The sequence below is a fragment of the Bactrocera tryoni genome, chromosome 2, assembly GCF_016617805.1.
Source record: "Bactrocera tryoni isolate S06 chromosome 2, CSIRO_BtryS06_freeze2, whole genome shotgun sequence".
Classification (NCBI taxonomy): Eukaryota; Metazoa; Arthropoda; class Insecta; order Diptera; family Tephritidae; genus Bactrocera; species Bactrocera tryoni.
Genome location: NC_052500.1, coordinates 57145143 through 57217231, shown reverse-complemented (window position 1 = coordinate 57217231; position 72089 = coordinate 57145143). Strand labels below are relative to the sequence as shown.

The window sequence follows — 72089 nt, the reverse complement described above, 5'->3', positions numbered from 1 at the left end:
TTGTTTGAATGTGTCAATCGTCTTACCAAGGTGAGTACAGGCATTTGTATGCTTACGTAATGTTTTGTTAACACAGTTTATACAATTTGTTTGGTTTATGGTTTTCTGATTTTTGCATCAGATTGCATGACATAGATTTGGTAATTACCGGGCATGTAAAATGAATGATTTTTGGATTAAGACAGTTAGATCACAATGAAAATAAAGGCATTAAAGGAAATTTTAAAAGAAATATAAACTTCGTCTTAACGTTGAATGTTGCAAATGCTTTTTAAGAACAGGTAGAAAATTTCAGATAAATAACTTAGAAAATAAAAATATTGTCGATTACCTTAAATGTTGCTCAATTGTTATTCGGTGAAATTTCTTCCAGTGTGTTCTGTACATTCATTAGCACATCACAACATCAACGCATGATTGAATTCACTTGACGGTACTTTCTAACTGTTCACAGTAGTTCGAAGCGGGGTTAAAAGCATTAAAAAGAGGAAATGTAAAGCAACTAGCTAATTGAGCGCCGATTCGCTTTTACCGCTTCTACGCGAATGCCGCTCGTTGTGATGCTCGCTTGGAACGATGGCTAAACATTCAGGCTTTAAATTAACTATTCTCAAAGCAAAACAGCAAAACTGTTCAGAGGAACAGCTTTGAAAGCGGTTAGAATATAAGTAGCCGCTAAGCAGCTTTCTCAACTTAAATAACTCCATTTAATGAGTTAAAAAGCGTATGAATGCGTAAATATATGAACAAATATAAAAGTTTGTACAATGAGTTTGTATACATTCCCTCTTCTTGGACGCTACTTAAAAGCTTGCAATTTTTTTACTAAATAAATAAATCTTTTTCTCTCTCTCTAATATTGGGTCGTACTCTATCGTTAAATAGCTGCAAATTATCGATGAACAAGCGATGATGTATACTTGTACAAGTACTAAAATAATTAAAAAAACAAGTAAGGAAGGGCTAAGTTCGGGTGTCACCGAACATTTTATACTCTCGCATGATAAAGTGATAATCGAGATTTCATTATACGTCATTTACATATTTTTCAAATACCGTATTTTTGTAAAGTTTTATTCCGCTATCATCGTTGGTTCCTAATGTACTATATATTATACAGAGAAGGCATCAGATGGAATTCAAAATAGCGTTATATTGGAAGGAGGCGTGGTTGCGAACCGATTTCACCCATATTTCGTACATGTCATCAGGGTGTTAAGAAAATATTATATACCGAATTTCATTGAAATCGGGTCTAGTAGTAGTTCCTGAGATATGGTTTTGGTCCATAAGTGGGCGAGGCCACGCCCATTTTCAATTTTAAAAAAAGCCTGGGTGCAGCTTCCTTCTACCATTTCTTCCATAAAATTTAGTGTTTCTGACGTTTTTGTTAGTCCGTTAACGCACTTTTAGTGATTTTCAACATAACCTTTGTATGGGAGGTGGGCGTGGTTATTATCCGATTTCTTCCATTTTTGAACTGTAAATGGAAATGCTTGAAGAAAACGAGTCTGTAGAGTTTGGTTGACATACCTATAGTAGTTTCCGAGATACGTACAAAAAACTTAGTAGGGGCCGGGGCCACGCCCACTTTTCCAAAAAAATTACGTCCAAATATGCCCCTCCCTAATGCGATCCCTTGTGCCAAATTTCACTTCAATATCTTTATTTATGGCTTAGTTATGACACTTTATAGGTTTTCGGTTTCCGCCATTTTGTAGGCGTGGCAGTGGGCCGATTTTGCTCATCTTCGAAATTAACTTTCTCATGGAGCCAAGGAATACGTGTACCAAGTTTCATCATGATATCTCAATTTTTACTCAAGTTACAGCTTGCACGGACGGACGGACAGACGGACGGACGGACAGACAGACAGACATCCGGATTTCGACTCTACTCGTCACCCTGATCACTTTGGTATATATAACCCTATATCTGACTCTTTTAGTTTTAGGACTTACAAACAACCGTTATGTGAACAAAACTATAATACTCTCCTTAGCAACATTGTTGCGAGAGTATAAAAATGTTATATTAATTTTCTTATTGATAATTTTTGAGGGCGAGAGTATAATAATATTTTCTCCCTACTTACCAAGTATTTTTGTTTATGAAACAACCTTAGTATTAAGTTTTTTAGTCTAATGGGATGATAATTGCTAAAAATATTTCCATTTAACATACAATTTTTCAGTATGATTTGCCCTTTTGCCCTTTGCTTCAAAACAGGTCTCAGTTTCGGTGAGAACTTCTCCATTCGACAAAAATTTGTCGTGAGCAGTGAGCATTCGTTTGAAATCTGAGAAAAGGAAATAATAGATGGGTATTATATCTGAAGAATACGGTAGACGTGAAAGCAATTCAAAGCATCATTCCTGGCCAACGTTTACACTGACTTGTGACGCGGTACATTGCCTTGGTGAAACAGCACATTCTTTTTCTTAAAATATGTTCGTTTTTCGGCAATTTCGTATTTTAAACGAACCAATAACGCTAAAAGCTAGTCGGTGTTGATGGTTCTTCCTTCTTCAAAGTAGTTATACAAATTATTCTATGTACATCCCAAAATACAGATGCCATAACCTTGCTAGCCGACTGTTGCGTTTTTCCACGGTTTGGAGCAGGTCCAGCGTATGCAGTCCACTCGTATGACTGCAAATATGGAGCAAAATTTCATCAATTGCTACTTCCCAAGGCAACAGCTGGGTTTGGTTACGCCTGAACATCTCTAAACACTTCTCCGAACCATCAACTAGTCGTTCTTTTTGGTCAAAAGGTAGCTCGGGGCACCCATTTTGCACAGAGCTTTCTCTTGCCCAAATATTCGCGAATAATATGACGAACACCCCCAGATAATATCTTTAAAGTACCTGCTATCTCGAACAACTTCACCTTAGGGTTATCCAAAATTACTTTGCTGACTTTTTTTCCATATTTTTTATATTCATACATGCGTCATTTGAAGTTTGGGTCTAACTAAAAATCATATGGATTTGATTCTAGTAGGGACTTTTCAATTGATTCATTTTCCCATCTAACCTCATCTTTAATTTAGATCTCTTTAATTTTTCTTCATATCCGCGTTCTCCAGAAATTTAGCTTCTATGATAACTTGTCACTTTCGTACTTCTCCTTGTAGGAATTTATCTGACACTCTCATTTTCTCTCGTTCATACAGACGAACATACATATTCTCAGCTTTTTACTCTTCCATTGACATCAACTACCACTTTTAATGGTTCGCGTTCGCGTTCGCATACTCTTCGTCTCGCTTGCCCCTATTCTTTCTCTATTGCATTTTACTTTCTCATTAGCATCTGTCAAATGACGATGAAAACGTAAGCACCAACACAATGGCATGCCATTCCAACGATTTTAGTGTTGTCAGAAATATTTTAATTTCACTTTTTGTCTTATTATAAGCTAATTTTGTTTATGAGGTTGATATTTATATATTTGTTAATGTGTTTGTCACGATTTTGTCACCGCTGTACTTCTGTTTATCAGCAACCAACTCTTTCCAAACTTAATTCATGCTGTTTTGTTTACTTTTCACTTAACCATTATAACTTTGGCCGTTGTCCATTCGGTCCTTATCTCTATGATTTCTATTTATTTGTTCTTTTCTGGTCACTTTTAGTGTGGAGTTGCATTCATTATCGACTGTCAACTGTTCCACAGTTATATTCAATGCCAAAATGTTCATTTCGTGTCTATTAAATTGTTGTTTCCTTTGATCCTTTTCTTGACGTGATTATGTTATCTTGATTGCCCAAACAGTGACAACAAAAACGAGATGACAACTGCTCATTATACTCTCGCAACAATGTTGCTAACGAGAGTATTATAGTTTTGTTCACATAACGGTTGTTTGTAAGTCCTAAAACTAAAAGAGTCAGATATAGGGTTATGTATACCAAAGTGATCAGGGCGACGAGTAGAGTCGAAATCCGGATGTCTGTCTGTCCGTCCGTCCGTCCGTGCAAGCTGTAACTTGGGTAAAAATTGAGATATCATGATGAAACTTGGTACACGTATTTCTTGGTTAAGTTCGAAGATGGGCAAAATCGGCCCACTGCCACGCCTACAAAATGGCGGAAACCGAAAACCTATAAAGTGTCATAACTAAGCCATAAATAAAGATATTAAAGTGAAATTTGGCACAAAGATCGCATTAGGGAGGGGCATATTTGGACGCAATTGTTTTGGAAAAGTGGGCGTGGCCCCGCCCCCTACTAAGTTTTTTGTACATATCTCGGAAACTACTATAGCTATGTCAACCAAAGTCTACAGAGTCGTTTTTTTCAGGTATTTCCATATACAGTTCAAAAATGGAAGAAATCGGATAATAACCACGCCAACCTCCCATACAAAGGTTATGTTGAAAATCACTAAAAATGCGTTAACCGACTAACAAAAAACGTCAGAAACACTAAATTTTACGGAAGAAGTAGCAGAAGGAAGCTGCACCCAGGCTTCTTTTAAAAATTGAAAATGGGCGTGGCGCGCCCACTTATGGACCAAGAACCATATCTCAGGAGCTACTAGACCGATTTCAATGAAATTCGGTATATAATATTTTCTTAACACCCTGATGACATAACACGAAATATGGGTGAAATTGGTTCTGCAAACCACGCCTTCTTCCAATATAAAGCTATTTTGAATTCCATCTGATGCCTTCTCTGTATAATACGAGTATAAACATTAGGAACCAATGATGATAGCGGAATAAAACTTTACAAAAATACGGTATTTGAAAAATATGTAAATGACGTATTATGAAATCTCGATTACCACTTTACCATGCGAGAGTATAAAATGTTCGGTGACACCCGAACTTAGCCCTTCCTTACTTGTTTTTATGTTCATTTTGGTGACTAATGTTCAACTGTGGCATGCATTATGGTGTGTCGATTCCGGACTTTTTCGATTCGGGATTTCTAATAGTGCGGAAAAGTTGCCTTAGTACTTCCTGATTCCAATGCAATTTTATGTTTTGAGATCGGATTGCATCTTCAACCCCAACTCCGGCCTTGAAATTTCGGAAATTCGCCTAAAATCGTGAAATTGTCTACATGGCGCCTAAAATACGCATCTCATGGCAAAATGTACAAAACAAAAGTTATTTGTCACGTCATTTGCTACCAAAATGGTATACGTGATCATGGCCGTAGGACGAACCGTTTCCGAGACACGAGCGAAAATGCGGCGCGCCACAGCGCAAGGTGAAAATCGGGTTGCGACCACACTTCTTGACTCCACACAAATATTTTTTCATCGAGTTCCTTCACTCTTGTCTTTGATTTCGCCGAGTGCTATCACTTATATTCTCTCAACAGAACACAGAACTGAAAATGTCTGTATCTAAATTTAAATTTAGACAGAAATGTTCTGTGTTTGGCATATATCCGTACAATCTCTCTGAGTCCCAGTTACCTACTTACCAGGATGTTCTTTTGTGTTATCAGTTTGAAAGATTTCGTATAGGGCGACTCCGAGGCTACAACTTTGAACCTAGGAGTAAAGAGGTTACAGAAATAGTTGCAAAAAAGGTTGCAAATACTTTCAAAAAGTCATCTATTGCGATAGTTTCACACACCAGAGTTGTACAAATGCTCACCACATACCATAAGAAATTTCTGGCTCTTAAAAAAATGTTTTAAAGGAACCCAATAGCATTGAGCTCTAATAGAGACGACTTTGTCGCTTCTGCCGGAAAACTATTTAACATCGCTGCTTATAAATGCAGTTATTCTTCTTCTTGCACTTGTCCAAAGGAAAGGAAAGTTCCTATCAATGAACAACCATTTCTCTTGGACCAGAGAACCAGAAGAATTGGTCGCATTGGAAGTGTTGATCTACCTGAAACAAAAAAGATTACAAAGAAAAATGAACGTAAAGAAAAGCTTTCAAAACGTCATTCAACATCAACACTTACCAGAAAAGTATCAGCTAGAACACGTGACCATTCAGATCAGCCAGACTCTCATACAGACGACAACAATGTAGGTGCGTCGCACATGGATTCTTCCAAACACGATGCTGATGATGAATTTTCTCTTCCATCCTCTAAAACCAAACAAAATACACTAGTATTAGAACACACTGCTTTAGCTGCCCAAAGATTTGGAGTAAGTGATAGAGCAGCGGCCTTGATTGTTTCATCTGCTTTTCTGGATGCCAAAAAAGCAGGTTTGATAACAGAGGATCAGGCTAGCTTTGTCACTGACAAATGCAAGATTAGTCGGGCAAAAAAACGTGTTGGAGTTAAGCTCCGAAACACCGAAAGTATTGACTCTGTATATGGGCTGTATTTTGACGGCCGCAAAGACAGTACACTTACACAAGTCAGCGAAGGTGAAAAGTACTACTGCGACACTGTCAAAGAGGAACATATTTCTTTTATAGCGGAACCTGGTTGTCATTACTTTGGCCACGTCATCTCTCCTTCCGGGTCAGCTGAGGATGAGACGCAAGCTATATGGCAACATTTACAAGACAATTCAGTTGATGTGGATTATCTAGAAGTTGTCGGTGCTGATGGCACCAACTCGAACACAGGTTGGAAAGGTGGAATTATTGGGAAAATAGAAGAAAGAATAGGTAGGCCATTACAGTGGGTTGTTTGTCTTCTACATTTCAACGAACTTCCATTTCGTACTCTTTTCGAACACATAGATGGTGTCACAAAGAGTCCAAATACATTCTCTGGCGACATAGGTAAACTGCTCCCTGATTGTGAGAAGTTGCCTGTTGTCAAATTTGAAAGCTTTCCATCCTGTCAATTACCTTTTGAGGTTATTAATCCGTCCCAACTTAGCACAGACCAAGCTTATCTCTATAAAATATCAGAAGCTGTTATTTCCGGTCAATGTTCCTCAGATTTAGGGTCGATGCATTCAGGTAACATGTGCAAATCTCGCTGGCTCACCTGTGCAAATACAATTCTGAGATTATACATTTCTACTGACAAACCAACAAAGGAAATAAAGATTTTGGTCAAGTACATACTTACAGTTTACTCACCTTTGTGGTTCTCAATAAGATTCAACAGTTCAATCAAAGATGGCTCGCGCCATCTCTATGCTGCAATTCAAAGGTCATGATACTTACCTGTTAAAATGCGCAAGGTTGTCGATTCATCCATTCAACAGAATGCTTTCTTTGCTCTTCCAGACCACATTCTCCTTAGTATTATGACTGACGAACGGATAGAAGTCAGAAAGTTGGCCCTTGACCGTCTTCGGGCAGCCAGAGAAGCAGACTCTGACACTGCAAATGGAAGAGTTAGATGTAATAAAGTGCCAAAGCTAAATTTCAAAGCTAATAATTATTAAGATATGATTAACTGGAAGACTATTACCCTGACTGTTCCACCAGTTCTTTGTTCAGTTTCTAACGAAGAACTCATAAAAGGGCTGTCGGGAGACACTGCAGAGGTATGGAAATTTAGTGAATTCCTCTCTCACACCGTGGCAGTCGAGAGAACCGTCAAACTGGTGACAGAGGCATCTTCTAAAGTTATTGACCCCCAATCTCGTGATCGTTTTATACGCTCTACACTGAAATCTAGGCAACAAGTGCCAAAGTTTAGTACAAAATCTGATTTTATCAATAAATTTGACACAGATTCAGACTAAAACAAGCCTGACATATGGTTGGTTGGTTGGGTTGGGCTTGGGAGGAACCCGAAGAGCAGCCACCTCCACGCGGTGGGTTCTGGGTGAGAGCTGCAACAATTTTCACCTTTCGCTGTGGCACGCCGCCTTGTCGATCGTATCTCGGGAACGGTTCGTCCTACGGCCATGATCACGTATACCATTTTGGTAGCAAATGACGTGACAAATAACTTTTGTTTTGTACATTTTGCCATGAGATGCGTATTTTAGGCGCCATGTAGACAATTTCACGATTTTAGGCAAATTTCTGAAATTTCAAGGCCGGAGTAGGGGTTGAAGATGCAATCCGATCTCAAAACAAAAAGTTGCATTGGAATCAAGAAGTACTAAGGCAACTTTTCCGCACTATTAGAAATCCCGAATCGAAAAAAGTCCGGAATCGACCCACCCTAGTATGCATTTCACTGTCGTGATTAATAATATAGAAATCGTTGTTAGTTTTTACCTGACTAAGTGCCTTGAAAATGAAACAGCAGAAATCAGGTTGAATACAACAAAACAGACCTAGAAAGAGAGACAAAGGAATTCGTGACTGTTTAAACGCTAAGCTAACAAGTAAGGAAGTGCTAAGTTCGGCTGTCACCGAACATTTTATACTCTCGCATGATAAAGTGATAATCGAAATTTCATTATCTTTCATTTACATATTTTTCAAATACCGTATTTGTATACAGTTTTATTCCGCTATCATCATTGGTTCCTAATGTATATATTATACAGAGAAGGCATCAGATGGAATTCAAAATAGCGTTATATTGGAAGAAGGCATGGTTGTGAACCGATTTCACCCATATTTCGTACATGTCATCAGGGTGTTAAGAAAATATTATATACCGAATTTCATTGAAATCGGTCTAGTAGCTCCTGAGATATGGTTCTTGGTCCATAAGTGGGCGCGCCACTCCCATTTTCAATTTTTAAAAAAAGCCTGGGTGCAGCTTCCTTCTGCCACTTCTTCCGTAAAATTTAGTGTTTCTGACGTTTTTTGTTAGTCGGTTAACGCATTTTTAGTGATTTTCAACATAACCTTTGTATGGGAGGTTGGCGTGGTTATTATCCGATTTCTTCCATTTTTGAACTGTATATGGAAATACCTGAAGAAAACGACTCTGTAGACTTTGGTTGACATAGCTATAGTAGTTTCCGAGATATGTACAAAAAACTTAGTAGGGGGCGGGGCCACGCCCACTTTTCCAAAAAAATTACGTCCAAATATGCCCCTCTCTAATGCGATCCTTTGTGCCAAATTTCACTTTAATATCTTTATTTATGGCTTAGTTATGACACTTTATAGGTTTTCGGTTTCCGCCATTTTGTAGGCGTGGTAGTGGGTCGATTTCGCCATTGCTCTTAAATTTGGATTACGATTAGGAATTAATTAGATTAAATTTGAAAAGGAATGGTATTGATTACATAATTCTCTTTTTAACAATTCCTGATTATTAATTAATTATGATAACAAATAATCCAAAAATAATTAAGATTAGTTAGGATTACGAGAAAATAATCAAAAATAATCAAAAAAGTAATTGGCTACTTTCAAGGATTATTTTTGATTATTTTCGATTATTTTTAAAAAAATTTGAAAGCTGATCATTTCATACTTACATTTCGTTTTGAAAAATTTGCATTGAAAACATTCTGAACAAATAAAACAAAATTAGATAGTTTTTGTATACAAAATAAAGGTGTAATCACTTCAATAACAAAACAACCAATAAAATTTTAGTACTTCCTAAATCAAAAAAAGAGGGAAAAATACGTGGAAAAATAATAAAGAAAACAAATACATTCAATTCACAAAAAAACAGTTTTATAATTTACATATATTTACAATTGGCCTTCATTACAACTAATTTTTCGAAAGAAAAATCAGACAATGATTGCCGCTTTGGACTGTTGACGATCCCGGCAAATGAAAACAGTCGTTCAACTGGAGCTGAAGACGTTAAGGGCGTGTTAAAAAAAAATAAATCATATTTTTGGTAAATCTCGTCATCACTTGCATTGTCATTTAAATAGCTGAAGAACTGCTGTTTTATTACGGATCGTTGGTTAACTTTAATCTGTTCTTATGGAGAAGAACTTACTTCAATTGCATCATCTGAAAAGTCAAATCTTTAAAATGAAAAACAAAATAAATGTACGCATAAGCTCACCATCATCACTGAAATCAAAAAAATCGGGCATAGTCGACACATTATTAATTTTCCTTTCAAAATTAAATGTTTTACAATTTTTGGCGTAAAACCTGTAAAGTGTTTCTAAAACTCTGCTGGTTATATTTTCGACAGTTAATTCTGGCAATTCCGGATTTAATCTCAGCAACACCTTGACCCATTTCATTTTGATGCTTTGAGTTAGCACTGTTGCTGCAATTGCAATATTTGCCTCAGGCTTCAACATGAAATATGGTTGGAACCTTTCTCTTAACCTCTGTTCCATTTTTAAAATAAGAGATGATAACTGTTGCAATTCCTGGGATCTGCATAGCTTATGCAGCCTATTGCTCAGTGTCACAAGAGTTGGTATTAAAAATCCTGTAATAATATTAATATAAATTTATATTTTAAAGAACCAAAATATGAATTTCTCCTTGAAGATAGTCCAGGGCCTTTTCAATTGGTTCCATTACCAAATTGTACATTTCCAGGTACTGTATGTCTCTTGCAGAAATCTGTGGCAAAGTCAACTTATCACACAGATTATTTAATTTTTCTTTGTAGCAAAGTAGTTTTTTAACTGCGTCATGCAATGAGTTCCAACGAGTAACAACGGGCAAAACCAACGATGATCCCAGGTGCCCTTCAATTATTTCCGACGACTTTGGCCACTTGCACTTCTTCCACAAGTTGTAGCATTTATCGAATGTCCAAAATAATTAACATTAAACACATTTTCACAATTACAAAACGTTTTCTATTGCATTAAAAAAAATGTTTCCTTACATTTTTTCAATTTCAACGATTATTTTTTTAATGCAAAATAATACCATTTGTTCTGCGACTTACCATCTTATGCTGGATATACAGTGGCTGCTCAGTCTTTAAAATTTTATCGAAGTCGGTTGAAGCAAGCAAATTCAGAGTATGGCTGCAACATCTCTGATGTGTGGGCAACAAACTTTCATTATCAAAGACTGGCATTTCGTCATTAATTTCATCTTCGAAAAAGTCATTTCCCACACCATAATCTCTGAACGCTTTTACAAAATTTGAACCGTTGTCCGTAATGGTCAAGACAATGTTTGAGCTGTTCAAACCAAAGGCAGTGTTGATTTCAGTAATCATCTGCGCAATATTTTCCGCGGTGTGTGCTCCACAAATTCTTCTACATGCCAAAGCTGCCGATTTGCGTTCGAAATTGTCTGTAAACCAATGACACGTATATCCAAGGAAGCTTCTATGATTTCCAGACCAAGCATCTGCTGTAGTACAAAAATATTTAGAGCAAACCATGTTTTTTTTTACATTTTCCATCATGATGGTATATTTTGTTTTCAATTTCTTATCCGCTGTTTGCCTACACATCACCTTCATACCTGTACTTTGAAAAAGATCTATAAAGGATTTCTTTTCCAGAATGGAAAGGGGCAATGAACAATCAATCATTGCATGTAACAGTTTACCATCGAACTCAGATTGCATTTACCGCCAAAAGGGCTACCTGTTTTATAACTTTTGTATGTTTTAAAACATTCACTATGCTTGACCTGCAAATGTTTGATGAAATTTGAAGTCACTTCACCGCTTCCTCTAATCACTCGATGACTGCGCACGCACTTAGCACAAGTTGTCTTATCGGAAATCGAACAATAAAAATTATAAATTCATAGTGTGCTTTAATTTAAAAACTTTAAAACTAACTTTTTCCACTTCTGTGTAAAATTCTTCTTTGAAAATAATTTTTTGTGAATTCACACAGACTTTTTTTAAGGCCGGTTCTGATTCCGCACTTAATGAGCTCTTTGGTTTACTTCCAGTAGTATTAAAGTCCAGATCTTCAATACTGTCGTCTGCAGAAAAATCGGTCTGCAGACATTTAGACCGAAAAATAAATTTTATTATTAAAAGTTAACAACAATTATGTTTAATACTCACAATTACAATAGTACATAATTAATGTTTTCCTTTTGCTAGTTAAACTCACACCCTTCTTTATGAATTAAAACGTGATTTCTTGGTGTCTTGCTACTTGATTTGGCACTCTTAAAATTACAACGCAGCTAAGTAGTAAAGCGAGTTAGTTATTATGTAGTACATATGTTTGTATGAATGTTCGAATGCTCACTGGGAAAGGAACGCATGTTTGCCTTTTTGAGACATTAGCAATTTTTTTCACGATACAATTTTCTGGATAGATTTTTATAAAAATGTAGTTCATCCTCTAAAAAATGTCATATGAATTACAGTTCAAAACTGTATACAAAATTTATGACAACTTACAAAATTTTCGTACAAATTTCAAAGACTTTAATAAGAGCGTTTATAATATTTTTGGGTATGCAGTTTTATAGTCCATTCAATGCTAGTATAATAAAGAATCAACATCAAACTTCCAAAAAACCTATCGAGAAAAATGTATCATGGTTTTGCTCCCCACTGTAAGTACATTCAAGAAAAAGAGTTACAAAACAAAGTGGCAAAATTCTAATAAGCACTTATGCTAGCAAAGGTACATATATTACATACATATGTATGTAAGTGCAATATCTCTAGCTTATAAGGAAAAGCTAAGCCGACAATACGTAAGCATGCATAAGTTAAGTGTTAGTTTGTAAGTTTGTTTGTAAAATTGAACTAATGTTACTAAATTGAAGTTATTGAAATGCAATATTTAAGTGAGTAACTGTAATGCAATATTTAAGTGAGTACTATTTTTGGAATTGTCAATCGATGGCACACAAAATCTCACTGACCGTACTTTTGAAATGTTGGTATTAAGGAAAGCAAATAAAAAGTAAATTATGTTTGTCTAATTTTATTGCGGCATAATTAGAAGTCTCTTTTCAAATATATAGTTTATTTTGAGTACTATTTTTGGAATTGTCAATCGATGGCACACAAAATCTCACTGACCGTACTTTTGAAATGTTGGTATTAAGGAAAGCAAATAAAAAGTAAATTATGTTTGTCTAATTTTAGTGCGGCATAATTAGAAGTCTCTTTTCAAATATATAGTTTATTTTGAGTACTATTTTTGGAATTGTCAATCGATGGCACACAAAATCTCACTGACCGTACTTTTGAAATGTTGGTATTAAGGAAAGCAAATAAAAAGTAAATTATGTTTGTCTAATTTTATTGCGGCATAATTAGAAGTCTCTACTCAAATATATGGTTTATTTTGAATAAATTTCCTCATACTGCTTCAGCTTATACATATGTGTACATACGTAGTACTATTTTTATACTCTCGCAACAATGTTGCTAAGGAGAGTATTATAGTTTTGTTCACATAACGGTTGTTTGTAAGTCCTAAAACTAAAAGAGTCAGATATAGGTTATATATACCAAAGTGATCAGGGTGACGAGTAGAGTCGAAATCCGGATGTCTGTCTGTCCGTCCGTCCGTCTGTCCGTCCGTCCGTCCGTGCAAGCTGTAACTTGAGTAAAAATTGAGATATCATGATGAAACTTGGTACACGTATTCCTTGGCTCCATAAGAAGGCTAAGTTCGAAGATGGGCAAAATCGGCCCCCTGCCACGCCCACAAAATGGCGGAAACCGAAAACCTATAAAGTGTCATAATTAAGCCATAAATAAAGATATTAAAGTGAAATTTGGCACAAAGGATTGCACTAGGGAGGGGCATATTTTAACGTAATTTTTTTGGAAAAGTGGGCGTGGCCCCGCCCCCTACTAAGTTTTTTGTACATATCTCGGAAACTACTATAGCTATGTCTACCAAACTCTACAAAGCCGTTTTCTTCAGGCATGTCCATATACAGTTCAAAAATGGCAGAAATCGGATATTAACCACGCCCACCTCCCATACAAAGGTTATGTTGAAAATCACTAAAAGTGCGTTAACGGACTAACAAAAAACGTCAGAAACACTACATTTTACGGAAGAAATGGCAGAAGGAAGCTGCACCCAGGCTTTTTTTAAAAATTGAAAATGGGCGTGGCCTCGCCCACTTATGGACCAAAAACCATATCTCAGGAACTACTGGACCGATTTCAATGAAATTCGGTATATAATATTTTCTTAACACCCTGATAACATGTACGAAATATGGGTGAAATCGGTTCACAACCACGCCTTCTTCCAATATAACGCTATTTTGAATTCCATCTGATGCCTTTTCTGTATAATATACAGTACATTAGGAACCAATGATGATAGCGGAATAAAACTGTACACAAATACGGATAATGAAGGATAATGAAATCTCGGTTATCACTTTATCATGCGAGAGTATAAAATGTTCGGTGACACCCGAACTTAGGCCTTCCTTACTTGTTTTCATTGTATTCAGTAATTTTACAATTTCATATTGAAAAGCTATACGCAAGACCAACATTTATAAATAGTGGTGCGGTAATTAGACAAAACTTTCGATTCTAATGCGAAGAATATCAAAAGTTATTCAAGAACAACCATGAAAATTCACCTACATCGGCAGTTTGGTGTGCTTATTGCTTGAGATACAAGTCTATGAGAATCAATTAACTATAAGTGCATAGACATAAGACTATTTTATATTGTTCAGTTATATATTTTTAAAGCTACTATGGTATTATAAATTAAAATAGTATATAGTATTAATTCCGGTAAGAGAGAATATGGCTGCCTTAATTAGTTCCAGCAAATAAAATCCAAAATTTTTCAATAAATGCCTTAAGTAATCTGCATCGGGTAGTCGAAAAAATAGTTTCGCGCTACACGATCTGATACAGCATCGTCTCTATAAACTTCACAAATTTCATTGGTGGTTTTCGCCGCATTCATCGTTTTTTTATACAAAAATTTCAAAATTTAGCGAATTTCTTCATTATTTTCACTCTATTTTGAACAGCTGTAACTTTTTTCAACTTTCCCAAGTTAATTTCTTTTTATTAAATGAGGCTTAAAATCTCATGTTTTCAAGATCATGTAGACACAATGTGATTGGTACTGAAAATATGGGACTGCAACAACATCTATTAACAAAATACGAAAAGACTTTTTCGACTACCCAATAAAAATTATAAATAATTCACTACTGACTTGTCTTTAAGTGCAAAAGTGAAAGTTCAAGCGGGAAAATAAAACTTAATAATTTTCTACATAGAAAAATTATAACCATTAAAAAATGAATTCCTGATTATAGCATCTCTTAACTTATCTATGCATACCCTCTATAACATTGACTACTTTCGCTTGAGACATATTTCTAGATTCAGAATCAGATCATGTTTTATTAGCTTCCAGCAAAGGTTCATTTTTTTTATATATACTTAAAAGCATGTACTAATTTAATAAATTTGTTTTTTATACCCTGAACAGGGTATATTAAGTTTGTCACGATGTTTGTAACACCCATAAAGAAGCGTCGGGGACCCTATAAAGTTTATATATAAATGATCAGTATGTTGAGCTGAGTCGATTTAACTATGTCCGTCTGTCTGTCAGTCCGTTCGTCCGTCCGTCTGTATATATACGAACTATTCCCTCAGTTTTTAAGATATCCTTTTGAAATTTTGCAAAAGTCATTTTCTTTTCAAGAGGCTGCTCATTTGTCGGAACGGCCGATATCGGACCACTATAACATATAGCTGCCATATAAACTGAACGATCGGAATCAAGTTCTTGTATGGAAAACTTTCACATTTAACAATGTATCTTCACCAAATTTGGTACAGATTATTTTCTAAGGCAGCAATTCTCCGAAGAAATTGTTCAGATCGGATTACTATAGCATATAGCTTCCATACAAACTGAACACATAGTTACTAAAAGAAATGCACCTGTGAAGGGTATATTAGCTTCGGTGAAGCCGAAGTTAACGTTTTTTCTTTTTTTTTTGTTTATATTTGCTCTATTTTCATTAATTGATCAACATCGACTTGAAACTGGTGTGCTTGCGACGACTAAACTATGGCATCTCAACAATGCTGCTGTCATCTCTTAATACGTGTGCTGGTTTTTCACTGATGCGCTTTTGGTCGCATCGCCGTCGACATTATATTGCCATGACTTCACGGAACTTAATTTATCGCTACTTGTTTGCCTTATCCACTGTAGAGATGAAAAATCATGAATAGTTGCTTGAGGATATTAGAGATGATGCAACAACGAATTTATTACCTGATAAAGGTGAGTACGAAACGTAATATATGATGAATAAGAGAAAAAAATCTATTTAAATTTAGGCCATAAAGCTTTGTTGGTAAACAGAAGATTTTGTGAAAATGTAGTAGTTGGTTATATTGCTGATAAAAGTTAACATTTTAGAAAAATTGTAACATAATATTGCAAAACTAATAATTCATCGCTACATCCTTTTGAAACCCAAGATTATACTGTATCAAAACTCACACAATTCGATGAAATATATTCCAACTAAATCCTAATTATATTTATAAAATAAAATCATTGCTGACACTACATAAATTTTTCCATTTCCGTGTTGTGTAATAGTGAATGAAGGCAAATTTATATACCCCAAAGTGAACCAGTGAGAGAATTCTACATTGACTGCAATAAATGGTAGACAAGTCTGGGCTATAAGGTGGGTAAGGTAAAACTTCCCAACCGCTGCTTTTTAACTAGTTTTTAATCGGTGTAGCAGCAAAATCTTCGTGCACTTTTCATCAATCGATCGCATCAATTTATTGAGTCAAAAATGGTTTCAACGGTTTTGTAAGCTCATAACATAGCACGCTCTTCTGATCCAATCAAATATAGAACATTCCCTTGGCGTCCTGAATATTTGGCTTTGTACAGAGTTGTCGTTATGATTTAATTTTTCATAACATTGTGGCAAATCGAAATGTTCAGTGTAATAAACGTGAAAAATATATAATATCGCATTCCCATCTGATACTATAACATACAAAGCACTACTTTGGGGTCGTGGTTACACCATTCAGACCTACTACAAAACGGCTGTCAGTGAGAGCATGTAGTTATCAGCATTTTCATAGCAAAGCTTATTGGAATTCTACCGTAAAGCCAAGTTATATATATGTTAAATATCGAAAATGGAGAGAGAAAAACAACAATACAAACTTGCAAAGAAGAAAAGATAACACGGTGCTTACTGACATTTGCATGCCGTCTGACAAGTGAACTAGTAAAAAAATTCACAGAAACATACATACTGGCTTAGGTATGCATCAAATACCTACAGAAACACATAAATAAAAAAATAAATAAATCCTTTGTAGACATGATTAAGGCTAATCACATAAAAAATGCACAGTTTGATAAATAAATATTTTGTAGTCTTTTCGTATTTTGTCAACAGATGTCGTTGGAGTCGTATATCTCCAGTGCTACCAATCACATTGTGTCATGCTATATAAAGTTGGAAAGGTAAGATTTTAAGCATCATTTAAGCAAAAAAAAAAAATTAAATTTGGGAAGTTGAAAAAAAGTTACAGTTCTTCAAAAATTAGTGAAAGTAATGAAGAAATTCGCTATATTTTGAAATTTTTGTATAAAAACGGGAAGAACTGATCAACAGAAAAGGCTTCGTCTTCCATCAAGACAACGCTAGACTACACGTGCCTTTGATGGCTCGGCAAAAACTGGGAGAGCCGGGAAGTTTTGATGCACTCACTATATAGCCCTGACCTTGCACCATCGGACTACCATTTTTTTCGGTCAGTGCAGAACTCCCTTAATGGAGTAAAGTTTGCTTCAAGAGAAGCCTGTGCAAACTACTTGCCGCAGGTCTTCGCTGAGAAACCAGAAACGTTTTAGATTGATGGAATAATGTCTGTAGTGGCAGTTGGTTCATAAAAAGTCAATATAAATATAAAAAATATATGTTGAAATTTAATTAGGAATATGACAAGACTTTTTCGACCTTATACATCTACAAATGACTCTGCACTTATTAGCAGTTGTTAACTTGACGTCATGTCAGCAACAACAACAACAATAGAGTCTGTTATAGCATATGGTTAAATGAGTAGCGACGTCGCATCACATCTGCATCAATTCACCACACCGAATCAACCATGCACTTCATCACGCGAGAGAAAGGATCTCGCGCACCTTTTGTCGATACGACGTCGAGCAACCAGCATCATCGCTTTCCGCATCATCCCGGTTCCGATCCGCTTATCCGAGTGTATATATCTAATATATATTTAACTTAATACCTACGATATATATAATGATCAGTTTATATTCATATAACATATTTTAACGTTGTTAAACTATCCAATACTTCAGTTCAGTAAAACTCATTTTATTATAATAATTGTGAAGTAAATTTCGCAGAAAATAAAAGTTTGTAACGATCTTTGGAATTGGTGCGTTTTCTATTAACGAAACGTGTGTGTGGCCTAAAAGGTGAGTTTAATATACATACATGGTCCTTCGAGCCATAAAGAAAGGCACTATGGCTAAATAAAGTCAATAAAATTAAGATTTGAAAACAAAAATTAATAAAAATTTAACGTGTGAAAAAGTGCAGCTATAAAAAACGAAAAGGTAATAAATAACAAGTGACAAAACCAATTAAAAAAGCAAACAACAAAGAACATATATGCCAAAAACCGGTTTTGGCTAGCAGCAAGTGCAGTGACCAAACAAAAGAAAATATAGTATTATTCATACATATACACATCTATATAATATACTGTGCTACAAAAGTGCATATATAATTAGACAAAAATATTAAACAAATAAATAAAAGTGCTGTGCAAAAAGCTAACCAATACGTATATATTTAAAAAATAAAAAATTCACAAACATGAATTACTACATCTAGGCCACCTCATATAAAACATTGCAAATATAATAAAAATGTACGGATAATTTTCTTTTGTGAAAACATAAATAAATAAAATAAAGAAACCAAATTTTACAAAAAAAATTTTAAGGGTTGTCCAGTGCAAGTAGGTAACATATATAAAACAACAAAAATATAAAAACAAAAAGAAAACCAAACAAGAAGAATACATTGCTGAAAAAAAAAAAATAATAATAAATATAAATATTAAAAATTCATAAAAATTTATACCAAAAAGTAAAACATTAATCGGGCGCGCTCTAACTATAAAAATACCAAAATTAACAAATAAATCGGGTGCGATATAATTATTAGGTAATACATACATACATGCTCTACAAAGGAGGAAACGGGAGCAAAAGGACACTAAACACCGGAGGAAACAGAAACGAAAGCATATAATATCCCCAAAATTATATAAATATATGTACTGTATTCTTCCAAAACTCCCTTGAGGCGAGACAAAGTAAGTCATTTCCATTTTTTATGAACATATGTAAATATGTATGATATCATACGGTTTTATCAAATATAAAACCTATGTTTATAATCCGTTTGATCAATTTCTAAACGGGAACAGTTGAAAAAATATATCATCCATATATTTTTATAAATACAAAAGGAAATCATTTACTGCCTTCTAAGCTTACCCTTGTGTATACAAACACACCCACTACAACAGAAAACCACCAAAAGGCATAAAAAGCAAAATTTCCAATGTTAAAGCGAGAATAAATACAAACATACATATTTACATATGCATATACTCAAATCATACTTTTAAATACATAACTGCAACAAACATTCAATTTAATATTAATATATTGAAGCATATACTTGCTAATCCGCAAGTGCAGAGGCTAATGACCTGCACATTGCACATTTTCTTTTCTCGCTATATTCTGATCGCGCAAATATAAGTATGTACATACATATATGTATATATGATATACATACTGTATACATATATTCGGTATTCTTTTTGCCTACGCGGTAATACAAGCCTAATAATAATACATGTACATACCCTGATTTAGGGGGTATGTCCAAAAAATTAAAAACAATAATAAATCTTAAATTATTAGAAGATGCGATAATAGCTTAATTATAAACAATAAGCGGAATTAAAAAAAAACAAAAAAATAAATAAATAAATAATAAAATTTTATTAACGATAAATATGTATATTAGTACATACTTATATAGTACATACTCTAAGCCAGTATAGGCAAATATTATTTAACAATACAATTACAAAAACAAGCGGGACTAAATACCAACCAATTAAGCATATCATATGCACATTAATACGCACATAGCGTGCACATATATGTACAAAGGTTATTGACTTCGTGTACCGCCTTTGCGAGTACTTATGTACAAGGACATACGGATAAATCCGTAATAGAAAATATATAAAAATATATATAAAATCGCAACTACTCAATTACAATAGTGCGGTTAACAAAACGATTAACGCGTATTTTAATAAATTTACGGGAATAACAACTCTTATTTACTTAAAAGAGTTTTCCGTTTATCATATATATATCATCAAATTTTAATTCTAAATTCTTATTTATTCTAAATGAGCACAGATTCAAAAGAATCTAAATCAGGCCAGTTTCTTACCTTTCCAAAAATGGCTGACGACGATAAACAAAGCACACCTGCAGAAGCTACACGCTCTAAGCACGGTACAAAGCAAAAGAGATCAAAAGATCATATAATATCGAAATTTATCACTGAAAGTGATAGCTTTATAAGATATTGCACACGGTTTCAATCTTCCCCTATTACTGACATCACGGAATCAGTTTTAAATATAAAATTAGAAAGTGTTAACAATTTATGGGCACGCCTTTTGGCAGCGTACGATACAGTACTAGATACTGACGACGCGGAACTCCCAGAAAATATAAAAGCTTCGGCAACTGCCAAGTGTGATAACTGCCGTGATCAGTACGAGATAACAAAGGGAATGATAACTGAACAAATAAGTTTAGTAAGGCCAAGTAGAGCCACTACTCCCCCTCCCAGAGTAGTTACAACACAAAAAGAAGACCTAGATAAAGGCATGTATCTAAAAGTACCAGCTTGTGATACTGAAGTTTTTAATGGATGTTATGACCAATGGCCGTCCTTCCGGGACATGTTCACTGCCGTTTATATAAACCATCCTAAACTTTCACAAGCACAAAAGTTATACCATCTCAGGTATAAAACAAAAGGGGAAGCGGGCAGTATCGTCAAGCAATTCGCTTTAAATGACGAAAATTTTAAACTGGCTTGGGAAGCACTTGTCGAAAGGTACGAAAATGAAAGGGTTATGATAGAAACCCAATAAAAACTTTATTGCATTTGCCAAAAATCCAACAAGAAACTTGCCAGGAATTTCAAAACTTACACTCCACAGTGACCAATTGTTTATCAGTGTTAAAAACACAAAATATCTCCACAGAATCGTGGGACCCTATGATAGTAACCATTTGCGCAGAAACACTGCCTGATGCTGCGTTACTACGATGGGAACAATCTCTAGTGAAAAGGAAAATAATGCCCACCTGGCAACAGATGAAAACATTCCATACTGCTCAGTACGCGATAGTTGAGCGAATAGACAAAAAAACTATAAAGCCAAAAAGTCATCACAATGACTCAAGTAAAAACTTGTTCAAACCCCAAGCCAGTAATAATATACAATATAATAGACACGTTAATAAAAGTCACACATTCGTGTCAAATCAAAGTAGTCAATGGCAATCATTGTGTGAACTCTGTAAGGGAGGTCATAAATTAAGATCTTGCGAGAGATTCAAAAAATTATCCGTTTCAGATAAAAACAATCTGGTCCGTCAACACAAACTTTGCATAAACTGTCTGTCGAATTCTCATATCACAAAAGACTGTGAAAGCAAATTCAATTGTGTATACTGTCAACGAAGACATCACTCAATGCTTCATGTGGACCATGGAGTTAGTCGCTACAACTACATCAAGTAATCCCGAAACTTCAAATCCCGAAAAAAGGGAAGAACAACCATGTTGCTCTAAAGCAGCAAAAATTCAAGCGCTTCATTCAGAAAATGAAAGCAAAATTCTTTTACCCACTGCGTTCATCACCATTGAACATAAAGGTGATTTTTTCAAACTAAGAGCGTTAATAGATCAAGGCTCTCAAAGATCCTTTATATCATCAAAGGTTCAAAATCGGCTAAAATTGACAATAAAACATTCCAATTTTCAAATTTCGGGAATGGGCGGAAGAATTATTCAAAATTCCAATAAAATATGCCCAATCACCATAGTTTCTCCATATGCGGATATACGAATAGATGCACAAGCCATCGTTCTACCGCAACTTAAAAATTTGCTTCCAAGCTATGAAGTAAATAAAATACACTGGGAAAAATGCTCACATCTCAAATTAGCAGATCCCAACTGTCATATCCCATCACAAATCGACATATTATTAGGCAGTGACTTAATACCTATAATGGAGGATGGGGTCATGTGTAGAAGTTCACGCAAGTGAGGAAAGTTCTCTGATCGCCATCAGCTCACGACTTCCGATCTTTGATCAAGTATCCTCTGGGTAGCCTAAGAACATCCGTTCGAAGGCGAGCTAAAGTGAGAAGGCGAAACATCTCCTGCATAGGGTTGTGCGGTGGGTTTGGGACCCGCCACGTAAAAAGCCTGCCCCAATGAAAAACGACAAACAGCCTCGGATGAGAAACCCCTCTTTTGATGACGACCATGGCAAACGAAATAAGGACAACGATATCAGGGCATGCACCTGGAATGTCCGGTCCCTTAATTGGGAAGGTGCCGCTGCCCGGCTGGTTGATGTCCTCGTAAAAAATAAAGGCTGACATCACCGCCGTCCAAGAAATGCGATGGACGGGACAAGGACAGAGACGAGTAGGTCCTTGTGACATTTACTACAGTGGCCATATAAAGGAGCGCAAGTTTGGTGTGGGATTCGTGGTGGGAGAGAGACTCCGTCGCCGAGTACTATCATTCACTTCGGTGAATGAACGTCTAGCCACAATCCGCATCAAAGCGAGGTTCTTCAACATATCGCTGATCTGCGCCCACGCTCCGACGGAAGAGAAGGACGATGTGACCAAAGATGCCTTTTTATAAGTGCTTGGAACGCACTTATGAGAGATGCCCCCGCCACGATGTCAAAATCGTGCTTGGCGACTTTAACGCCAGGGTGGAGCCAAAAGAAGGTATCTTTGGCACTACGGTCGGTAAATTCAGCCTCCACGACGAAACATCCCCAAATGGGTTGAAGGCTGATTGACTTCGCCGGGGCCCGAAATATGTTTATCTGTAGTACTAGATTCCAGCATAAGAAGATTCATCAAGCTACCCGGCTGTCTCCGGATCGAAAAACTACCAACCAGATCGATCATGCTGTGATAGACGGAAGACACGTCTCCAGTGTTTTAGATGTGCGTGCGCTCCGAGGTCCTAACATCGACTCGGACCACTATCTTGTTGCAGCCAAGATTCGCACCCGCCTCTGTGCAGCAAAAAACGCACGCCAACAAACACAAGGAAGGTTCGACGACGAGAAGCTGCAATCACAACAGACAGCCGAACGATTTTCTACTCGGCTTGCACTCCTGCTCTCTGAGAGCACTCGTCAACAACTCGGTATAAGGGAACTGTGGGACGGCATTTCAAACTCCTTACGTAGAGCTGCATCCGAAACCCTTGGTTTTCGGAAAGTGCAAAGGAACAACTGGTACGACGAGGAGTGCCGCGCCGCAGCGGAGAGAAAACAGGCTGCCTACCTCGCAACGTTACGATCGACCACAACACGTACGGGATGGGATAGATACCGAGAGTTGAAGAGTGAAGCGATACGCATTTGCAGACAGGTAAAGAAAGAGGCCGAAATGCGTGAGTACGAAGAGCTTGATAAGCTAGCTGACAGGGGTAATGCTCGAAAATTCTACGAAAAAATGCGGCGGCTTACGGAAGGTTTCAAGACCGGAGCGTACTCTTGTAGAACCCCCAAAGGTGATCTAGTCACTGATGCCCAGAGCATACTTAGATTATGAAGGGAACACTTCTCCAGCCTGCTGAACGGCAGTGAACGCACAACGCCAGGAGAAGGCGAGGCCGATTCCCCAATCGATGACCATGGAGCAGACGTTCCATTGCCCGACCATGAAGAAGTTCGAATAGCATTTAACCGCCTGAAGAACAACAAAGCGGCAGGGGCCGATGGATTGCCGGCCGAGCTATTCAAACACGGCGGCGAAGAACTAATAGGGAGCATGCATCAGCTTCTTTGTAAAATATGGTCGGACGAAAGCATGCCCAACGGTTGGAATTTAAGTGTGCTATGCCTAATCCATAAAAAAGGAGACCCCACAATCTGCGCCAACTACAGTGGGATTAGCCTCCTCAACATCGGATATAAGGTTCTATCGAGAGTATTGTGTGAAAGATTAAAGCCCACCGTCAACAAACTGATTGGACCTTATCAGTGTGGCTTCAGACCTGGAAAATCAACAACCGACCAGATATTCACCATGCGCCAAATCTTGGAAAAGACCCGTGAAAGGAGAATCGACACACACCACCTCTTCGTCGATTTCAAAGCTGCTTTCGACAGCACGAGAAGGAACTGCCTCTATGCCGCGATGTCTGCATTTGGTATCCCCGCAAAACTAATACGGCTGTGTAAACTGACGTTGGGCAACACGAAGAGCTCCGTCAGAATCGGGAAGGACCTCTCCAAGCCGTTCGATACCAAACGAAGTTTCAGACAAGGCGACTCCCTATCGTGCGACTTTTTCAACCTGCTTTTGGAGAAAATAGTTCGAGCCGCAGAGCTAAAGAGAGAAGGTACCATCTTCTATAAGAGTGTACACCTGCTGGCGTATGCCGATGATATTGATATCATCGGCCTCAACACCCGTGCCGTTAGTTCTGCTTTCTCCAGGCTGGACAAGGAAGCAAAAGAAATGGGTCTGGCAGTGAACGAGGGCAAGACGAAATATCTCCTGTCATCAAACAAACAGTCGTCGCACTCGCGACTTGGCATTCACGTCACTGTTGACAGTCATAACTTTGAAGTTGTAGATAATTTCGTCTATTTAGGAACCAGTAGTAACACCACCAACAATGTCAGCCTGGAAATCCAACGCAGGATTGCTCTTGCCAACAGGTGCTACTTCGGACTGAGTAGGAAATTGAAAAGTAAAGTCCTCTCTCGACGAACAAAAGCCAAACTCTATAAGTCGCTCATAATTCCCGTCCTGCTATATGGTACAGAGGCTTGGACGATGTCAACAACTGATGAGTCGACGTTGCGAATATCGCATTCCATAAAACGATGAGCTGTACGAGATATACGACGGCATGACATAGTTCAGCGAATTAAGAGACAGCGGCTACGCTGGCTAGGTCATGTTGTCCGAATGGACGAAAACACTCCAGCTCTGAAAGTATTCGACGCAGTACCCGCCGGGGGAAGCAGAAGAAGAGGAAGACCTCCACTCCGTTGGAAGGACCAAGTGGAGAAGGACCTGGCTTCGCTTGGAATATCCAATTGGCGCCACGCAGCGAAAAGAAGAAACGACTGGCGCGCTGTTGTTAACTCGGCTATAATCGCGTAAGCGGTGTCTACGCCAATTAAGAAGAAGAAGACTTAATACCTCAAATAATTCTTGAAGGTATAGAGAAAATCTCCAATAAATTGTTAGCCCAAAATACAATCTTTGGGTGGATTATAAGTGGCCAAGTCACGGAAAAAATAAATTCTTTCACAACACAAGTGGAAGATATCACAAACGAATACTTAAATAATGAACTTAAAAAATTCTGGATAGAATTCAGATTACCAAACTATCAGAAGAAGACCAGGCATGCGAAGCCTATTACCAGTCCACAACAACAAGAAACAAACATGGTCGTTATGTTGTGTGACTGCCATTCAAATCCACCTTTCCAGAGACTATAGCTCTAGTCCACTCTAGAATCTCAGCACTCCAGCAATTCCTAAGCATGGAAAAAAGCCTGACGAAGAAAAATGAGCTAAAATCAGCATATGATAATGTGATGGAGGAATATCTTGACCTCAATCATATGGAAGAAACTGTACCATATGAAAAAATATCCAAAGGTAGATATTTATCTTTTTACCTTCCACATCATGGGGTAATAAGACCAGATAAAATCACAACGAAAGTACGAGTGGTATTCAATGCCTCAAAGTGTACGAGCTCAGGCAAATCACTGGCCAACATTACAACCTGATCTCATGTTGCTAATAATAAATTGGCGCATGTTTAAATACGTTTTTAACGGGGATGTTGAGAAAATGTATAGGCAAATTCTGGTGCATTAAGATGACCAAGATTTCCAACGCATAGTCTTCCACAATTCAATTAATAGTCCAATTAGCGACTACAAACTTAAAACAGTTACCTTTGGCATCAACTGCGCACCCTAATTAGCCATTAGGACATTACATGAAGTGGCAAAAACAAATGCAACAAATTTGCCTTTAGCATCTTCTGTGTTGCAAACACAAACATACGTGGACGACATACTATCAGGTAGCCACAGTATCGCATTAGCATGCGAATCACTATCGCAAGTGATCAAAGCATTAAATTCTGCAGATTTCCCCCTAAAGAAAACTACTTCAAATCACCCTGAAATAATAAAAGACATTCAAAAAGAAGACTTATTAGATACAGACTTCCTTAAATTTGAAAAAGCTAGTACAACCAAAACTCTAGGTATTCAATGGAATGCGATAACAGATCAATTCTCATATACAATTGAGTCAATATCTGCTATGTCCGACATTACAAAACGTCAAATACTTTCCTCGGTGGCAAAACTTTTCGACCCCGCAGGATGGCTTTCGCCAATAATGATTCAAGATAAAATCTTCATTCAAGAATTGCGGTAAGATGGCACTGAATGGGATGAACAGGTAAAACCTTTACGTTTAGCGAAATGGGTTCAATTTGCTAATAACTTACATACCATATCTGAAATTCGAATCCCTCGATGGGTAAATTTCACCCCTAACATTAACGCAGAATTACATGGTTTCTGTGATGCCTCCGAAAAGGCTTATTGCGCAACAGTTTACGTACGCACTCAGTACGATAACAAAATATCTTTACACCTCTTGGTAGCCAAAGCCAAAGTTGCACCCTTGAAGACACTCAGTCTGCCACGGCTTGAACTGAATGGTGCTCTTCTGTAAGCAAAATTAATTTCGATAGTTCAAACCCATCTAAAATTAAACGATCACAAAATATATCTTTGGTCAGATTCAGAAATAGTTTTAGCATGGTCAGAAAAACCACCCTATGCTTGGAAGACTTATATATCTAACCGCATATCTCACAAATTAGACTTAGTTGGCCCAGCAAAGTGGCAACATGTTGCAAGTGCAGATAATCCAGCAGCAGATCTAAAGACAAGAGGTTGCAAACCACTTCACCTCACCAGCATTACACTCTGGTTGACCCAAGTCTCCCGCTCGCAATATTTTAGCTCTCGAAAGTCGGAAAATTTAAAATTTTCATATCACTCCAGAAGAGGATGATATTCTCCAAAGATTTTCATCATTTCCTCGAGCACTAAGGGCAGTCGCTTATATGCGCAAATTCATCCATAAACTTAAACAAAGGGCGAAAAAAATATCAACAGTTGCAACATGCCAAGGTCAGTCTAATTTTGTATCCACAAACTCGCTATTTCAGCAAAGAGAAATCAAAGTTGCTTGAAAAGCGACCTCTCGGAAAGGGAAACTCACTTCTCGTGTTAAACCCACTCCTGGACGCTAAGAGAAATCCCGTTTTACCTACTTATTTCTAATATATCTCCACCAGCTAACACTGCATGGTGACCATCGCTTGATGCAACAAATGGTCCGACAAGAGTTCTATATACCGCAACAAAAGCCACAAATTAAAAGAACCATTTTCTTGTGTAAACAGTGTACTATGTACAAGCACAAAATGCGTACGCAGATCATGGCAGCGCTACCACCTGAACGCTGCAACTATGCTTTACCCTTTACCACCACTGGGTTGATTTTGCTGGACCTTTCCAGATAAAGGCCTCGATGCTAAGGTCTTCCTCATTCAGAAAAGGGTATGTGGCTGTCTTTGTATGTTTTACAACAAAGGCAGTACACCTCGATCAATGTTCGGATCTGACTACTGCGGCTTTTCTTGCAGCATTTGCCCGCTTTGTCGGACGACGCGGATTTCTTTTAAAAATTATGAGCCACAATGGAAAAAACTTTGTCGGAGCTCAAAGAGCCACGGAAAAGGAGTTTTTACAATTCATGAAAGAAGTATCCTCCGAAATTGTCAAAAAATATGCACCTCAAGGGATCGATTGGCAATTCATACCCCCATGTTCTCCTCACATGGGCGGACTCTGGGAATCAGCAGTAAAGAGCTTTAAGTCCCATTTAAAGAAAACGGCTGGTAACCATAAATTCAATTATGAGGAGTTTACTACATTACTCGCTCGTATCGAAGCCGTACTAAACTCTAGACCTATATCACCACTCTCGCAAGATCCCTCCGACTTCACAGCCTTAACCCCAGGGGATTTTCTAAAAGGAGCACCCATTCTGGCCATACCTGAGCCAGGCGTGGAGTCGCTATCCTTATTAAACAGATGGGAGCAATTAAAATCCTACATCATGATTTCAGCCGCCGATGGAAGGAAGACTACATAAAGGACCTTCACAAGAGACATCGGTGGAAAACTCAAGAAAAGGCACCAAAGCTTGGAGACTGCGTCCTTATACAAGATGATTGTCTCCCTCGGCATCATCGTCAACGCCAACCATGTGTTCGACAGTTTCCGCCCCTCGCTCCGAAGCTGCCCCAATAGCAGCACCCCGGACCAACACTGCACCGGCAGCGCCTCGAACAACGACAGGCTCCACTGCGACAACGGCTCCGCGTCAAAGCACGCCTGCATTACCAGCGAATCTGCAACAAATTCGTTGTCCACTCTGCCGCCGCCCGCATCGGCTATCGCACTGCGGTATCTTCAAAGGCATGCCGCCGATGCAACGCCAGCAGGTGGCACAGGCGCACGGGTATTGCCTGAATTGTCTGGCAACTTCCCACGCAACTCAGGAGTGCCCATCACATAATCGTTGCCAAATCTGTGTGCGGGCTCATCATACGCTACTGCACCGTACTACCAGACGTGACTCCGGGCGCCCACCGGCTCCTCGCACCAGTAGTAACATCAGGCGTTCTCAAAGGACTCCTGTGACGACATACCGCCGGCGCGGACCCCCTCCAGCAGAATCCCGTCCCTGGCGCCAAAACCCGGCAACATCAACACGACGCCATCATCTTAGTCCGCAATCCCCCCGGTCAACAGGTCTCAGCAGCGTTGTAGCTACGCTACAGCAGCTACAGCGGCTTCTAGGCTAAATACTCGCATCACATCTGCATCAATTCACCACACCGAATCAACCATGCACACATACACGCACATGCACCCAAACGCGATGACATTCCACATTCTAAGTAGAACAAAAGGAAAAGAGAAAGGATCTCGCGCACCTTTTGCCGATACGACGTCGAGCAACCAGCATCTTCGCTTTCCGCATCATCCCGGTTCCGATCCGCTTATCCGAGTGTATATATCTAATATATACTTAACTTAATACCTACGATATATATAATGATCAGTTTATATTCATATAACATATTTTAACGTTGTTAAACTATCCAATACTTCAGTTCAGTAAAACCCATTTTATTATAATAATTGTGAAGTAAATTTCGCAGAAAATAAAAGTTTGTAACGATCTTTGGAATTGGTGCGTTTTCTATGTGTGGCCTAAAAGGTGAGTTTAATATACAGCATATATATTTGATATGGGTAGCTTGAGTAGCTCATTTTGGTGTTATAAATAACTTTCTGGTTGACGATGACAACAACAATCGCGATTATGCTTGCAATACTCATGACCCACAAATCTATAGCTTAGAAAAGTTACGCTCTCATCAAAGACGATGCGATATAGTATTATGACATTGCCAAATTGAACTCAAGTTGAATGCAGCAACAAATGAGTATATGCTCAGCACATTTTAACAGTAAGAAATGTTTAAAATATTAATACTTATAAGCGATTTAATATAATTATCCTAACATGGGCATAAAAATGGAAAAAAATATTGTTAAATCATTGCGGCTTCAAATGATATATCGCGCTTATCATTTATATGTATACAAGTACTTACATATAATTAAATATACCGTACTTGTATATATACTTGTATATACATACATATATGGTAAGATGTTCAGTGAAAAATTATTCATATGTACGTTATACAAAATATGAGTACGTTGGCATAGGAGTGCATACGTCTGCTACAGCTAATCGCATATAAATGTCTGAATTTAATCTTATCGCACATCTTTTCGCTTTTGTAAATCGCTTTGCATTCTTGTACTCAACTCTTCCACTTCCAGCATCGCTTTTAGAGGATCTCATATTACTGAATACTTAGAATTTAATTTACATGCTGTGTGCATATACAAGTACATATTGGAGAATGGAAAATAATATCTGTAAGTCTATTAAAAACTGCGTGAACGTTAGGCAATATCAGGTTCACGCAGTTTATCATTCACTTTTGTTGACAAATGCGTACTCATATTTCTGTGGTGTTTGTTCCGCGTGAGAGCACAAAAGCATATGAGAGTGCATGCAAATATCCATGCCTACAAGTGTGAAGTGGTACTCTGTAAAACAGAGTAATAATGCTTCGTTAAATCTTGTATTGCTTCAAATATTCAATTTCCTTCCACTCGGCACTATAAATTTTTGGAACAGTTTATGGTGTACAACATTCATCGAGGATATTTTAATATAAATAAAATTTAATAAAAATTCTTAAGAATGTATTTACTAAGTCTAATAAAAAAAATGTTACTTTATATTTTAAAAATTTAACTATAAAAGAATATGTTCAAAAGAATTTTGCGAAATATAAACAGTAAAAAACAAAGGTACAAGCTTATTTTATTTTTGGGCAGTCGCCAATAGTTGAAATTTGTCAATCTAACTTTTCCCTACCTTCAAATATTTCGACTTTATTCTAGATTTATATATACATTTTTTTGGTTACAAATTTCTAGGACTTTTGAAATTGTGGGTTTAGATAGAGGGAAAATAATTGGTCTGCGACTTATGGTCTGTTTTACCCTCTCCAAGATCACATATTCATACACAAAACTGGAGTTTTTGCAAAAGAATATTGCCATGTTGGACAAGTGTTTTTTGAGCCTGCAGTACGCAGAATAGAGCATGACATTGTTAATCATATCTCCAAACCGTGTTATGTTGTAACCTCTCAATAGTAACATGGCGTGGCGCTTCATGTTGCCTGCTGAAAGTGCCGTTCTGCTCAGTGTGGAGCAAGTCCTTTATGATGTGGGATCACTCTGTAATGCATGGTTCTAGCCCCATCATCCTGTAATCTGACACAGAACTGGCTAGTTCGCCGACCAGCACATTGGCGGTTACCTCTTTATGGACGATCGGGTGTACAAGGTTGAAAACTGATTGGCGGTTTAGCCTTCCTATACACTCCTTCACTAATAGCGATAACTTTTAGTGCCGCTTGACTATCGCACTTGCGTTGGATTTTAATTTCTGCGCACTAACTTATAGCAAAGGCTTCTGCTAGAAAGATGCTCGCAAAACATTCCATTGGTATGGAAAGTTTTGTATGCGGTCTCGTAATGCCTACTCCATTGCCCTGTTTTCGAGCCGTCAGTGTAGCATTGGATCTCACTTCACTCCGCCTTACTAATGAGAGTAGGGGCATTGAACTCCACCCTGTGGGCAGCCCCTCATAGTAGCAAGATGAACCTTATTCCCCCATATTGCATTATCAAAAGCATCTTCATTGTCAAGTATGGCACATATCGCAATTGTGGATATGGGTACATGCCAAGCTGCGAATTTTTGAATTTTTGAAATTTTGAATTTTTTATTTTTTTCTGTATTCTCTTAAGACCAATAAATAACTAATAAAAATATAGAACGTAAAAATATTAATTGCACTTAACACTTAAAAATTGCTCGAAAATCATGCCTCCGAACTATAATACCCCTTAAAAGATGCTTTAATTTAACTAAGCTCTGAAAACTATAACTTTAAGTAAGAATATATTTAATTTGTTCTTCTTCTTACAGATTTACCAAAATTTGGTGAGCCATTGCAAAATGTCACGGTAGCAGTGGGGCGAGAGGCAGTGCTGCAATGTGTTGTCGATTATCTGCAAACCTATAAAGTAAGTAGTTAAAAAAATAAATATGTTAAAATATACCTACAAAGAGATGTATGAATCAGTAGTCACGAAGTGGATGAAAAAATATAATAAAAACAATTAAGGAAGGGCTAAGTTCGGGTGTCACCGAACATTTTATACTCTCGCATGATAAAGTGATAATCGAGTGAATAATACCGTATTTGTGTAAAATTTTATTCCGCTATAGTTCCTAATGTATATATTATACAGAGAAGGCATCAGATGGAATTCATAGTAGCGTTATATTGGAAGAAGGCATGGTTGTGAACCGATTTCACCCATATTTCGTACACGTCATCAGGGTGTTAAGAAAATATTATATACCGAATTTCATTGAAATCGGTCTAGTAGTTATTCAGATATGGTTTTTGGTCCATAAGTGGGCGACGCCACGCCCATTTTCAATTAAAAAAAAAAGCCTGGGTGCAGCTTCCTTCTACCATTTCTTCCGTAAAATTTAGTGTTTCTGACGTTTTTTGTTAGTCGGTTAACGCACTTTTAGTGATTTTCAACATAACTTTTGTATGGGAGGTGGGCGTGGTTATTATCCGATTTCTTCCATTCTTGAACTGTATATGGACATGCCTGAAGGAAACGACTCTGTAGAGTTTGGTTGACATATGTAGCTATAGTAGTTTCCGAGATACAAAAAACTTATTAGGTGGCGGGGCCACGCCCACTTTTCCAAAAAAATTACGTCCAAATATACCTCTCCCTAATGTGATCCTTTATGTAAAATTTCACTTTAATATTTTTATTTATGGCTTAGTTATGACACTTTATAGGTTTTCGGTTTTCGTCATTTTGTGGGCGTGGCAGTGGGCCGATTTTGCCCATCTTCGAACTTAACCTTCTTATGGAGCCAAGAAATACGTGCACCTAGTTTCATCATTATATCTCAATTTTTACTCAAGTTAAGGCTTGCACGGACGGACGGACGGACGGACAGATGGACGGACAGACGGACAGACAGACATTCGGATTTCAACTCTACTCGTCACCCTGATCACTTTGGTATTTGTAAACCTATATCTGACTCTTTTAGTTTTAGGACTTACAAACAACCGTTATGTGAACAAAACTATAATACTCTCCTTAACAACTTTGTTGCGAGTATTAGTTCAGTATTTTAAGTGAATAGCTTTATTGTATATAAGTAATTATTACTCCACTGGCAAATTTTCAATGAAGTCGACTTTTAGGCGTCCCAAAAAGTTAGATTGTCGTATCGATATATTATATGTACCTAGTAAGTTTTATTGAGTACCGACATATGTAAGTACGTTGTGTTAATGATAACGAATTTCTGTTAATACTTTGTACAAATCTCTAGAAAGTGAAATATGTGTTTATTATGTTTGTACACCATCAAGAAAAAATGCTTTGCCGAAGTGGCTAAATGATTAAATTCATGTTAGTCATTATACGGCACTTTAAGCAACAACAATATACATATGCATAAATTTTTTACTATAGCCCGCCTTTACATTATAATACCAAAAAATCATAATCATCATTTTCACAATTGCATCGAATATTTCTTTATGCAAATGGACCCTTTAACTACGCAAATGTGTATCACTAAAAAAGTTTTCCTCAACACAATTTGCAAGTTATTTCGTTCGTCTAGTTGTTAACATTTTTAGTAGCTTATTTTCGTTTTTTAAATGTTTGACAAAATTTGGGCACAGACGCAAAAGTGTATGTGTAAAGGGCATATTTGTATTTTTTTATAGCATTGTAATTAAATTCCCACTTTGTATTTCTAACCAAATTTCGGTCGCGAGATCGTAGAAGACGTGCCTCGTTCTCGGCCACTTTCGACCTCTTCAACTGATGAAAATATTAAAAGAGTGAAGAACATGGTGCTTGAGATGGCTACATCTCACGCGAGTCCGTTCGAATGATTTGGAAATTTTGGGTACGAAACGCGTTCTTACTCGTCTCATCCCGATAAAGTTGAAACTTTTTAAAAAAGAGTATCGTGAACAGGTCTTTGAACATGCGTGATCGTGCGTATTCCAATCCTACACTCATGGAGAGCATATAACTGCCGAAGAGACAAAGATTAATGAGTTTGACATGCAAACAAGTCAACAATCATCGGAATGGAAGAAAAAACGAGTCGAAACAAAAAAAAACTACTCCAAAGCAGCTCAAAAATCAAAGTGATGCTCATTCTTTTTTTTTTGACATTCGTGGTTAGAGCACCATGAATTTGTTCAGGAGCGATCAATTAGTAATTCTATGTGGCCGTATTGAGTCGTTTGCGTGAATGTTAATGCCCCATCGAACGAGTGTGTTCAAATGTAAAGCCAAAAATGCAATGAATACTATCGCATTCAACAGATTTGGCTCCGTGTGATTTTTTTACACTCGATCGAAGAGATAAAACTGAAGGAGCTAAAAGTCTATCCAAAAAGTGCTTATGAAAAGTGTTCCGGGTTTTTTTGAGTGCGACAAAATAAATGTTTTTAGTTTTGTTTACAAAATCCGGGTACTTTTTTGTCACAATATATATACGATCTAGTCCGTCAGTTTTCGAGATATAGGTTTGAAACTTTGCACACGTCTATTTCTTTCTAAGAAGCTGCTAATTTGTCAAACCGGATATCGGACTGCTTTAGCAAATAGCTCCCATACAAACTGAACGATCGGAATCAAGTTTTTGTATGGAGAACTTTTATATTTTACAAGGTATCTTCACGAAATTCGACATGCATTATTACCTAAAACAACGGTATATTTTGTGAAGAAATTGTCCAGATCATACCACTATTGCATATACATATGTAGGTGCCACACAAGCTGAAAGATGAAACTCAAGCCCCAATATGGAAAACTTTGAAGAAATATGGCGCGAATTAGAAAAATGGAGGACTTTTTAAGACACCTAAGAAATAGCGAGTAACTTATACTTAGTTTTTGTGTATATACATACTTATTAACCATGTATAATTTTTTCTTCTGAAGAATATAACATTAAAAAAACTTTCATACTTAATTTTCTTTAGAACAACTCCCAAAACAAGTTTTTCTTTAAGCAGTCACACTACATGTGCCCCTTAAAGAAACACTAAGCTTCTTATACGTATGTCAATCGATAAGAGTATTAATGGTATATATCTATGTTTACATGTTTAGAACACGAATTCGACCACCGAAATTAAGTCAATCATCCTAACGAACTTCCTTTACGTCGTTGTTGTCTTTAATCCTAAAGAAAGGTACTCATACTCTACTTTAGGTGATTCATTGAGATACTCACAATGGCCACAAGCAATCAGGCGTATATTAAGATTTATAAATACACTTATATATTTATAAGCGTATATATCTCCTTAAGATACAAATATATTTATATATGCAATATGTCAGCAAGACATGAACGTATATAGATACATATATAGTAGGCATACAAAAACTCTACTGAGTAATTTCCAATAAAACGTTTAATTATTAAACTAAAAGTAAACAAACAATTTTTTCAAGCATTTTCTTCTCTCTCTCTTTTTCCTTCCTTACTGATACTAACTAAATAAACAAACTGGCACCCGCGGCCCACTTATACGCACCTATACAAATGAAAATACGCAAATATAAATAAACATAAACAAACTAATGAATGAACGTGCATATGAATGCGTGCGGCGTGCGGCGTGCGGCGTACGGCCTATGTACTATGTGCTAATATGAAAATGAATGGGTTATATCGAACGGGTTGACACGTCTCGAATTGTGCTTAACCCATACGCAAACACGCACCTTCGCGTTCCTGTACGTACGATTATTTTGAGACATCGAGTAGATTGCGTGGCTGCGCGTCGACACACAAACAATACTGACGATACAAAATCACGTTATAACGAAAAATAACCTGAGAAACGTGCTTGGATATTGAGAATACGTGATGTCAAGGAAGCGGACAAAGGCTGGTATATGTGTCAGATCAATACGGATCCGATGAAAAGTCTAGTTGGTTACCTTGATGTTGTAGGTGAGTACGACAAAATTAATTGAGTCAGATTGTTTATATATTATAATATGAAGCAGACAAATCCAGGCCAATATTCTTTAAATTAAATTTAAGAGAGAGATATGTACATTAGTGTGTCTCTTTTAAAACTATTATTTTATTTCTTCGAGTACACATGAAAATTTTATTTTCCATATTGCAAAAAAAATCTCTGAAAATTTTAACTCTTACTTTTAACTTTGAGTTCTTCTTTTTTGATTTTTCATGTTTTTCACACATTTTGAGGGAACAGCTGGTTTTATCGAAAAACTTGCAAAGAAAAAAATATATGCAATAAAATTTTAAATTATTAATATAATAACCTCACAGGTTATTTAAATAAACTCCAATTTCACTATATGCACCCTCTAATGAATTAGTTTGACCTTGGCTTAGTTGAGGAGCAGTTTTCACTGCATTGATGATGGCAAAATCTGTACAGTACAAGGGAAAATGCTTAAATGATGATCTCACCTTTATTTAATTATATAACCTCACCGGGTGTGAGCCTATCGGGCAGTGGCCATTCAGAACACCTACAATTGCGGCATCCAAAACCATCTCGCAAGCTTTGGTTGTTGGCCACGAACCAATCCATGAACCTCTTGCGTTAGAATTTGGGCCGGGAGGAATTCACATGAAGCCCACTGATCCAGCTTTACAAGTAGAATACAATATGCCAGCGGAGCGCCGACTCGTTCCTAGTCTGATAAGACTAAAGTAAGTCCCTTTTTTCTTTTTTTCCACTGTGACCAGTTACTTAACAAGTTTAAACCGAGGAAACTCAATGCTATTGCTAGTAGGCTCAGATATTCCTTGACTAGCCTTGAGAGTGATATTATTTTAATTTTCCTAAATTGAATAACTAGTTGGCATTAGTTTAAATATTTAGACATATCACTTAGCGACTCAGAAAAATACTAAAAATTCTAAGATATTAGGGTAATGAAAATTTAATTTCTGTAATGAGTATTCTTAGTTTGATTCTCTGTTAGGATCAGCTTCATAACTAAATAAATTTGCTGTGAAGAAATACTTTCGATACCTTGCCAGGCAGATGAAAATGAATGAAATCAGATGAGAGCCCACTCACTTCCTGTATTAAAGGTTATGTTGAAAACTACTGAAGCCGCAATAACTCATAAAAAAACACTCTTCAGAAGCATTAAACGTTGCAGAGAATATAGGTTAAGATCATATCGTATTGTTGGTTTTGATATAGGGCAGAAGACATTTCGGTTAATCTGTGAGGTATCTTATTGAATGACGCAATGCAAAAACTGAATAAAATCCACTTCACTAAAACACTCCAAAAATAAGGATTTTTTTTATAGAACAAAAAAAAAAAAAAAATAATAGAAAAATAAATTTAAAAAATAATAGTATTTTACAAAACATTTTGTTCTGCGCGATATTTTATAAAAGTATATGAAATTCTGTGCCTCCTCAGTACTGCCTACCAAAAGAGATGAAAAAAGCTTGCACAAAATCAGTAATATATAAATATCTAAAATAAAAAGAGTACCACGATTTTACATATTTTGGTGCAAAAACGCGTCATATTGGACATCCATGACTTGAAAAAACTATTGTTAGTGAAGTTGTGCGTTAAAGCCGCTTACAGTGCTGCACTGCTGTCCTTTACCAAAAAAGAGTGTTTCTCAATAGCGCCTATATTTTTATTTTCTTACAAATTTATTTATACTTTGCAATTATTTATGCATGTGTTATTGAGAATAATTATGTTAGTGTTTTTCACAAAAATATCCTTTTTTGATACCATTTTGGAGATGAGTTTTTGAAGAAAGTATCTGCAATCATTGGAAATAACTACTCCTATGTACATACAGACTAAAACTTGTGTAGCAAAATATTTGACTTTAGTATACCCCAAAACATTAAATATATAATATATATACATAAATGATCAGTATCGAATTAAGCATGACCATCAGTTAGTCTATCCGTCTGTCTGTCTGTCAGTCAGTATTTACGCAAATTAGTCTCTCAATTTTTAAGATATCGAACTGAAATTTTGCACACGTACTTTTCTTCCGAAGAAGCTACTAATTTGTCGGAATTACCGACGTCGAAAAACTATAGAATATAGTTGAATCATCGGAATCAAGTCTTCCTATGGATCCTATGTTTCATCTGATGAGGTATCTTTAAGAACAGATTACTATCTAAGGTAAGCGTAATCTTCGAAAAATTTTTTATTTGGGATCGCTATAGCATATAACTGTCATACAAACTAAACGATCGGTATGAAGTTCTTGTAAGGAATCGTTTATATTTATGAAAAATATTCTTGTTTTGATTCCGTGAATGAAGTTATCGTTTTTTCTTGTCCATACTTAGGAGTGACTAACACTGTTGTAAAATGAGTTTTAAAAATATTTTAATTAATATATTTTACCAGTTCAGAGTTTATTACTCCAATTTTAATCTCTATGCATATATAAAAGAGAAAGAGAAATTTTATATCTATGTTCCTCATAGACTCCAAAATGGCTGGACCGATTTCACTGAAATTTTAGGATGACCCAGAGAGTGTTTCTGTAAAGTTTTGTGGTGACCAGAAATTTATTTCAATGTATTTAAAGAAATTAATGATGCGCATATCCATTTAGATTTCAAATAACAGTTATTAATGTATATAATGTATATGTATTTAGTATACATAACTATATTAATGTACAGTTGTGTTCACGAAAATAGTAGTGCGACAGCACATAACACTCTAATCTTATTTCTGACATGTTCTATCTTGCAAATTGAACATTTCTACAATACTTTCGTAGAACAGAATATTGTTAACAAAAAAACACCAAAATGCCGTTATTTTTATTTTACGTAGCTTTCTTTTTGGTATATTTCAATATTTGCACCAAAAGTCACTTGTTCATTAAAATAGTAGTGCTTGACGGGAATAGTTGAAAAAAATTTTAATTTTTTTTTTAATTTTAACTGACATCAGTAAGTGTATTAAAATAATATAGTAATTGTGTGATATAAATTTATTAAAATCGCTCTTTTTTTCTTGTTTAGTCGGTTGAAAAAAAGCATTGCTCAATCAAAAAGCGAGAGTTAATAGTTAAGTTAAGAGATGAAGCCAAGACATATAAAGAAATCGAAGACATGATTGGTTGCACTGCTCCGATGATATTTAATGCTATTCATCATACTATTAAGTCGAAAACTCGTGGTGGTAAGCGCAAGACTTCACTTCTAGAGGACCGACGAGTTTCGCGATGCAGCAAAGCGAAGCCTTCGGCGTTGTCAAAAATAATTAAAAATGAATTGAATCTAATGGTCAGTGCTGTCACAGTTAGCCGAAGGCTAATGGAAGCTAATTTACATGCAAGGAGTCCAAGAAAAGACCCCTTTTGACGAAGAAGCATGTCAATTGCAAGAATAAAAAGTTTCGAAAGACCATATGTATCGGCCCGCCAAAAAGTGGCACAATATTGTATTTTCGGATGAGATCAAAATTGTTTTGTTTGGTGGTATAGGCTCCAGGCAGTGTGTTCGTTGTCTCCTAAACACAGAATACCACCCAAAGTACACCAGAAAGACAGTAAAGTATGTTGAGCTAAACACTATGGTGTGGGCTTGTTTCTCGTATGCTGGCGATGGTCCAATCTCTTTGATCACTGGCATTTTTGACCAAGCAGTGTGCATTAATATATTGAAAGATGTAATGCTACCGTATGCTAGTTGGAAAATGTCCTTAAAATGGACATTTCAGCAGGATAATGATCCTAAACATACGAGCAAACTAGCTAATCAGTGGTTTGCATCTGAAAACATCTACGTGATATCATGGCCAGCACAATCTCCGGACCTAAACCCAATCGAAAACTTATGGGGCGATGTCAAGAGATGCGTAGCAACAGCAAAACCATCAAGAAACACGGAGCTTTGGCAAGTGTTTAAGGAGGTAAGGGCACAAGTCTCTACGAAGCGTTGTTGGGAGCTTATTGATTCCATCCTACGTCGATGCCAAGCCGTTATAAACAATAACGGATTTACAACAAAATATTAGACCTTAGGAAACATATTAAATATGAAATATTTACTGTTTCTTTCATATTCTTAGATTTTCGCCTTTTTTAATAGCCACTACTATTTTCTTGAACAGCATAACTTTTCAATTTTATTTTAATTTAATAACTGTATGTAAACTAAAAAAATTTTTTGGTAGATAAAACCGTAAATATATCATACATTAATTCAAAATTAGGTTTTTTATAACTTTTTGATCGAATATTGTTCTTATCATGTGATTTGACTGTTAAATAGTTAGTAGTCACCGGCACTACTATTTTCGTGAACACAGCTGTATATATAACATCTTCTGACGAAATATTTGTTCTATTCTCTTCCTTTTTGCCAATTACAAAAATCTTGTTTTTGTCGTTTACAAAAACAACACTCAACAATTAAATGTGATGGTTCTTGGCTGCGTGGAAAATCCCAATGTTATTAAAGTTTTCTTGCCATCCTACTTTATTTAATAATAACAATTGCAAACTGAATCACTGTCGCTGGCCAATAACAACATCCCAACATGACACGCTAATCTGCCCGCTGGCAAATTTTAACATTTCAACCCTGTTGCTACTGCTGGTGTTACATATAAATCACGTGCATTGTCTAAATCAACTGTTGCATCATGATGATCTCCACCATGATGAGTTCGCTGGACAACATAACAACGATTGCAACGCAATACAATGCAACATCAATATCACAATTCTGACTTTTTGGTCCATTACGGTTTTATTTGTTTCGCTGTTGTTACGGTATTCGCTTTTCGCGAACGCAGTTCCACCCGATATCCTTGATTATCCCACCAGCACGGATATGGTGATACAAGAGGGCGCTAACGTAACACTGAAATGTGCAGCAGTTGGGTCACCTACACCGACCATAACGTGGCAACGTGAAGGTGGCGACACCATACCAGGTGAGTTAAGTAAATAAATATCTATTTTAGTACAGCTATACCAAGATGAGCTTTCTCTAAAAATCACCATTTCAATGAACATTTGTTGGTAGAGAAAAATTTGAAATATTGATAGATGACAACATGAGTTAAAATAAACTGTTGTCAAATATTCAACTTCAATATGGCAACACCTATTTTGAAAGATCATTTGATCCTAAGAAAAGTGAAAGTACGATTGTTTCCAAAATCACTCAATTCTTTCAAGAAACAATGTTGCGTTACACTCTGTGAAACAATGCTTTCCGACTAATAGGATGTCATAGAATGTATTATTACTGGCGATGAGTCTTCGATCTATGTTTACGATATTTGTAACAAGTAAGGAAGGTTAAGTTCGGGTCAGAGATCGGCATGCGCTGCTGTTTCTCTGACTTTAAGCCTACTTACATTAAAAGAAGTGGATGACTGAACGCCAGCGCAAAGCATGCAGTGCAAGCGCACATCACCACCGCATGTGACGATCAATTTAAGCTCGCATATACATACATATTGACTTCGGCAAAGAAGTGTTTCAATTGTTACGCACGTGACAAGCAGACACTTTGTTTGACTTGTTGACGAAGACATAAGACACTGCGTTAAGCTTATTGCCGAAGGCATGACACTGTACTTGACTGTTTTTTACTGTAACAACAATTCAACGACACTTGACTGGCACGCTTATTTCATAATTTCAGTTATTCTGTTGCGCTCGGTTTGTTTACACGGAATTGAAAACTTGACAGTTTTGTTTAACATAACTTTGTAACTTAATAAGCAGTAAATAATATAATGATATTATTCTGTAATGTATATTTTATGTATGTATGTGTTCACGAAATAAATGAGTTATTTTATGTATGGATATGTGTTTTCTATAGATTTTATATAATGTCCGATACACAAGCTTTTATCACTGAACAAATTGCGAATGGTGTTTACACCTTATCACTGCAACACAAGGGAAGAAGTTTCATTTGGAATATTTTGTCAGAGGTTTTGAAAACAGATGGTACCAGAGTAGAAGGGATGGTATACTGCCGCAAATGCCGCAAAGTTCTTAAATGTAATAAAAATTACACATCCAACCTGAATCGGCATCCTTGTTGCCAAGCCATCAAACATGCAGCAGTTTTAAAAACTGTAACAGAAGAAGACAAAAAAAAAGCTATTGATGCATGCGCAGAATGGGTTACTGAAGATTGTAGGCCATTTTATGTTATCAGTGGCTCAGGCTTCGCAAAGTTTGTCAAGTTTTTTATAAAGATAGGTGCAACCTATGGGGAAAATGTAGACATAAAAGACTTGCTGCCAGATCCAACAACAGTTTCGCGCAAGGTACAAGTCAAGAAATAAAGGAAACGATTAAGAGTGAAATAAACGACGTTGTAAAAAGTGGATGTGCTTCTGTTACACTAGATATGTGGTCAAACAACTATGTAAAAAGAAATTTTTTAGGAGTCACATTGCACTACCAACACGATTTTAAACTTGTTGATGGCAACTTAGGATTGAAATCAATGGATTTTGAGAGATCAACCGGTGACAATATTTTAAAGAAGTTAAAAATAATGTTAAGTCAGTTCGATGTGCAAAATATGAATGCTATAAAATTCGTAACAGATAGAGGTTCGAATATGGTTAAAGCATTGGAGAACTACACACGCATTAGTTGTAGTAGCCATTTACTAGCAAATGTGTTAGATAAATCATTTGACGAAACTACTGAGCTCACTGGAATATTAGAGTCGTGCAAGAAACTCGTAAAATATTTTAAAAAAGCAAATTTGCAGAACAGGCTTACAACTTCTCTTAAAAGTCCATGTCCAACCCGATGGAATTCCAATTACGCCATGATAAAATCAATCGTTGATAACTGGTTTATTATAAATGAATTGCTAAGTGAGAAAGAAGGAAGGCAGCACCTTTTACACATAAATATTTCGACACTGAAAGTCTTACTTGAATTGTGTAAGAACATTGAAGTTATTTTCAAAAAGTTGCAAGCTTGCAGCTCACCCTCTTTGTGTTTTGTTTTACCTTCGATTTATAAAATGCAAGACCTCTGTAAACCTAATAGCGAAGATATTGGCGCTATTTCTGTTTTGAAAGAAAAAATAATTCAAAATGTAGACGATATTTGGGTGAAGAATTTGACTTTGTGACATAAGGCTGCACTTTTTTTATATACGCCAGCTGAAAATATGCAATGTAACGATCTTCGCGATATTAAAAATTTTTGCATAAGCCGCATTCAAGAATTAGAATGTACTGCAGCAGATTCTTTCCAATCAATACCACTGGCTAATATTACTTCTGATTCCAAAAGCCCTGGTCCACAGTTGTCTGCGCCAGTTTCGCGAAATTCTTTTAATAACTTAGCAAGTTTTTCAACAGCAACTAGAACGACTCCATCACCCTATCCCAATCAAGATATTCAGTTCTTTCTGCCAAGTTTGTTAGAAGACTCAGCACCGACAGCATCAGAAACTCCTGAAGAAGAAGTGGAACGGTATAGCCAGGGTAAAATTACGGGAGATTTTGACTTATTTGAATGACGGACAAATAATTCCAAAAACTATCCTCGTTTATCAAAATTAGCTTTTCAAATTAATTCAACTCCTGCTAGCAGTGCAGCGGCTGAACGAGCTTTTTCAATGGCTGGCAATATTATAACTGAGAAGCGAAGCCGACTAGCGCTAAATGCAGTCGATAGTTTATTATTTTTACATTCCTATTATAAAAATTTCAACAAATAATTGTGATATGTCAACACTCCGTTGAAAATTATAAACGCACATATTGAATAATAAATAAAAGGAAAAGTACAAGACTGCAAATTGTATTTTTTTCTAGTTAATAGATAAATACTTACATACAATGTATGTAATTATGTAGCATAGCAACCATCGTTCAATTGTGTTCCTCTGTTAGCGCCAAAAGCATGTTGTTGGTAGTCAAATAAAGTGTCATGCCTTCGGCAATAAGCTAAACGCAGTGTCTTATGCCTTCGGCAACAAGTGAAACAAAGTGTCTGCTTGTTTCGTGCGTCACACTTGAAACACTTCTTTGCCGAAGCCAATATGTTATGCGCACTCTTCGCTTTGCGTTGGTGTTCTTTCATCCACTTCTTTCTCTTTAGCATCACACGTAGCAGTCAATGCAGTGTTCAGTCGCAGAAGCAAGAAGTATTGACTAAGTGTACAATAATTGCGGCCACCGCATGCAGATCTCTGGTTCGGGTGCAACCGAACATTATATACTCTTGCCATTTGCAGAAATCAAAGCAAGGGGAATACCTTAAGTTGTTAAACGTCAACATGAAGATCGAAATCCAAGCAATTTTATGTACACCATACATTAACTAACTAATAACTCATATGCTGACAGTCACATACGGTTTGTTCAAAAAACGAAAACCATTATATGTGGTATATGGATGTTGGGATAGTATCGACCAGATCTTATATATTTTTCATAATACCTCATACTATTAATTTGTCAAATACCAAAAAAACTAATCATAAAAGTAAAGTCAGTCGAATGTAAAAAATGTAAAAAAGATTTATTTATTTTAGGCGGAAAGATACGCTGGTATGAGTAAAACACGCTAGCTCATTTTCATTGGACAACTTATATATATATATATATCGGCCGATATATGCGGTATAAAGTCACCCGGAAGTTCGATTATCTTTATATTAGATATATGGGGATTAAGGGAAGTATTGATCCGATTCAACCTATTTTTGATATACAGACAAACCATTGCCAGAGATGTACTATCCATAAATTTCAATTAAATATCTCAGACATTGACCGATATTTTCTAACAAAAGTCAACTGTAGGTACCGCGATCTAAATATTTGATACCAAGGGGCGTGAACAGTTTTTTTGGATTTCAACCATTTTTGGTCATAAAGTTATTCGTGCAAAGTTTAATCCCGTTGTAATAACTGCATATAAACTGGAAACTGAACGAATCAAGTGGTATTTAAAATTTTGCTATATGGGAAGTAGGCGTGGTTATTGTCCGATTTAGTCATTTTCGCAACGTGATATAAAAATATAAAAAAATACCTGGTTTCAAATTTTGTCGAAATCGGTTAATCGGGTCCCGCGATATGGGATTTCACCAAAAAGTGAGGAGTGCCACGTTCATCGTCCAATTTTCACACCAGCTCCCATAAAGCTTTCTCATACCATCCCGGGAAAAATTTTTACGTCTCTGACGCATTAAGTTATTAATTTATTGAGCTTTCAGTAGTTTTGAACAGTACCGTTATATAGGGAGTGAACGAGGTTTTCATCAGATTTCATAGATTTTCTCATTATCGGTAGGAACTCCTGTAATTTTCGTGCTTTGCGAATTCGGTTGTTTTACCTTTAGAGATTTAGGAGATATGCACAATAAACATTACAGGAGGCGGGGCCATGCCCACTTTTTCAAAACAATTTTCCCAAAAGGTACTCCTTGCTACAGCAATCCTCTCTACTTACCGCTTTATATCTCAATTAAGTGCATAGTTACGGCACTTTATATGTATTCGGTTAATGCGGATTTGTGGGCCTGGCCGTGGTCCGATTACGCCCATCTACGTACTCGTATTTTTTTTTGTACTAAGGAACCCTCTTACCAAGTATCACCTCATATTTCGATTAGTTTTAGGTGTTACTTACAACCGTTAGGTGAACAAAATTCTAATAGTCTGTAGCAATTGGTTGCAAGAGTATAAAAAAGGGTGGAATCATGACCGATAACTCTTGGTTTTTGCATCACGATAATGCACCGTCGCATGCTGCATTGACTCTTTAGCAGTTTTGCCAAATTTCCACCAATATCGTGCCGCTACCACCACTTGATTGAACTCCATGTTACTTCTGACTACAGTTTGCTGTATAGCCCGCTCCGGGAAACCGTTTTAGTTATCTGAAGACACTAAGCGCTCATTGAAGGCTTTTCAAAAAATTTTTTAAATTCAAATTTTATAAGTGTGTTGGAGCCCAAAAGGATTACTTTGAGGTTAGGACATTTTGAAAAATAAATTGAGAATTTAAGAATTGGTAGATATTCCTATGATTTAGAAATGATTTGACTTTTCCTTATATAGAGAACAGTTTCCAGTTATAACACATAAAATAGGATATCATTTTTGTATACTTCAAACAGACGTTAAAATTGTGAGATACAACCAATAATTTAAGAGCCTGATGAAGGTAATTTCGATAGTAAACATCGCAAGTAATATCTAAATACATATGTGGTTTTAAAAAATTAAAATTGAAAGTGAAATGATTGAAATAATAAAAAAAAACTTTAAACGCATTAGAATAAATTTTTTTAAATGAAATTGCGGACAACAAAAATTGCGCATCCAAATGCAAAATTAAATGTGTCAGCTTGTCATTTGATTACGAAGCAAATTTCATATTGAAATTAGCGTTAAATTCAGCATTTTTCATTTCGCTGACATTTGATTTAATTCATTTTTTGGCATTTAAATCACGAAAATGTGGCTTAGTAGTTTTCTTGATGCGTAGTCATTACACATTTAATTTTTACATTTTTACGACTAATGGATTAGGGAAGTATTCTGGTCCAAAAATTAAAATATAATAGATATTTTCATATTCCAACAGTCTTTATATTCAAAAATATCTCCGTAAAGGATTTTTTAAAAATTAATTTATAGTTATAGTTATATTCGTTTTGGTGTGGTAGTAACTGTGATGGTTTTATCTTAATTTCTAAATTTAATAACAAAGCTAATTTCTTAGCAATAAAATTAAATTATTTGTATTTTATGATTTTTTTATTTATTTTTCTTCGAAATTGGAAAGTCTAAAAAACTTCCTTTAGAAATATTTCATAGTTTCTCTAACTTACCTATACTACTTGTATATTATCTTGAAGCGTTATGTCATTAAAGGGAAGCTTTTGAAAGTCGTTTGAGTTCTCAAAAGATGAGAAAGACTCACACATATATTTTTAATCCTAAAAGAGGTCCCTGAAATTTAGATAGTATTAAACTGCACATTGCAACAAAATTCGAAAAAGTCATGAAGCTATTTATTTCAAAACTATGTAAGTATGTTTATCCTAGCAACTACAAGCGCACATCTAAAATTTCCACAACCCAATTGTTTTACATAAGCTCATTGTATTCTGCAGGAAATTGCGCGTCTTTTAATTGATTTCCGCATGTAAACCATGTGGATGAAATGTTATTGGCGAAAACTGGGTAATTTGCCCGCCAATGAAAAGGACATATATAATTATGAAATGAATTCAACTATTTTTGATTTTGCATTTTTGATGGATGCAAATTTATGATGTAAAATTGCGGAGCAATCAGTCTTCATACATTGTGACTGCAAACGAAATGAATTTGGAATTATTGTTGGAAAAGTTCTATGAATATTGAATCGAATTTCGGTAGCTTCAGCTGGCATTCAATTTCAAATGAATTTCGTGTGTGTATATTAAATTTAGTTAACTTATTGCATGCCAAATTAGTGGCATTTCTATCAAATTAATTACAGGTTCCGAAAAACTCCATATTAAAAGAAGAAACTATCTGACATGTACCTGTAGTTAATGTGATCATTAAGTATTTTACACAAAAAATTAACCACATCACTCTAGCGATTTCAGTCTTCACCATGCTTCTAAAGAAAAGAATGAAAAAAAACTGTTATTAATCCTCAAGGCTTGGTCTACTTCACCAGTTTTACTACCATTGTTGACCAATTAAAAGCTAACCAAATGACAGTTTTTGAAAATATATTCGAAATTTGCTTAAAAATACAGTTGTTGGCCTACCAAAACTTATATATTTTCGAGAAATTCGGAGTTTATTGCATAGAGATCTACATGCAAAACAAGCAGTGTGATCGGAGAATTCTTTGAAGTTATATTTCCAGCTAACTTGTAGCAGAAATTTAATTTTGAGAAAAACGCAATTAATAATAAAATATTGAGCTGATTAAACTATAGAAGACAATAATTCCAAAAAATATTTTAAACATTTTTTTAAAATATGAGTATTGTTATTTTAGTGTAAACTATCAAAATTTGCAACAAATCGTTTTTCTTTTTCAAAATTTAAAACAAATACACCTTTTAGATATTACGAAGTTACTCATGCGCCATGTACACTGAAAAAGTTGCATAAAGAAATAACGGAGGCAATTTAGTTGTTGAAAGGATATTATTTCGAATCCTTAACAATTATAATGAATATTCACATTTTTAAAATTTCAAATAATGTTTTAAACCTTCTGTCCCCACAAAATCTCACTAATTACTTGTCTTTTAAAAATTTACATTTAACATTCCTTTCTTCTGAACTTAAAAATAATTGATATTATGTTTTTAAAGCACCTATTTTCTTCTTTTATCTTTCTAGTCATCGCCTACAATGGTTCATTTTTTGATTTTTTAAGAGCTTGATAACTTTTTTTTTTAAAAAAACGCATAAAATTTGCAAAATCTCATCGGTTCTTTATTTGAAACGTTAGATTGGTTCATGACATTTACTTTTGAAGATAATTTCATTTAAATGTTGACCGCGGCTGCGTCTTAGGTGGTCCATTCGGAAAGTCCAATTTTGGGCAACTTTTTCGAGCATTTCGGCCGGAATAGCCCGAATTTCTTCGGAAATGTTGTCTTCCAAAGCTGGAATAGTTGCTGGCTTATTTCTGTAGACTTTAGACTTGACGTAGCCCCACAAAAAATAGTCTAAAGGCGTTAAATCGCATGATCTTGGTGGCCAACTTACGGGTCCATTTCTTGAGATGAATTGTTCTCCGAAGTTTTCCTCAAAATGGCCATAGAATCGCGAGCTGTGTGGCATGTAGCGCCATCTTGTTGAAACCACATGTCAACCAAGTTCAGTTCTTCCATTTTTGGCAACAAAAAGTTTGTTAGCATCGAACGATAGCGATCGCCATTCACCGTAACGTTGCGTCCAACAGCATCTTTGAAAAAATACGGTCCAATGATTCCACCAGCGTACAAACCACACCAAACAGTGCATTTTTTCGGGATGCATGGGCAGTTCTTGAACGGCTTCTGGTTGCTCTTCACCCCAAATGCGGCAATTTTGCTTATTTACGTAGCCATTCAACCAGAAATGAGCCTCATCGCTGAACAAAATTTGTCGATAAAAAAGCGGATTTTCTGCCAACTTTTCTAGGGCCCATTCACTGAAAATTCGACGTTGTGGCAGATCGTTCGGCTTCAGTTCTTGCACGAGCTGTATTTTATACGGTTTTGCACCAAGATCTTTGCGTAAAATCTTCCATGTGGTCGAATAACACAAACCCAATTGCTGCGAACGGCGACGAATCGACATTTCACGGTCTTCAGCCACACTCTCAGAAACAGACGCAATATTCTCTTCTGTACGCACTGTACGCATTCGTGTGGTTGGTTTAATGTCCAATAAAGTAAACTGAGTGCGAAACTTGGTCACAATCGCATTAATTGTTTGCTCACTTGGTCGATTATGTAGACCATTCTTTTATCTTTCTAGTCATCGCCTACAATGGTTCTTACCTGACGATCACTAAAGTACAACGCTTTGATATGGCTGCGTATTTATGCATCGCCTCGAATGGCATTCCGCCAATGGTCAGCAAGCGCGTAATGCTGATTGTGCACTGTAAGTATGTATATCTACTAAATCTAACAATTAATCATGCCAAAGAAAAGACCAAGAAATGGTTATAATACACATGATATGGTTATCAATTTTCATCTATGTTTATCAATGGTTTTCTCGAAATCAAGTTGTTGTGAGGAATCTTTCGTATCTGCGAGGTGTATTATTGCTGTGGTGAGATAATGATCAAGATGATTAGGCAATTTGAAATTCGGATGATGTCTGTCTAAGGTCTGGCACCCATACCAATGTTGCTTGCTTATCGCCCTGATATTTCGCACACATCTTTTCATCCACACAACATATTTTTCATTAATGGGATCGCCGATATCGGTTCACTATAGCACGCAGCGTCTATATAAGCTGATCGATGAGAATCAAGTTCTTGTAAGGAAAACTTTTTATTTTTTATGTTTTTACTTTCTTACAGTTCCGCCAATTGTTTGGATACAAAATGAGCTAGTCGGTGCTGCCACCGGCCAAAGCATAGCACTTGAGTGTCAGTCAGAGGCGTATCCGAAGTCTATCAATTACTGGACGAAAAATGATACGATCATTGTGCCGGGTAAGTACAATAAAAGGATTTTAAAATTAATTACAAAATAACTGGATTTTAAAATTATTTTTTCTTTTAATTTTTAAACACTTTGCTCTTTGTTGATTTAATTAATTTAATAAATTTTAACTTGAATTAGGTGAACAAAATAGTATTTTTTTAAGCTAAGTGCTCTGTGAAATAACATTTTACCAAATATGTAGTTGTTAACTATAGAAACACAAAGTGCAACGGACGTTTAATTAACTTCTTGTCAGCCATTTTTCAACCGCATTTACACAAATATCCAACAACACTCACATATGTGTATATACATATATTCCAACAGACAATCATTGTTATCAAAGCAAGTAAATGCTTGGACAAACTGTCAGTGAATGTGTGCAAATAAGGGAGAAGAGTCACCAAAAACAACACTACCACATACCATATACTATGGATGAGAAGTGTGTGCTATACGTCTGCTATAAAATAATTGCTAAGAGAGTTAACAACACAGAAGGAGAAAGTGGTATGGACACAGTCCATCAGTGAGCGCTGCGATTGCGATTCGTAAAAGCATCCGCTCTGAACGGCTGCACATTGCATTGCCACCGAGTTGTTTCCGAAAATAAAAGTGATATGTCCGAGAACGTATATACATACGTAGCTACTAATATATATGCAAAAGAGATGACAAATACATCAAATGACAAAACCGCTAGTGAGTGGTTGAATGAAAAGGTATTTTTAGGGTTGAGTTAACCTCTCGCATAACCTAAGTGACAGACAAATGAAATAAAGGACTGAACGAGATAAAATTAAATTCGTAATATTTTAAAGAAAAACAAATATTTTAAAGAACATTCGGCTAATTATTCCACTGAGTTGTAATCGAGGACCACATATTATATATTTCTATCCAGCAACTTTGCAATGAAAAATCATACCTTAGCGATTTTTGGTTTCAACAAGATCGCATCAATCAAAGAATTTACTGAGAGAACACTTTCGTGAACAGATAATTTCACGTTTTGGGCCGGTCGGTTAGCCACCAAGATCGAGTGATAACACACCATTAGACTTTCTCCTGTGGGGATGTGTAAAGTCTATGCGGGCAATACTGCTCCGATTTTGTCATTGAAAATGTTGAGTCCAAATGGATAGACCATCTGAGACGAAGTCACATCAAACATTTGAAAGAGATAATCTTCAAAAAATATATGACAGATAATATTCTTTCGAATGAGAAAATACATTCCCATTAAATTTGAAGTTTTTGTGTTTTTTCTTTTAAAAAGTGGGAACTTTTGAAATGGATCACCTTTTATATATTTTTATGACAATTCAGATATAATGTATATGAACAGATAAAAATATACTGAAGTTCGCTAAAAGTGTGAATTAGTATGTTTTTAAATCTACATACATATAAATGCATACATCATGTTAAGATTCGCACACACTACAGCAAATAAAGCCTGTCAGGCAAATGTTAATTTCCTGATTTCCTTTTTTATTTATATTAGGGAGAGCCAAAAACTAAACCGTCGAACTTTTATAGTAAAATGTAGTTAAATAAAAAGTAAAAATACTATATGCCTACAAAGGAAAAGTTTTTGCTTAATTTTTACACATTTTTGTTGAGTATTCAAAGTTTCTATGTTAATACTTAGTACCAAGTAAAATATGTTCGATATATTAGTTTTCTGGTTCACCCTAATGAATATGCGTGTGAATATTATGTGGTGATTTTGGACTGATATGCAAATAAGGTCGATGAAAATTCAAGAACTTAATGCAATTTTGTGGTTGAGCAACACACATAGACTCAAATAAATTAAAATTTCGAAATGAATTAAGTTTAGTTCATTTCGGGACGGAAGCAATTTTTTTAACATATGTGAACTAAACAGATTTCTTAAACCTCAATATGTGTAAACAATTATTAAATTAAAATATTTTTCAATACTTAATAAAGTGAATTCAACTTGCAAACGCAACGCAATAAATAACACTGTTCAGATATAGTTTTGTTGGAACTTCTATCCAGTCTTTCCGAAGCTAAACGTAAAACCTCATAAATCTTGGCAGTTAACAGAGTTCAGAAGGTTTTGACGTTTAGCAATTGCTCTCTCATGAGTGATGTTTAAGTTGGTCATCTTTTTATATTTGGTATACATTTGTCCACATCTTGTTGTGGATTATGTTGTTAATCATATACAGCCACGTAGATAAAACAGACAGTAACAACATAACTATAAGGAAGATAATGGGTGCCCACACTAACTACATATTTATGTCCGTAATCCTGTTTCCCATTATACTTTCTAAGTAAAGCTAAGCGTACTTCATGGTCATATTTGTGTTTCACTGTACAGAAAGCTCAATATATTTTTTTGACAATTGTTCTACCAGACTTGTAGTCCTTGTCAATTTCAAATTATAACTCATCCAAACTTCAGAAATTACATATCATATATTGTTAGGAAACATGTATTATCGCATCCAGATTTATGAGTTTTCATATGCGTAAGCATAAACGCACAATGTGGCTTACATATACATATGTATATCTTTTTATCACATCATGTTATGATTTTAATTTACAGGGGAGCACTTTGCATCCGAAGCTTTTGAAAGTGGCTACAAAATAACTATGCGGTTAACCATAAAAGATGTTGACATATCAGATTTCGGTTCTTACCGTTGTGTGGCGAAGAATTCTCCTGGTGATACGGATGGCATAATTAAACTCTATCGTAAGTGAACGATGAATATGAAAAACAAGTATTCTTACACAAATACAAATAATATATATAAACATAGCAGAAAATGAGCTTGACACATTGTAGAGAAGAGGCGTGTTATTTTGATATGTGTACTCTCATCAACAATTAGGCCATTGAAAACAGAAAGGCGGTGAAATTTTAACATTTTTACACTTCGAACACCAGATGTTAAATCGAAATTTTGTCACAAATAGTTATTGTGATAAAAAACTATAAAGTATTTACTTAGGTCGTTTTCCTTTTATATTTCGGGATTTAGCATCCCTAGTGTCGCCATAAGGCAACTTACAGTAATTTAAAATATTCATCTGAGTGAAAAAATGGAGGATATAGTGTAACCAGCATATATTCTAGATTTTTTTTTTTCACTTTGGATCCTACACAACCTGTCATTCGCTCAAAAAAGGGTTGTGTCGATTGGTCTACAAAAATGTTTTAAAAATGTAACAGGTGATGAAATGCGAATTTATATGTTATGTGTGCGAAAGTAAACAGCAATCGAGTTTTCCAGTTAAACTGAATCCAACAAGAGTTGTTCGCCCATGAAGCCATTCCAACAAATGGTTGCATGTTTTTATACCCTGAACAGGGTATATTAAGTTTTTCACGAAGTTTGTAACACCCAGAAGGAAGCATCGGAGACCCTTTAAAGTATATATATAAATGATCACTATGCTGAGCTGAGTCGATTTAGCCATGTCCGTCTGTCTGTCTGTCCTACTGTCCGTCCGTCTGTCTGTATATATACGAACTAGTCCCTCAGCTTTTAAGATATCGTTTTGAAATTTTGAAAACGTCATTTTCTCTTCCAGAAACTGCTCATTTGTCGGAACTGACGATATCGGACCACTATAACATATAGCTGCCATACAAACTAAACGATTCAAATCAAGTTCTTGTATGGAAAGTTTCACATGTGACAATGTATCTTCACAAAAGTTGGCAGAGGTTATTTTGTAAAGACAATAATTTAATCTCCGAAGAAGTTGTTCAGATCGGCTTACTCTAGCATATAGCTGCTATACAAACTGAACGATCGGAATCTATTGCTACTATGGAAGACTTTTGCATTTGACGTGGTATCTTCACGAATTTTGACATGAATTACTGCATATAGCTTCCATACAAACTGGACACATAGTTAATAAAAGAAATGCACCTGTGAAGGCGCAGCCGGAGTTAACGTTTTTTCTTGTTTTTTTTTTAACTAGACATGCCGCATAGTAAATTTTGAGTGGTATAAACAACCATTTTTAAGAAATCAGGAGACCGAAGAAGAATCACATCTTTTTATGCCTGTACGAAAAAAAATTAAGAAATTAATGTTTTTTAACACTTGAATAAACAGCTGATGCATTTAGAATGCATGTTTTGAACATACCTCAAACTGTGTTGCAAAAGTAATTCAACGATATATCCATTTGAAAGCGAGCTAAAATGAGAGGGAAAACCATCCCTCCCCAGGGTTGTGCACTGGGTTTCTGCAGTACTAGATTCCTCCATAGGAAAGCCACCAACCAGATCGATCATGTTGTGATAGACGGAAGGCACATCTCCAGTGTTTGACTCGGACCACTATCTTGTTGCAGCGTAGACACCCACCTTCCTCTGTGCAGCAAAAAACTTAAATCAACAATCGCAGGGAAGGTTCGACGGGAAGAAGCTGCAATCACAACAGACAGCCAAATGATTTTTTGACCATAACACATGCGGGATGGGATAGATACCGAGCTTCAGTTTTAGTCAATAGCATATATTTATCAGAATTACAAAACGTCAAATTTACAGGGAATATTTAGCTATTTTACCTACATAGGTGCTTACAAAGTTGTGATTCTTGGTGAATTTCTCGGCTTCTTCATTTCTAAGCATACCTTGACCGTGTCTAATCTGACAACAACCGAAGAGTATTGCATAATTAATAAGGCACTAATTGTAATGGAGTTGAACAAGGGTGTACACATGTATTATACAACCACACTCCAATATAACCATAAGCAAGGAAGCATTTGTGTAGGTGTTTAAGTACTTACTACTTTGAAGATACTCGTATGTTGGCCAGGAGCCTTAGGCACTTAGGTTAATAGTCAAGTTGGTTTGTGGTTGGCCAATTCTGAAGTAGTAGTTAATTATTAAGTTGAGTGTTAGAAATTAAATGAAAAGATTTCGGTTTGCAAATAATTGAACTGATTTATATGCCAGACTAAAACAAAAATATTTACTGATGCATAATGTTTGAAATCATAACTGACGTATATTTAAAAGGACTATTAATTAAAATAATTTTGCATTCAAAATTACATGAGCATTTTTTGATTAATTAGAGAGTTAAATTTTGTTTATATTAATACGTACAGTAGGTATTGGGATTAAATACAGCATATCACTTAGTGCCAGAGGAAAAGGAAAACTTCTAACATTTTGTTTTATATGTATTATAATTTTAGTTAAAAGTTTAGAAGCGTCAACGTGTGATTTTTTAAATTTTATTGTTGGTATAACTTAAAAAAAAGTTAACGCAATGTATACAAAAGAAGTTAATATTTATACTAACGGGTGATCCAAATAGGTAGGTAGAAGTGCAGCTCTATCGGGCTCAATTAGCACTTAATGTGCCATTTTGATACACTATTCGTAGAACCTCCTGTATCTGCTATTACGTTTCACCTTCTCTCTCAAACCATTTTGAGGTCTCGATGAAAGTCTCGTCTTGTCTTTTATTGAGCTTAGTGCTCTCTTGCAGTTGTGAACTGTACTGGAATTTGTCATGGGTGAAGACAATGCCAGGAGGGCCGCCTGGCTGTCCGTAAATATAGTTACTTTATGTATATTCCCGTGGTTTTCTAATAGAACTTCGCAGACTTTTTCTATGCCTAGTACTTCTGCTTAGAAGATGCTAGCGGAGTTCGGTATACGTATAGAGAGAGATATGCCTAGATCAGCGGAGAATACCCCCGTGCCTACTCCCCAGTCCATTTTGGACCCGTCGGTATAGACTGAGGTGGTATCTTCCTCTACTATTGAAACTCTTCTCCATTCACGTTTAGATGGTATCCTCACCTGGAAGTGTCTATTGAAATCCAGCTTTGGGAGAATGTAGTCGATCCAAATAGAGGATGGAGGTTTTTGACAGATAACGCGTGAGTCGTGCCATTTTGTCAAGTTAGTTTTGTTCAGTATTGTTTGGCATTTCATCATTGAACGATTTACGACTGAACAACGCTTACAAAGCGTTCAACTTTATTACGAAAATTCATGTTCTATAAGAAATGTGTTTCGCGCGAGTAACAACTTCTGACGATTTATTCAATAAAACTTAAAACTGATTCAAACATTTCAAAAATGCTGACTTGTGACATTCCCTCACGTTCGGCTTCTAATATATGCCTCTGTGGCATGAGTGTCTTTAAATTACATATATTAGGGTAGTCACACATAACTCGCGCTTCGCTCAACATGAGGGTACTATTCGCAACTCCATCACCCATTTTGAGACGCAGCATTCACTATTGGATAATATTTGAACGAATAGACCACGTCCAGTGAAGAAATTATAGCAGCCATAGCTGAGAGTGGAGAGTCGATTCGACGCCGTTCGCAAATACAGCTTTTGCAAAAACTGAAACCGCTCGACCTTGCCAAGCGACATCGTTTGGCTTTATGACCTCTTGCAAAGTTCCAAGAAGATCCGACATTTTGGAGCCAAATTTTCTTCAGCGTTGAGGTGGATTTCTGGCTCAATGCGTGTGTAAATAAGCAAAATTGGCGCATTCGGTACGACGAGCAACCCGAAGATATTCAGGAGCTGTCATTTCATCCAGAAAATCCAACGGTTTGGTATGTGGGCAGCGAAATCATCGATCCATATTTATTCGAAAATGATGCCGGTAACCGTCAACGGCGACCGTTATCGCGCTATGATAACAGACTATTTGATACGTGAACTTGAAGCTCTTGATCTCTACGATATTTGATTTCAACAAGACGGCGGCACTTCCCACACGTCGCACTAATCAATGGATTTATAGAGAAACCTCTTCAGTGAGCAAATAATTTCACGGTTTGGGCCGGTCGGTCACCAAGATCGTGTAATATCATACCGTTAGACTATTTCCAGTGGGGATATGTAAAATCTTAGGTCTAGGTGAACAATTCCGCTTCGATTCAGGCCTTGGAGCAAAACTTCAAGCATGACATTCGATAGTTACTAGTTGAAATGATAGAGCGAGTCATCAAAAATTGGACTCAGCGAATAGACTATTTGAGACGTAGCCGCGGTCAATATTTGAGAGAGATGATCTTCAATAAATAAATGCCGAAGAATGGTGTTTCGAATCACTTATAATTGAAATTCTCCATTAAATTAGAAGTTTCTGTGTTTTTCTTTAAAAATGTTGGGAACCTCGAAATAGATCACCTTTTATTAATGAATTATTTTCCAAAAAGATTTTCTGTGGTACGTTTATTACTATATTTTCGTTTTATTGAAGTAGAGTAATTATAAATTGCTCTAATTACTGGTTGCATGTATTTCCCAACTGGTTCTATTTTATTGTTGTGAGGAGGAATGCGCAACTTTAACTTTCGTATTATACAAATATCTTCTACGTTGTGTTCTAGTTATTTAACACAAAAATTTTCATATTTCCAATTTTTTATAATTTTACTAAGCACTATTACCAGTTAATTCAATTCAAAATATTTCTTAGAATCTAACATCAAAATATCATAAAAACTTTTTAGACGTATGTAATGTATAATAAATTTTTTCACTTATATAAATACTGTAAAGTGAAATTATGCATTTTCCAATTCAAGTCATATACTATACTACACTCTACTCTTTTTCACTCTTCTTGCCTCTGTTCTATATTTTCTCATTATACTCTCGCAACAATGTTGCTAAGCTTTTGTTCACATAACGGTTGTTTGTAAGTCCTAAAACTAAAAGAGTCAGATATAGGGTTATATATACCAAAGTGATCAGGATGACGAGTAGAGTTGAAATCCGGATGTCTGTCTTTCCGTCCGTCCGTCTGTCCGTCCATCTGTCCGTCCGTCCGTCCGTCCGTGCAAGCTTTAACTTGAGTAAAAATTGAGATATAATGATGAAACTTGGTACACGTATTTCTTGGCTCCATAAGAAGGTTAAGTTCGAAGATGGGCAAAATCGGCCCACTGCCACGCCCACAAAATGGCGGAAACCGAAAACCTATAAAGTGTCATAACTAAGCCATAAGTAAAGATATTAAAGTGAAATTTGGCACAAGGGATCGCATTAGGGAGGGGCATATTTGGACGTAATTCTTTTGTAAAAGTGGGCGTGGCCCCGCCCCCTACTAAGTTTTTTGTACATATCTCGGAAACAACTATAGGTATGTCAACCAAACTCTACAGAGTCGTTTTCTTCAGGCATTTCCATATACAGTTCAAAAATGGAAGAAATCGAATAATAACCACGCCCACCTCCCATACAAAGGTTATGTTGAAAATCACTAAAAGTGCGTTAACCGACTAACAAAACACGTCAGAAACACTAAATTTTACGAAAATAATGGCAGAAGGAAGCTGCACCCAGGCTTTTTTAAAAATTGAAAATGGGCGTGGCGCGCCCACTTATGGACCAAGAACCATATCTCAGGAGCTACTAGACCGATTTCAATGAAATTCGGTATATAATATTTTCTTAACACCCTGATGACATGTACGAAATATGGGTAAAATCGGTTCGCAACCACGCCTTCTTCCAATATAAAGCTATTTTGAATTCCATCTGATGCCTTCTCTGTATAATACGAGTATAAACATTAGGAACCAATGATGATAGCGGAATAAAACTTTACAAAAATACGGTATTTGAAAAATATGTAAATGACGTATAATGAAATCTCGATTATCACTTTATCATGCGAGAGTATAAAATGTTCGGTGACACCCGAACTTAGCCCTTCCTTACTTGTTTTTCATTGCAGATATTCCGCAAACAACGACAGTAACCACATTAGCACCCACGGTGGCTCTAAATACCGTGCCAGTAGTGGTTGCGAAATACAACAACAAAGGTGTGTGTAAAAGCAATATATGAAACAAATATAAATTAATTCAAATTGGTACTCAAACATAATTTGTTTCATACATTTAAATTAATTTCTTACCTTGGGGGATTTCCAGCAACTTAACATATCCACTTCTCCCATTTATGTTATTATTCCATAGCAATGCTTCTCGATTTATCGTTTTTCTTGGAGTGTATGTTAGTACAAGTTACATGAGGTTTACGTAGAAGACACTACTTATTATATATGTATATCAATATTCTCAGCCATTTTATTACATACATATGTCTATTTTATTTCTTTTAAAATGACAACAACAACTCAAATGGCATGCGTCGGCAAAATAGGTCAACGTTTCAGTAAAAAAATTCACCGCACAAAAACGAATGTTTCAGATATTTCATCGTCATCATCTTTGAACAATGTTTATATTGGTGCTACATCGAGCTTATGGAATTCACAACATCACGGCACAGGGCTAAAGTATATTCAATGTGAGTACATAAGAGAGAGATGATACTTTATTCGTTATTTTTATTTTCTAGAACATAAACATAATCTTATCTATTCTTATCGAGCTAAGTCAATATGAATATTTCCTGGGAAATGATAAGCAGTACAAAGAAAATATTCTGATATAATTGTATCCCGGTTAACCGGTTTCTTGGAAAATATTCTAAAGATTTTATCGCGCAGTCTTTTGCCTCTGCTGGCGGAGAAACATCTCATTACGTATTACCAGTTTGTCTTCAGAAGGGTTCATGGTACAACAGTCGTTGCGTTTTTACATGAGTACCTGGTGACGATGTCCTCACCCCACGGTGCTCAAAAACACATAGATCAAAACAATGCGTTGATCAGCGCCCCAAATAATATATGGTTTTTGAAAGTATTATTTGGCTTCAATTGGTCAGGTGGAATTGACACCTTTTCCACCGTGTTCGTCTTCGCGCCCAACCTAAAACTTCGGCCTTGCTGTGGGTTCGACATTCGGCCGCAGTGCGATTCCACAGTGAACTGAATTTTCAATTCTGCCTCCCTTTTGGTTTTAACCATAGCCACCTCGAAACTCCCCAAAAGGCTGACACGCTATAAGCAGATTAGAGCGAACTCTAGGGCTAACTGCTCTCCGTAGTACCAGATTTAAGGGATCGTCTCAGTATGATTCTCCGAAAAATCACTAATTTTCGCGATTTTTTTTATAAATAAATACATTTATGACGAATACAAAATTATTTCTGTGTGTATAAATTGTTGTAGTGACACGTAAAAAAAAGGTCCTGTACGTTGTCCACGATTGTGGCCGTAATTTTAGGCTAACACAAAAATTTCATAAAGATTATTAATCTGTAGAATGGCGTTTTTCTCAGAATGGCTTTTTTTAAAACGGTTTCAACTCTCAAAGGAAGAATTTTGAATATATATAATTCCAATTTGAAGAGAAAATTTTTAACGTTATTTGCTGTCGCACTATTGAAGCTTTGTTTGTTGTTTCGAATTCTAGAAAATTTCATACTGAGACGAGCCCTTAAGTCTCCGGTTAGACACGTAGCTTACTCAATGACTGGTGAACTTTAAATATCTTTTGATTGTGCATACTGAGTTTTAGTCACCTTTACGACAGGCATACTTTACTGCGGCCAAATTCTACGCGCTGTCCCCTTCGGCAGGCTTCAATATATAATTGATCAATTCCAAGGAATACAACACTTCAAAACTAATTCCATAGAAATTAAATATACTGTTGCGTAGTTTCGCTTACTGTCCGCCAAGCATTTGACAAAATCTGGCACCTAGGCCTATTATGCAAAATAAACTTCTACAAGTAAAATAAATGCCAGCTCCCGCGGTGCTGAGATGGATCTAAGGCCTGCACGTGTTGGTTTACCCCAAAGTAGTGTACTCGTTCCTGATCAGATCTGACTCCAAAATTAGGGCAATCTACGAAACCGCGCAACAACCCTACATCCTCTTTCAGGACACAGTAGACGAAATTGATACCACTGTAATAGTGGCTCGGCAAATGGAGCATTGACAACAATATTTCTTATTAACAGTAGCTACCAACAAACATAAATTCAGAATGTCTGAGGCTACGATTGGCAGGGCCAATACTTGGACAGGCCACGTGAAAACGAAGAGAGACCAGCAAGGGTTACGGTTTGCGCACCTGCACTGGTTCCTAAAACTAATAATTTAGAGCTTTCAGTAAAGAATTATTCGTGGATCTTCCATATGTTTATGTGAGAAACGAAGTTGTCCATAGAAACCTACCGATGCCCACTGGAATATAACCAAATAAAGAAATAAGCTGTTGATAGCGGTTCCTTTTGGTTGGAAAGATTTGAAAATGTAGTTGCTATTCAATTGCTAAACATTAGTCGGCACCGCAGACTTAAAATATTCTAACCACAAATCACATTCTTTCCGATTCAATTGAGAAATACTCTTTTACATATTTTAAACCATTAAAGTTGGGAATACTGGGTTTATATTTATAAAAGAAGACAATAAACGCTTGTTCCTTTTGATTTCATGTATTCCCCAAACTATTGTAAGAAAATAAACGCACAAGCAACATAAATATATTTTGCATTTATTTCAAACATATTTTCAATCGATATCTTTAGTTTCAATGTTTGTGCACACGATTTGCATTCAACAGCAGCGCCACACTTGCCACTATGGCAATATGACTTACTCTCGGGTGATTGGTGACTGCTATCTTTTTTCATGCCACACTCGACGCTATAAAAACTCCAACAAAAGATGTCAGATACAATTGTGCCTGTCAATATCGCTCACCTCGCAAAGGGGAAGGGAAAATTTCAGGAAATGCGTTTGCATGCGGGCAATTGCAGCTGGCGCTTTGAAAAAAGTGTAAATTATAAATTTCAATTGGATAAAGCAAAACTATACCTATAAGCTGAGAGTTGCAAACTCGCTCCTATTGCGTAAGTGAAAGACATGTACAGAGTTTCCTTTTTACACCCTGAACAGGGTATGTAAAGTATACTACGAAGTTTGTTATAACTAGAAGAAAACTCTGGAGACTCAATAAAATATACAGTAAAGGACACACTTTTCCAAGAATAACAGTCCAATTGAAAAGTCCACGGTGTGACACATAAATGGTGCCACTAAAATTAAATCGATATGATTTTTATCTAGCACTGACTTTCAAAAGGCGCATATATTAATTTGACAACTGTCGGATCTTTAGTTTGTGAATTATACCATTTTGAGTGAAGCAACTTTTGTTGTTGAGAAAAAAAATTGTTAAAAAGGAATTATACGTGTTGATAAACTATTGCTTTTTGATGGAATAAATTTATTGTTAAAGCAAAAGCTTGGCCTGATGACGAGTTTCGGAATACTGTACCAGAAAAATTAACTTTAAAGAATTGTTATTCTAAGTTTAGATGTAGTAAAATGAGCGTCGAATACGGTGAACATTGTGGGTGCCCCAAAAACAGGTTGTTACCAACGAAACCATCCGAAAAGTGCACAAAATAATTTTGTATAATCGTAAACTGAAGTTTTTCGATACAGCAGGTACTCTAAAGATATCTCGAGCTCACTTTTGACCAAAAACAAGAACGAGTTGATGGATGAAATTGGCTCCATCATTTCACTCCAAAGTCCAATCGGCAGTCATGCAAGTGAACTGATGTAGCCCCATCTTCACTAAATTTGGCGCTGATTTTTTTCTAAGGCAACGCTATAATCTGCAACGACATTGTTTAGGTTAGACTGCTACTCGTATAACATAAAGCTGTCACACCATCTGGCCGATCAAAACCAACATAAAATTTTTTTCCTACTCTATTATATTATGACAAAAGTATCTGTGAAAGATAATATAGCTTCGGTAGCAGCCGAAATTTACTTTTTCTCTTGTTAGAACTGTCTACAGATGTATTTGCCTGCTTACATGATGAAAAAGGCATTCAACTGCCAATGTAGACTGGGATACGTATGCAAGATTTGCCAATATTGTAATGTTAAAGGATTTTGAGGTAGACACATGCATTTTCCACTATTTATTTTCAATTTATATGATTGCTTCTTTGCACTCTTTTTCGCATCTCTTTTCTTTAAGCTAGCTGGCTTTGTTTGATTTTTACATTTTACTAAGTTTTCATCGAACATTGACTTATATATATATAATGGGTGATCCAAGTAGATGTACTTCTTTCAATAGCCTTTTTTTGACAGAATCATCGGTCCACATTTCTTCAGAAATGATGCCGGTGAGAACGTAACCGTAAATGCCTACCCATATCGTGCCACGATAACCAACCAATTAAAAAAATAACCAATTTGATTCTTGAAATTGAAGCTCGCAATATCGCGATATTTGGTTTCAACAAGACGGCTTCTCTTTCCACACATTGTATCAATCAATTGATTTATTGGGAGAACACTTTGGTGAGCAGATAATTTCACGTTTTGAGCCGGTCGATTGACCAGTAAGAACATGTGATGTCACATCGTAATACATTTTCTTGTGGGGGGTTATATAAAGTCTAAACTATGCGGACAATCCCGTTTCGATTCAAGCTTTGGAGCAAAACATTACGCGTCTCATTTTCCAGTTACCAGTCGACATCCTCAAATGATATTTTGAAAATTGGACTCAACGGATGGACCATTGAAGGAGATAATTTTTAAGAAATTAATGCCAAAAAATGTTCTTTCGGGTAATAATAAACATTCCCAGTTAAATTTGAATTTCCTATGATTTTCTTTAAAAAAGGAGGGAACCTCGAAATGGATCACCCATTATTATATATGAGTACATTCAGAGCTACATTTTGACCTGTTTGTTGCGAGCTCTTGTGATATTTTCTCAGAGTTCGTACTTTGTTGGTCTCAAATTTCTCCGTATTTTCCGAATACTGTCATCAATTGATTTGCTCTAACAAAGAAGTAGTATGTAGAACTTCGAATTAATTAAATGACATCTTGCAAAATGCGTTTACTAAAATGAATTTAGCTTTTGTGGAAATGCCTGCGCTGCTGAGAAATAACACTGACATAAAAGATATCAAATTATTATAAGTTCTTGATGAAGACTTTATAAAAAAGTATAAATCAAAGTTTTCATATTTTTAAAAAAATATCTAAGTTTATATATGTAAAAACGATGTCTTTTGCCAACTCCAGTTCTTTGATTTCCTTGTCCAAATAGAAAGATATATTGTTTCTTCGAAATTTATTTCATATGTGTGCGTTGGTTTTAACATGGATTCAGGAGCCTTTATCCTGCACCTTCAGACTTCTATGAAGTCAATTAACAATTGTTCTGGGGCCTCAAGCTCCATTTTACAATTTGAGCAAGAAGCTAGGCTCATGTCATATAAGTGCTTTTTGATCTTGCAGTAGTCCGGGTAGTATGCGACAAGTAGCTTGAGTTTATCCATGCGTTAGGAAAATTTTTAACCAAAAGACAGTACGTCCTGTATGCTTTTAGAGGCATCTTTTAATATTTTCTAAATTGTTGATCGCTTTGACACAGTGACAATCAAATATATACTATTGGATTTAAGTGCCGAAATAAAGACACATCACATAGTAACACGAATACATTTGAAACTAATAAAAGTCTTGTATCGTTATTTTATTCGGTATAAATGCTACATTGAGCCGTTTTGAACAATATGTCCGGGAATTATAGCGTTGCTCAATAATGTACTATAATATTAGCAGAAATTCTTTGATATAACTTTTCACACCAGTCAGTTTGTATGGTCCGGTATTGACAGTTCCAACAAATATGCAGTTTCTAGCGGAGAAAGGACGTGTGCAAATCTGAAGGTCTAAACGACAATATACTGTCAGATAAACAGACGGCATAGCATATAGGATCTATTATATTATCTTATTCATGTTTACTTCCGGCGAAATTTACCTCAAGGTATAGTAAGATTAATGATTTGAAACGAACCTTTATTATTTTAAACTTCGTCAGGATCAGAAAGTACCTCTCCGAGCCGTCCCATACGTAAACGGGTTTAGATAGAGAAGATACATTCTTCTATAAGGGTGTACAGCTGCTAATGTGCGCCGATAATATAGATATTATTCTCCAGAATTATAAACGAGGTCAAGACAAAATATCTCTTTAACAGATTGGCTCGCACGTTATCTTGCCAACAGCTGCTGCTTTGAACTGATTAGGTAATTGAAAAGTAAAGCCCTCTTTCGACGAATCAAACTCTCAAAGTCCCTCATCATTCCCGTCCTGTTATATGGTTCAGAGCTATGGAGGATGACAACATCTGATAAGTTGGTCATAGCAGTGTTCGAGAAAAAGGTTTTGTTGAAGGCTTATGGACCTTTACGCATTGACAACGGCGAGTACCGCGGTCGATGGAACGATCAGCTGTACGAGATATGCGACATTCCGCGAATTAAGATACAGCGGCTACGCTAGCTGGGTCTTGTCGTCCAGATTGAGAAGAAAAGATCACTTTTCAAGGTTTTCGGTTCGGTACCCGTCGGTAGAAACAGAGGAAGAGGAATCCCTCTATTTCGATGGAGAGATCAGATGGAGAACGACTACCTATATTTATATCCATACTGCCTTTTCAATCCCAGCATGAAATTTTCTTGGGAATACCCTAAAAAAATTCCCTGAAAATTTGAGACCTTTATATTCACATTAAGGACTGGATCAAGGCATGTAAAAATTTTCCATAGAAAATACACGACAATCGTGATTTTTTACTTTTAAATTTCCATAGCTCAGAAGCATTTTATGGCATCGCTTTAACTTTAGACAAATATTTCTCAGGATTGAACACTCTACAAAAGTGTCCATTAAGACAAAGTCGAAACTCACATCGGCGAGGTAGTAAATATATTGCCCACACAAGATTTCTAAAAATTGAATTTTTTGAAGTGCTAAAACTTTGGCTCCATTTATTTCTATTTTTCCCAGGACATTTGCCTAGCACATATATGTACATATATTTCTTTTTTCCCAAAAAAGTTGTATCTAGTACATATTGACATTGGGAAGCTATTTTCATATCAGGTGATTAAATTTCTAGCTGCTGGCTGAAATGTCGTCGTATAGACGCATTCACGCACTACACTCCGAGCAAAAGAAAACCAATAGCAACATGCTGCCATAAATCTACATATGTATATATTCGTTTGCATTCCAATTTGCACATTTGTTCATAGTTGAATATTCTGCGTATAGTTCTTTTGCGTTCATTTTCTACACTTTTTTGTTACTCTGCTTGCTGGATTAGATGGCAATTCGCTGGCAATCCTTCGTCGCTTAGTGATGAAAGCTTTAACAATTGCAGCGTCGCCGCACTTCCTGTTCATTGCGGCAACCAATGAACCATTGTGGCGCTTAGTTGCGCTTGAACACCGACCGCCAACCGTTAGCAATCAGCCACTTTCGTTCTCTTTTGGAATTTGGCATTTATTTTAGTTTTTTCACTATATTGGCAACAAATTTTTATACCATATGTAATGTTTTGAAAACTGAGAAATTTGTTGACAGATTCATTCTTAAGAACAGCCTATTTGACTTTTATACATATGTATATACATATATGTATGTATGTATATATTTTTGTGGCTATTGATATAAAATTACTAGTTCAAAATCTTGATTCTTATATTTAAGAGTACTTACATTGTATATATTAGGAAAAAGTAGAAAGACTTTGTTCATAATGTTAAAATTCTTAATTTATTCTTCAAAATATATGTCGTCCCTCTTAAAGTAATCCCCCTTGGCCCCAATACACTTGTGATAACGTAAGTCAATTTCATGAATAACCTTCAATGCGTGTAGCGATTCATGTTTAATGTCTTCAGTTGACTCAAAACAGTTTCCCCGGAGCTGTCGTTTAGTTTTGCTCAATATCCGGAAGTCACACGGATCTAAATCAGGAGAATACAGTGGACACGGCAAGAAATTGGTTGAAAGTTTGGCGAAAAACTCATGAAGAATCAATGAAAAATGTGGCGGTTCATGATCGCGGTACAAAAAACAAGAGTTGTCGGCTCATAATTCCAGCTTCCTTTTACGAATAACCTCAACCTTCCTTGTTGATAGTTTGGCCAGTCGGAAGGAATTCGGAGTGTAGTACACTTTGAAAATAGAAGAAAGCTCTCAACATAACCTTGATCTGTTTTGAAATGGTTTTTTCGACTTCGGTTCGCCAAATGATCTTTCAAAATGTTTTCACTTATCCTCCCGATATTCCAATGATGCCAGTAAAATCTCTGACTATTAATCGTTGATTCTCAAGCACCTATTTTTTATTTTATTAACGTGTTGATCATCAGTTGATGTTGATGGCCGTCCCGCAGTCAACCTGGGTCTTGGATCTTTGAAAAATGTATATCAATTAAAACTCTTGCTCGCCAAAATTAATTATTTCTGAAGCCTTTTCCAACATACTGAACATTTCGACACCAGAAATTTTATTCCGCTCACAAAATTGAATGGAACTTACCGTAAAAATCACAGTGTGCACTTCAGAAAAACAAGCGGATACCAGACGCTAATAATTATTTTGTTGCGACTTTTGGAACAGATGTCTAGCAACCTAGAAAAAACATATTGCGAGGAATAGGTTTTCGCGAAAAATTTTAATTATTTTTGTCCACATGAATATATGTATAGCATAATGAACTCATTTTTGCTTAGCTCTTCTTTGAAAAACAAACTTTGTATTTCTTTCTTTTTAGCCTTACCTTGTAAACCCGAAATGACGTATAATGTACTCTGCGGCACAAAACCAGCTGACCAACTGGTTTCACCTTCAGTTTCACCTTCAGTAGATTCTTCAAGCGCCTTCTCTTCCAATCATAATTCACATCTTAATGCAGTTTGCTGGGCGTTTCTCCTTCACCAATTATACAAGTAGTTTATATGGCCCGAACGTCTGCGAAAATCGACTTATTACTTGATATAAAATAGAAACGAGAGTATTCAGCATTACAGTAGCAGGATATCAAAATGCGACAACTTCAGCTATTGTATCTCTGGAAGTATACATATGAGAAGTTAAACCAAAGATGCCTTGGAAGATATGAAGTATAAATACAAGTAGTAAGAAAATAAGAGGAAAACTATGGTGCATTTATAATAATACGTGGAGAAATATTTTATTCCCATTCTGTGGCCAATATACGATTTGGAGATACAACTGTCATATTTGTATCGTGGTGAATTCTCCCAAATGGCATCACATACATAGATATAACATAAACACAAAGGAGTTGAAAACCAGTACCACCGTTTGAAATGGTAAATTTTAAAAGGAGCTTAAATACTAGTATATACCAGTGAGATATTATTGGAAAATGTTTAGAATGGATTTGAAAATTAAATATTCTGAATGCTTAAATTTTTTCCACAGAATAACATAAAAGGTTTTTTGAAATAATATTGCAAGGAAGAAGATTAACATAAAAAGAGTTGTAAAGAGAATGCTTTCAATATTGGCTGGAACAAGAGGAATATGCCGAGATTAATACTGAAACCAGCCAATTTATTTTAACTCGAAATATATGCAAGACTGTATGAAATCTACTGTTTGAACTGTTTATTAATAAATGATGTATTTATTTTTGTACTGAATCGTTACTAGAAAAAGAGTTGTATAATAATATTTTTGAAAATAATAATGAGTTTCTATTAAAGGTAATAACTGGTAAGTAAACTTTTAATTGCTGAAAAATTTAGGTTTGACAAACAAAAATAATAACACGTTATTAAAATCTAAAACGCAGAGACTAGTAGATTACTTCTTCTCTTTTCCAGAATTGACATGCAACGTTCAGTATCAAGCAAGCCTACATACATACATATATTGAGTAGTTCACTAAGTAATTTTGTTTGATGACAAAAGCCGATCTTCTTGAATTTTTTCGCAGCCAACTTCACACTTACCTGTTTTACCGTTATATATTTGAACAACTTGTTTGTAAAAGATGAAAAAATTTTTTGAGTTTTCTATAATAGTTATTTTTTGGTGCCCTTTTTAAATGAAATATCGAAAACAGAATTTTCGACATACTTTACTATTTTACTATCAAAAGTGTAAAAATATATTTCAAGCAGGACCAAAATTGCATGATATGTACGGAAAATTGGTTTGCAATATTTAGTTTCGGCAATTTTGATCTTGAGAATGCCACATGTCCTGAAAGAACTCTTGAAGTCGTTGTAAATAAAACATGCAAATCGTCGAATATCAACTCTAGGTATTGCTGCAAAATTAAATTTGTGGGTTTCTCATCTTTTTACAGAACGAAATTCGCTTCGTCGCATTAACTACTGTGATTGGCTTATCAAATGTCGAAGACGTGATCCATTTTTTAATCGAACTGTTAGTGAAGACTAAAAGTAGGTTTTTTACAAGAAAGTAAAGTACAAGAGGTCATGGTTTAAAAAAGAATGAACCATCTCAAATCATTTCGAAGGGCCACAGTCACCAAACAAGGGTCACATTGTTTGTTTGGTGGAATTTCATATATAAAGAATCATATACATAAATATACAATATAATATGCGACAATATAGCGACTAATTCTGCAATATATTGGGATCAGCTGGACAATTTTGGGTGATGCACGCCAACAGAAGGTTTTTGAATCGGTCAATATAAAAGGTGTAGTGTTCCATCGGAATAATGCGAAACTACTTACAAGTGTGATGATTCGTCAAAAGGTTTTTCAGCTTATATTGGATGTGATATCACACCCACCATATTTTGCAAACTTGGCATCTTCGAACTATTGCTTATTCCGGTCTCTGCAAATGTTTTTAGATGGGTGAATCTTCACCTCAAATCAGAATGTCAAATACCGCTTGGACTAGTTTTTCTTGTCTTAAAGATGGCAAAAGTTATTGGATCAAAATAGAGAATATATAAGTTCTTAAAATGATTTCCATAATAAAAAAAACATGTCATGTTTTTGGGTCGCATATGAATATAATTTGTTATGAATTACAGTTTAAATTAATAATTTATATAAAAGTCCTTAATGTCTTTTCTGCTTCACTCAGACTGCATATCGAGCACACTTACATCTTTACTATAGAGATGTAAAAGCTCGAAAGTTGAAAAGTTTATGCTCTAGCTAAAATAAGAGGTAAGTTTAGAAAAGCTCAAGTAGCTTTCCAAATGCTCTTAGTAAGTTATGCCAACAGTACTTTTCAAACAGAGAACGATGGCATTTAAACTGCTTGATTGGCCACGGAATATACAACTTTTTGATTTATAGAGTATGAACTTAATTTAGAGAATGAAAAAGAAGTAGAGTGCATAATACTCACTGAATACTTGCGGACTGCGGAATGGTTTTGTCTATTCAAATTTCCCCTCTACTGAATCTATTATTAAAATGTTGAAATATTTTGTTATTAAGTAACTGATGCTCAATTTTTAATTATTAATCCACACTTATTCAGTAAGTGAAGTCATTTCCATTTGACTACTGCAACTTATATAATACTACTTCACTCACAAATAAATATGTTAATAATAAATTGTCCAATCGCATGCTTAGCAGAACCAGAGCCCTTAAATCGTGTTTAAGTTGGTAATTTTGTTTATTTCACTGAAGTGAAACAGTAATGACTAAGAAGCGGCTCATTGCAATTGACCATTGATGAAAGCTCTTGACTGTTATTCAAAGCGATTTGTGGGTATAAGGATACAAAAGCTTAGGCTCATCTTGTACCGAAAGTCTTTCAAACGTTTGAATTCGTGCAGTGCAAAGGCGCTATATGAATGCGGCCACAGTTCATTGTATTGTATGCTTTCCGGCACCTTTAGTGACCGCTCAAGCAGCAATATAATATAAGCCAATATTGTAGGACTTGGAATAATGTACGAAGAAAGAGAAAAAAAAAGAGTTGCTGTGCAGCGAAAGAATTTTCATGGATGTGAAATTTATTCGACTTTAGTGCCATCTAAAGGTTCATGCTTTTACTCACTACATAATTTGAAATCAAAATTATATACAAACACAAACAGATAATCGTGACTATTTGAGCGCTTTATTCTCGATTTATGATTCGCCTAAGCGTTCAATGCGCCAATTTTAACAAGAAAAGACGGATAAGAGATACAACAGTATTTATTTGTAAGAAAAGTCATTAAGATTCCCTTCGGAAGAAGATGAGGGTCTGGATTTCACCCAGCTACTAGCTTACTCGTAAAATGCACAGATTTATTTACGACTGTAGCAGAACGTTTAAAAAGATAAGATGGATTCCATTCTTACGAAGCTCATATTATATACATATGTATGTATATACTGAGGCTTACTATTTAAAATACTAAATAATTGTTTTTTTTTTGTCATAGTATAATACCTCGTTTAACTCAAAAATGTACCAGCAAACCATATCAGTCAATGCCATCATGCTTTAAGGTGGGTCAAACCATGTCAAGTGTACCCTGAAACCTTTTATGCTATTCCGAAGATATTGGACTTTTCGTCCTCCGTGGCGCTTCCAAAACGCACAATCGAATGACGCCCGATGCGAAAGGACTCACATTTAGGGTACATTTGTCATTCATGCCGTATGAAGATGTAGTACAGCGATGCAAACATTCACCAAAGTATACCGTGAGTGTATTTATATGTCAAATATCATCTTCTTCTTTATTGCGCAGTCATACATCCTTTTCTCTGTTGGTACTGCGTCGAATAATTTCAAAGCTGGAGTGTTTTAGTCCATTCAGACAACATGAACTAGCCAGTGTAGCCGCTGTCTTTTAAATCGCTGAACTATGTCAATGTCGTCGTACAACTCATCGTTCCGTCGAATGCGGTATTCTCCATAACCAATGAGAAAAGGACCATAAATCTTCAGCAGAGCCTTTCTCTCCAACACTCATAAAACCGAGTCATTAGATGATGATATTGTTCATACCTCCTTACCATATAGCAGGACGGGAATGATGAGGGACTTATAAAGGTTTCTGTTCGTCGAGAGAGGACTTTACTTTTCAATTGCCTACTCAGTCCGAAGTAGCACCTGAGT

At 36.0% G+C, this 72089-nt stretch overlaps 1 pseudogene; it reads left to right on the top strand.

The window, feature by feature from the left end:
* Positions 1 to 15693: 15693 nt before the first annotated feature.
* LOC120767368 lies at positions 15694 to 68700 on the top strand (annotated as a pseudogene).
* Positions 68701 to 72089: the final 3389 nt, after the last annotated feature.